General features: G+C 36.7%; 3 protein-coding genes across 4 annotated transcripts; 1 reads left to right on the top strand and 2 right to left on the bottom strand.

Moving 5' to 3' along the window:
* Positions 1 to 5,537: 5,537 nt before the first annotated feature.
* Positions 5,538 to 10,231, bottom strand: LOC105475520 (G protein subunit gamma 11). The gene is made up of 2 exons (XM_011730848.3): positions 9,828 to 10,231; positions 5,538 to 5,961 (listed from the first exon to the last, which is right to left on the bottom strand). The coding sequence occupies exons 1-2, from the start codon at positions 9,921 to 9,923 to the stop codon at positions 5,836 to 5,838; spliced, it is 222 nt and encodes a 73-aa protein (XP_011729150.1). The 5' UTR covers positions 9,924 to 10,231; the 3' UTR covers positions 5,538 to 5,835.
* A 10,323-nt stretch (positions 10,232 to 20,554) lies between these two features.
* LOC105475518 (G protein subunit gamma transducin 1) lies at positions 20,555 to 25,415 on the bottom strand. 2 transcript variants are annotated; one of them, XM_011730847.3, is made up of 3 exons: positions 25,340 to 25,415; positions 25,142 to 25,248; positions 20,555 to 21,124 (listed from the first exon to the last, which is right to left on the bottom strand). In XM_011730847.3, the coding sequence occupies exons 2-3, from the start codon at positions 25,235 to 25,237 to the stop codon at positions 20,996 to 20,998; spliced, it is 225 nt and encodes a 74-aa protein (XP_011729149.1). In that variant the 5' UTR covers positions 25,238 to 25,248; positions 25,340 to 25,415; the 3' UTR covers positions 20,555 to 20,995. The 2 variants fall into 2 exon arrangements, with proteins under 2 accessions (XP_011729149.1, XP_024646705.1); XM_024790937.2 differs by having other exon boundaries at positions 25,142 to 25,245.
* Positions 25,416 to 42,359: 16,944 nt separating this feature from the next.
* Positions 42,360 to 54,323, top strand: LOC105475516 (tissue factor pathway inhibitor 2). Its single transcript, XM_011730846.2, has 5 exons — positions 42,360 to 42,533; positions 42,805 to 42,987; positions 43,916 to 44,104; positions 45,605 to 45,775; positions 46,140 to 54,323. Exons 1-5 carry the CDS (start codon positions 42,446 to 42,448, stop codon positions 46,214 to 46,216), a joined length of 708 nt encoding a protein of 235 aa, XP_011729148.2. The 5' UTR covers positions 42,360 to 42,445; the 3' UTR covers positions 46,217 to 54,323.
* The last annotated feature ends 17,766 nt before the right edge of the window (positions 54,324 to 72,089 follow it).

Below are 72,089 nucleotides of genomic sequence, written 5' to 3'. Positions count from 1 at the left end.
ATATTGAACACTGTATCAGATGGTATTATATCTTTTGTTTCAGCAATGAAGTATGATTAACGAAACTGACAAGTTCAAGTAAAGTCTATAATGTCTGCTTCAATGTTTTATCCTTTATCTTTTATTCTTCTTTTTTTCCTGAGAATATATGCATTTTTGTTGTTGGCATTTTATTTTTGTTTTGAAAGTTTCCTTTAGCCATTCTTCAAGAGAAGTTCTGCTAGCAACAAATTCTGTTAATTTTCCTTTATTTAAGAATGTCTATTTCTTCCTAATTCCTGAAGAATCCTTTCACTGATAAAGGATTTAATGTTTACAGCTCTTCTCTTTCGGCATTTAAAAATGTCATGCCTCTTCCTCTGGCCTCTAGAGTTTCTGATGAGGAATCCACTTAATTCAAATTCATCTTCCTTTATGCATAATGAATCATTTATCCCTGGCCTTTTATAAGTTTCTCCTTGGTCATTAGTTTTAAAATGTTTAATTATGATGTGTCTAAGTGTGAATTATTTCAGGTTTATTATGTTTATGGTTTGCTAAGCTTCTTGAATTTGTAGATTTACATCTTTTACAAAATTCTGTACATTTTTATCCATTACTTTTCTTTTACTACTTTTTCAGTCTCACACTCTTCTCCTTTTCTTCCTGGACTCTGATTATGCCAGTGCTACATGTCTTGTTACTACTCTATGTATTACTGTGGATCGTTCATTTTTAAAACCCTATCTTCTCTCTGCTGTTCAGATTGAGTAAGTCCTATACATTTGTGTTCAGGCCTACTGATTATGTTATCTGTCATCTCCACTCTACTGCTGAGACCATGTATTTACTTGGTAGACATAAACATTGTAAAATTCTACATGAAAAGAGAAAGCCCATATAATATTCGAAACAGTTTTGAAAAAGATGAATAAAGTATAAATAATCTCTCTTCCTGGTGTTACTGACTACTATATGGTGGTAGAAATCAAGGTGGTGTGGAGCTGGCAAAGGAATAAATACATAAATGAATAAAAAGAAAAGGACACCTAGAAATAGAATCACACAAATATGTCCAGTTAATTTCTGGCAAAGTAGCAAAAGGAATTAAATGGAGAAGGAATAACTTTTTCAATAAATGATCCTAGAGCAATTAGACCACTGTCAAAGGAAGGAAGGAAGGAAGGAAGGAAGGAAGGAAGGAAGGAAGGAAGGAAGGAAGGAAGGAAGGAAGAAAAGGAATAAAGGAAGGAAGGAGAAAAGGAAGAGAGAGAGCAGGCCTGTATCTAAACTTCACACCTCATATAAAAATTAATTAAAATGGATTACAGACTTAAATAGAAAACATAAAACTATAAAATTTTTAGAAGAAACACAAGTGAAAGTCTTTGGGATAAGGAATAGGTAAATATTGTTTAGACTTGACACCCAAATCTTGATCTACAAGACAAAAAAAATGATAAACTGGACCTCATCAAATTGAAAACATCTACTCTGTAAGATTAAAAAAAGCATTAAAAAGTTTAAAAAACAAATTACAGAATAGAAGACAATATTTACAAATCACATATCTAATAAGGTCTTGTATCCCAAATATATAAAGAACTCTCAAAACTCAACATTAAATAAACAATCAAGTTAGAAATAAGCAAAATACATGAATAGACATTTCATCAAAGAGGATATACACATAGCAAATATATGAAAAATGTTCAAAATCTTTAGCCATCAGAGAGGTAAAATTAAAACCATAATGAGATATTACTATCCAGAATAGCTAAAATGGAAAATAGTGATAACACCAAATACTGATGAAGATGTAGAGAAACTGAATTGCTCATACATTGCTGATGGAAATGTAAAATGGTACGGTCACTGTGGAAAACAGTTTGGTAGTTTTTTTTAAAAGTAACTATAAATTTACTATAGAACCTAGCAAATGTATTCCTAAAAATTTATTCCACATGAGAAAAGACTTATCTTCATACAAAAATCTATACATGAATGTTCGTAGCACCTGTACTTGCATTAGCAGAGAACTGAAAACAACCCAGACATTCTTTGATGGATAAATTGTTAAACTGTGGCACCTCTGTAGCATAAAATACTACCCAGCAATAAAAAGAAATAAACTATTTATACATACAACCAACTTGGATAAACCTTGAAGAAATTATACTGAATGATAATAGCCAACCTCAAAAGGATAGCTACTGTATGATTTAGTTTATGTAGCAGTCTTAATCTAATTATAGAGATGATAAAATTGCATAGAGCTACACACAGACATGAGTATATGTATAACTATTGAAAACTGAACTAGCAGTATGAGTGTACAATGTTAATTTATTAGTTTTGATATTGTAATACAGTTGTATAAAATGTTAACTTTGGAGAAGGCTAGGGGAAGAGTGCAATAGATTTCCCTGTACCTCCTTCACAACTGCCTGTGAATTTATAATTATTTCAAAATAGAAAGTTCAGCAAAATTAAAAATCTTTTGTTTATCAGGAGCTAAGACAAAGTGAAAAGTTAAGTCATGGAATGGGAGAAGGTATTTAATATATTCAACAAATAATGAATGACCAAAATGTATAAAGAATTCCTACAACTCAATAATAAAAAGGCACACTCTTTTTTTTGTTTTTTGTTTTTTTGTTTTTTTTTGGTGAGACGGAGTCTCGCTCTGTCGCCCAGGCTGGAGTGCAGTGGCCAGATCTCAGCTCACTGCAAGCTCCGCCTCCCGGGTTCACGCCATTCTCCTGCCTCAGCCTCCGGAGTAGCTGGGACTACAGGTGCCCGCCACCACGCCTAGCTAATTTTTTGTATTTTTAGTAGAGATGGGGTTTCACCGTGTTAGCCAGGATGGTCTCGATCTCTTGATCTCATGATCCGCCTGCCTCGTCCTCCCAAAGTTGCAGCACACTAATTTTTTAAGTGAGCAAAGGATGAGAACAGACAACTTCAAAAGAGAAAATTGACACACGTGAAAACTGACTAAAAATCACTGGAATCAAAGAAATGCAACTTTAGACAATAGTGAGATATTAACTTGCATCTAGCATACAGAAAACTTGGTCTTTCAATACCAAGTGTGGGTGAGCTTGTAAGGTAGCTTCTAGAAATAGAAAAGTCCGATTTTTCTTTTTCTTTTCTTTTGAGAGGGAGTCTTGCTCTGTCGCCCAGGCTGGAGTTCAGTGGCGCGATTTCGGCTCACTGCAAGCTCGCCTCCAGGGTTCAAGTGATTCTCCCACTTCAGCCTCCTGAGTAGCTGGGATTACCTGTGCACGCCACCACACCCGGCTAATTTTTTGTGTAGTTTTAGTAGAGATGGGGTTACATCATGTTGGTCAGGGTGGTCTTGAATTCCTGACCTCGTGATCCGCCTGCCTCAGCCTCCCAAAGTGCTGGGATTACAGGTGTGAGCCACCCCGCCCGGCCTGATTTTCCTAATTCTATCTGAGTTTATAGAACCTAAGTCTCGCTACACAATGCATGATAACTATTTTTAATCAAATAGTAAATAATTACGCAACTATACACTTGGAATGAATTGGATACATAATTTAAATTCTGCTTAACAAATTCTCAGTCACCAAAGGTTACATTTACAATATATCCAAATATATAGTGGATGCATTTTTTCTTTTTCTAATACAAGCTAATAAGTTTTAGCAGTTGAACAGTAGAAAATTAAAATATTTTCATTGCAGTCCTACGTGTTGGCTGAGTTATAATGATAAACAGTAAGAAAAAGAAACAATTAGATTTAATAGAAGCACCTACAAGATTAGATATTTATTTAGGAAAAACCAGAGGTCGTCTTGACTGATTGATCATATGGTTGAAAGAGACATGAAGAGCCAAAGCTAGGACTTGGGAGTGTACATGAAAGGATAGCTGAATCTGCTAATAGACATCAGGATATAGATTTGTAATCAAAACTCCCAACAAGTTAGGGAATAAATGTGTCTTGGCCCTTCATAAAAGAAGCAGGTGATTTAATCTGCCTTGCCAGTAACCGGAATAAATGTTTGCTTTCATAAGCAACAAAAGAAAACTTTATGAGTGCAAAGAAATGAAACAGCTAATAAAAGTAAAACTTTACAGGCACCAAAGCTCTATTTCCATACCATGTTAAATGTTAAATGACTAATAGTACTAATTGTTCTATGCTGTTTGGAAGAGATATACCTTTACTATTCCTAAATCCTTCCTAGGAGTAGTAATTTTGGGCTAAAATTATCCCTTGGCTCTCAGTAATCCCAATTGACATCATCACTTGGAAAGTGTCAGGAAACTGAAGGAAATAGTTCCTGCTCTTGGTTTGTGTGACCTGTTTTTCAAAAGCCTAGGGAATACTGTTCTTTCCCAGAGAGGGAAAGGAAAGGAATTTCAGAGTGAGGATGCTGATATACTTTAGGAAGTGCTACAGGTTACAGGCACCTCTCTGGCTTGATAGTAAGGTATACCTACATGTCTAAGTGGGAGAAAAGATCCAGTCGAGGAGAAATATTGGCTTCTGGTGCCACATTGAAAATTGCAGGTCAAGTTAATAACTAAGTCCATTTGAGCTAGAGCTAACCAGCAAGGGTTTTTCCATGTTTTTCTTTTGGCTCAAACTTGGAGCAATTTTGACCCAAAGATGGAGGAGAAAGCGGGAGAATGCTCAAGGAGAGAAAGAAAGGTCCCTTTTTTTGAGGTTTGGGCTTCAGGTACCCTTGTTATGAACTTCAGCAGGAGTTATACTCTGGCATGTTGCCCCTGCACGATGAAACCACTGAAGGAAAGGTCACTGTGAAAACGTAAGCCACAGACTGGGAAAAGGTATTTGCAACACATATCACCAACCATGAATAAAGGCCAGAATATATGAAGAATTCCTACACATCAGTAAGAAAAAGACCAACTAATCTTTAAAGTGGGCAAAGATTCACTGGTGCCTTTGGAGGAGAAGAAAAAGAGCCATGTTTGACCCAGGCCTGCTGGAAAATGCTGGTAAGCATGAGTGCAGAGATCCAAGTGTCTGCACCAATGCCACAGAACTGGAGTAGTGCCGTGCCCAAGACCTGGAGAGCACATGGGAGATGTAGCTCTGTGCAGGTTAAGTACTGGTCCTCAAAGTCAGGGCTGGCCTGGCCACTATGCTGCGGAGAGGCCGGGCACCCTTCCTGATCCCCAACTCAGTCTTTTCTTCAAGGCTACTCCTACAGGAACACTATTAAGAAGATCTAAATGATGATAAACTAGGATATTACTAACATAGATGTGGCTTGGCCTTGTTCCTGACTCAGATATTGTGACTTCTGTCAATGTTATAGGAATTCTACCTGCTCAGTTTCTAAATAGTTAAGGTTAGATCAAACACATTCCTGAGGTCAGAACTCAGCACTCTAAACCGTTGATGCAGAGAGCTGGATTGGAGGTGTGATCTGTCGAACCACCTAATCTTCTCAATCATATTCCAAGCCCAATCATATTCCACACCCAAAAGATTTTGGGGAGAAATATAAAAGTTAATGGATGAAAAGTGCCTTCTTAAATCACCAACACTCATCTTCCCAAGATAAAACTTTATTTGAAGCATCAAGCAATATACTGAAAGAAGTGTCATGCTCAAGTAATGCTCATATTTCCATAATTGCACCTTTGATACTCTCTGCCCTCTTAAAAAAGACTGCATAGTGAGCAAAGATGAGTAGCACATATGCTTTTCTACATAACCCTATCTATATGGTGCTTAAGAAAGTCTCCTTTTAATTTCATTCTTCCTTCCTTAAAAAGCATGTTGGTTTTTTCTGGGAAAACTAAAACAAACTAGTTCTTCCACTTAGGATGCAGTTTCTCCCAAGTTATTTATGAAACAACGCAGCTGCCTTTTTCTTTAAAGGGATTCTTGTCTTCTGGAATTCCCTTTACTAGAGGATCCTCTCCAGAACGTTCTTCAATATAGTTCTTTATTTCTTCAGAACATTTAGACACCTTAAGTACAGAAAAAAAAAAGAATATATTAGGTTATGGTTGTTTAAACTTTGTCCCTACTCCTAAATGAAATTAGTATAACTGAATACAAGCAGTTTTTAAACATTTTTTTACATATATGTATATTTGTGTGTATATATATTATATATGATACATATATAAAATCTGGGTTCTGCACTCTAATATTTTTATTCTATTACTATATCTATGATACAATCTATGTAAAACATATTTCTTACTGTTGGTCGTTGGTCAAATTCAAAAATGTTTGAAAGTCACTGCATTAAATAAATCATCTCCAGCAATTTTTTCCCATTGTGTCTCATATGATTTCCTTCCTCTGCTAAAATACAATTATGACACATCTACAATATTTTAGGAACTGAAATATAATCTTATTTTAATTTTTCATGCTAATGAGCAGGTGCAGTAGTAGATAATCCCCAAATGTTTTGGGGTGTATAATGCCACGATTCTCACTTATGGGTGTGTGTCATGTTCTGAAATTTCACAAAATGATAGAAGCTTTGGAAAAAGCCTGACTCTGGAAAGATTGGAGTTGTCCAAATATTGCACTCTGTGTTGCTCCTCAGAATTTCTTCCTGCTGCATGAGGGCAATGATCATAATAAAAGACTTAGATTCTGAGACTTATTAGGCTTATCTGAGAATAAATTTTTTCTGCGATGGAGAAAAAATTGAATAACGTCTTCAAAAAGTCTATTCTTACAAGAATCGTTTCTTCAAAAAGTCTATCTATCCTTAAAAGACAGGTTGCAAGAATGAGTTAAAAAAAAAAAGAATAAAAGCAAAATAAAAGAAATTAGGGTCTTAATGAAGCCCTGTGTTGCTAGTAAGAAATTTACAGTAAAAATTACAGAAGTACCAGCAAATTTAATTTAATTAAATTAATTAATTTATTTGTTTTTGAGACGGAGTCTCACTCTGTCACCCAGGCTGGAGTGCAGTGACATGATCACGGCTCACTGCAAAGCTCCAGCTGCCGGGTTCACGCCACTGTCTTGCCTCAGCCTCCCGAGTAGCTGGGACTACAGGCGCCCACGACCACACCCTGCTAATTTTCTTTCACCGTGTTAGCCAGTATGGTCTCGATCTCCTGACCTCGTGATCCAGCCGCCTCGGCATCCCAAAGTGCTGGGATTACAGAAGTGAGCCACTGCGCTGGGCCACACCAGCAAATTTAAATGGAGACCTAGGAAAACTGGGCAAATGTTCCCACTGAATTAGTAATCTAAATTAGTAACCTCAAACTGTTTTAATGGTTACTACTAAAACATGTTTGCATATGTATCCCAAAATGAATATAACTTTTAACTACAAATAACTACAGATACTGTTTTGTTAATACATCATGCAAAATTATAAAACATAAACTGGAAATTATTAATGGGTGAGGTTTAAAACTAAACAAAAATAGAAATGCTAATATTTTACTTCCACATCCCAAATGATTATCCTTTGCAAAAAAGTGTGGAAGCCTCTGACCTCAAATTGAAAAGTAGGTGATGTAGTTCTGTGACTTAAAATCTGGCAAAACAAAATCTTTCAGGTACAATTCTTTCAGGTAACATTTGCTCTCAAGTGTTGCTGACATTCAGAGTGCATACATTTTAAGTGAATTTTCAGAGTTGATAATGCACGTGTCCATAACCTAGGGTCTGTGGTCCCAAGTTAATTTATGGACAAGATTCATGCTCCCTACATTGAATCTTTTCTTACAAGGTTTTTTCATTAGGTTTCAGAAGAGGTCTGCAACCTCCAAATGTGAGTAATTACTCCTTTGATACATTTCCTTCTGTAATCAAGAGGATATGTTTGATAAACATTTAACTACAGCCAGAATGGAACTTGCAAGTTTTGTCGGGGCCTGAGTTAAGGACTGAACACGTAGCCTAGATGTTAACTATTTATTGACTGAATAATGGACTGGGCATGAGAAGAAGAATGTTTTAGTACCTGCCCTATCACTGTCTATCTCTGTGGTCTTAAATGAGGAGCTTGTTAGCCTTTGTGGGACTCAAGTTTTTTTTTAATCCTTAAAGTGAGGGAGATGAATGATCTCTAAGCATTCCAATGCTTGTCTAGCAGTAACCATGTATAATTCCAAGTGTATAATCAAATGTCTTAATATTATTTTTGAGATTTAGATGCCTCTTTCTGTATTTCCTAAGGATACACATGTACCCAAAGTTTTTTCTCCCTCTGGCATACACTTGAGGTTTCTGGAGGTGGGAAGTTGATGCCACAGGCCGTGTCCTAAAGGGTCAGGCTGGCTAGCAGGGAGAAATTGCTAATGAATGATACAGTCAATTTTTACATAGTCAGTTGCATCCACATCCCTGTTCAATAGTTAACTTAAAACTCTGGATAAGTAGAAGACACTTGTCTATTTTCCTAAGTTCTGCACAGTGATACCAAATATTAAGATATTAGAACCTTGCATAGGCAATGCTGTACTTCAGTATATGAAACTCTGTTTAATATGTAACTCCTAAGGTTTATTGTATGAACATATCTAAGTGGCCAACACTTGCTGTACCGGGAACTTTGCCATCCATAAAATGGGTCCCTTAAGGTGTCAAGAAGCATGCTTATTGAGTGGGTAGTGTAACTTCCTTCTTTTCCCCTTTAAACACATTGGTATTTTTAAAGCTACAAACCGTTAACATGATAGAGGGGACATCTCATTATAAAAGCTAGGAAGAGCAGGGATTTGGATGTGAAAGGTTAAATTTGAGAAAAGAAATATGTAAAAAGTAAAACACAAAAATGCCTGCATCTTCTAATCATCACTCAAGAGTAAAGACTCTTGCCCTTACCAGATTCATTACAACTAGAACAGGAAGGCAAGTGAGCATATTATAATGCTTCATTTCCATTGTTTTTCTTAATTTTTTTCTAGTGCTAAACCATAATAAATAAGATAAGTTCAAAATTTTCTTGCTGAAAAGGAAAGGTTAATTATCTTTAAACAATATCTATTCAAAGACTTTTCCTAGTCTACAGGATGCCTGACTGAGTTAAAACAGGAAGAGAGATTAGTGTCTAAAGGAAGGTCCTGATGACCAGTAAGAAATTGAAGTAAAACTTATAAAACTTATAAAACCAAGACGTTTCAGTGGAGAATATTGAATACTGGGTCTTATGTTCTCATTGAAATGGCAATCTCTATCAATAGTCTCTAAAACTTTTAAATTGTGATCACTAAAAAATTTTTCATATACACCTCAGTATATGTACAATTCTGTATAAATAAGTACAGATACTACTGTATTAATCGCATACTTATAAAACATAAAGTGAAAATTATAAAGGGATGAGATTTACAAATAAATAAAGATAGAAATTCTAATATTTTGCTCCCAAGTTTCGGTGGACTGTTCTTTGCATATCACTGAAGGCCACTGGTGAAATTCAAAATTAAATAATGTACTTGTAAGACTTTACAATATGGTTTTAGAAAATTTCTTTCAAATATCATCCTTTCTAGTAGTGTAAAAGATGAAAGAACCAAGTAGCTATCCACTTTTTTCCTACAAGTGAGTTTCGAAAAACAGCTGTCTAATGGAAAGCAAGATTTCTTGTCTATTTTCCCCTTCCTAGGCATCTTAAAAAGTTAGGACATTTGGCCTTAAATTCCTTATCGGATCCTAGACCTCTCCTCTACCTCCTACGATTTCCCCACATCAGCTGGCAGTCCCCAGGCACTGTCAAAGGGGTGGTGAGAAGAGAAGCTACAAAGGGGAGGAAAAATAAGCTAAACTATTTGTTTTACTGTTACTAAGCAGGACAAACCGAACCCTGCTTCATTTCAGAGAAGGAAATATTCCGGAACAGCCAACTTACTTGTTGTCTCTGCAACTTCACTTCTTTGCGAAGCTGCTCAACTTCCATTTTCAGTTTTTCCTTCTCTGGCAAATCTTCGATGTGAAGGGCTGGCATTTTCGCCCCAGAACTGGGCCCGGGCTAGCTCGGGCAGCGGAGCCCCTGGAAGAGCTGCGAAGCTCGGCGCGTGTCAAAACAACTGCCGGGCCTGGCCCGCCGCTCACCCGCACAGGATGTGACTGCAGCCCCGCTGCGGTCCCCAGCTCCCCGAGGGCTCCGCTTCCTCCGGGACCCCGTCACGCCAGCGCGCCCCAGCGTCCTAGGACATGAGAACTCTGCCTTTTCTCAAGTCCCCACAACCTAGGAGGGCTGCTTGGGTGCTAGGTTAGGGTTAACTTTGAGACTGGTTCAAAAGCAGCTTCCCGCCGCTCAATCGCCCAGCAGGGATGCTGGCCCCGGACAGGCCCTGACTCAGGACTGCCACGCCCGCGGGGGGCGGCTGGGCTAGGGCTGCCTTACTGGGGACAGCAGAAATTTTACTTTTTTTACTTCTCGCCCCACCCCCCGCATTCCCCCCCCTTTTTTTTTTCCGTTTCCAAGTCACATCCGGGTTTTGTTTGTGAAGCAAGGAAAAGGAGTACACTACCCAGCAGGAAATAACTACCCTTCGCCTCTCAAAGAGTTTTAAAAATATGCCAGATATAGTTTTTCCCTAATTACATACATAGGTTGGTGCAAAAGTAATTACTTTTCCCTAATTACATATGTAGGTTGGTGCAATTAGTTTTGCATCAACCTAATAAATGCATAGTGGGGAATGTGGACGCTTAAGAAAAGGCTCAAAAGAAAATGAAGCTCAATCTTAATCCCAGAAATGCCCACCAGTGCTCTGCTGATTTGTGTAGATCAAGGCCTAATATGGGTTTACACATTTTGGGAGAGGAGGGGGCAACAGGGTGTGAATATCGTTTACAAGTTGCACAGACATTTTTTGTCATTAAATAATCATCTGCATCATCAGCAGCAGAGTTTTTACTTTTTTACTTTTTTCGGGGGAATGTTTTGTAGAGTGGCGCATCAGAGGATGATATAATAGAAGACAGAAGCAGGAATCTTAAAGTTCTTACCAGAAAGCTTTTCTCCACTCCCCAGCCCCAAGGTTTGGGTGACGACACCAAGGATTTTGAATTCCTGACTCCTGAACCTTCCTGGATGTAGGCAGTGGATTCATTTAGTATTAGTTTCTTAACTTTCTGGAAAGCAATATTTTTCGCGCTGTTGCTCTGGGAAGCTAGGAAAAGTATCCGATGTGAAAAATGTTTACATTCAATAAAACTTTCCCTTTAACTATAACTAAAGTCTTGTTAATAGTGCTCAAAAGAATAGAAGAAAAATCAAACATGAATGTTAGAAACCTTCCCTAGCAGTTGGGTATTTCTCTTTCTTTCCAGAGATAACCTTCTGTCTCACAGAGTCAAATGCAAGTGAAGAGTGGAGGCATTAACTGAGTATTTCGGAGTAGCTGACCCTAGGCACCCATGACCATTCTCTGTTTAGGAAGCAGGAGTTTTTGTTCGTTCCTAGTTTCTTACCATTCTCTGCTCATCCTCAATGAATAAATTAGAATGAAAAGAACAATGAACCACTTAATGAATACTCCTGACTTGTAGTCCCAGCTCTGCCACAGGCCATCACTGAAAAAGTCACTTAATTTTTCTGAGTTTTGGTTGTCTAATTTGCAAAATGTATAGTAAGGCAGGGAAGGTGGTGAATCAGCTGTGTTGTGTGTTTAATTGTATTTGTATGTCTATATATGATAAATCATTTTCACAAAGAAGATGTTTAAGAGCTTCACTTTCAATATTTGAAATACCAGCGTTTCCCAGGCTCAAAGTAGTTAGATCATCAGCTGAAATTTACGTGTGAATAAACAGGGAGACGAGACAAATATCCATATCTGTCTTCTGCACTAATTCATTTTTAAAATTTTCTATTACTTAAATTTAAAAAGTTGGTTTAAAATATCTTAAATAAATTAGTGAAAGTAATCAATGTGAATGTGACCAAAATTAAATAGGTTCAGCACCTAAGTTAAATAAATTGGTTAAATAAATTAATGTGTGTTTGTTCTAAGTCATAAATATAGAATTATTTTGGCTTAGAAATTTCTTTTCCATCAAATCATCTAGTTGCATAGAGGGATAAATATTTATAAGCCCACATTGGTTCTTTGACTTTTCCCACCGTATTATGAGACATATTAGAAACAAAATACTTATTAGTCTTCTTTTTTATTATTATTCAATAGTTCTTATTCTAATATCTTAAGTAAATTGCTTAAACTGAAGTGAATTGCAAAATGTTGCAATTGCATGATCACACAGCATTCTGAAAAAGCTTTTTTTTAAATTGAATTTTTATTTTTTGAGACAGTTGCTCTGTCGCTCAGGCTGGAGTGCAGTGGCAGGATCTGGGCTCTCTGCAAGCTCTGCCTCCTGGGCTCATGCCATTCTCCTGCCTCAGTCTCCCGAGTAGCTGGGACTACAGGCGCCCACCACCACGCCCAGCTAATATTTGCATATTTTTAGTAGAGACGGGGTTTCACCGTGCTAGCCAGGATGGTCTTGATCTCTTGACCCCTTGATCCGCCCACCTCGGCCTCCCAAAGTGCTGGGATTACAGGCTTGAGTCACCGCGCCTGGCTCTGTTTGGTTTTAAATAGTAAAACGATGATAACAGTTTTTTTTTTTTTTTAAACAAAAGGACGTGTAGTCTTCTATGCCTAGACACTGAATTTACTTCCCAGAGAAGAACCATGTTAAGCAATTTCTCATGTATACTTGCAGAAATAGTTTATCAGCAACATTCAAAAATTTTGAATAAATACATTTTAAAATTTGTTTAGTTATGTTCGAATATTTCCTTAAATTTTTACTTATATTTTACATATTACCCCAGTAAAAGTTATTTTACAAGTAGTATGAGTAGAAACCACTCTTTAGTAAAAATGACAGGTGCAACCAGCAAAGAACTTTGATTAGTTAGCCCACTGTCTTTTCACAAATGTTTTATAGAAATTAGTTAATAAAAATGAAAGTAACCATTTTCACTTTTAAATTACAAAAGAGTAACAACCATGAAATTTTTACTTTGGTATGCAAAAATAGGAAAAACAAGGTTTTGACAATTTTTCTGATTTATTATGTTGTTAAAAATCTGTATAAAGAAAAATAAAACATTGAAGGCAGTTAAACTGGAATTGAGCTAATACTAACTTGAACTCAAAACAGATCAGGATTCTGGTCTTATTTTATCTTTGTGATTTTTGCAAGAAACACATTATTTCAGCTTTTTTATTTGGTATGTGAACTAGGTTACCTTTCAAATTCTGCTCTTCTAAAATTTATGGAGTGACTTTGAGAAACTGCGGCAGGAGGATCACATGAGACCAAAGGTTCAGCAGTTTGAGACCAGCCTAGGCAACATACCGAGACCTCCGTCTCTAAAAATAAATAAATAAATAAATAAAATTAAACAGTGCATGGTAACTGTTTAGCTCACTGAAATGATGGTTTCTTTAAAGAAAGTATATTTTACATGCTCTTGGTTCATTTCATATTTGTTTTCGTCTGTTAAAACAATCATGAAGCAGTTTTTAGGAGCTCATTTGTTTCCTGTAACTACTTACCTAAGATTCCTTTTATTTTTTCTTTTTCTTTTTTTTGGGGGGGAGAGGCGGGGAGACGGAGTTTCGCTCTTGTTGCCCAGGCTGGAGTGCAATGGCATGATCTCCACTAACTGCAACCGTCACCTCCCAGGTTCAGTGATTCTGCTGTCAGCCTCCCGAATAGCTGGGATTACAGGCACGTGCCACCACGCCCAGCTAATTTTGTGTGTGTGTGTGTGTGTGTGTATATATATATATATATATATATATATATATATATATATATTTATTTATTTTTATTTTTTTTTTCAGTAGAGACGGGGTTTCACCATGTTGGCCAGGCTGGTCTCGCTCCTGACCTCAGGTGATCCTCCCACCTAGGCTTCCCAAAGTGCTGGGATTACGGGTGTGAGCCACTGCATCTGGCCCTAAGATTCCTTTTCTAGGTGAAGAGAATGCCAAGTCAAAGGATGATCTGTGTCTGATGCTCTGAATATCTTAGCAACTACTTATAATTCATGATATCAAAATGATTTCTCTGGCTGGGAGTGGTGGCTCTCACCTGTAATCCCGGCACTTTGTGAGGCTGAAGCAGGAGGATCACTTGAGGTCAAGAGTTTGAGACCAGCCTGGCCAAAATGGTGAAATCCCTTCTCTACTAAAAAGACAGAAAAAAAAACCCAAAAAAACCAGGCATCATGGCATAAAATTGCTTCAACCCGGGAGGCAGAGTTTGCAGTGTGCCAATATCGTGCCACTACACTCCAGCCTGGGCGAGACAGTGACACTCCATCTCAAAAAAAAAATAAAGTAAAATAAAATAAAAATTTAAAAAATGATTTCTCTTACCAATTTTCTTCTATATTACTTTAACTCCAATCACACATAACTGATCATTCTCATTACTTAGTTTACTATTTTCCTCATGTAAACACATTATTTAGACATTTAGGAAGTTTGATCCAATATAAACATTTTATAAGCACCAATCCTGCCTGCTTTTTAAGTCAATTACATTATCCAGACAATTTGTTAGTTGATATGACAGTTTCAAAGATGAATAGTGCTTCTGACTTGGGAAATTTCCAATACAGCACTGAAATTAAGACAACTGTAGAAATTGTAATGAGAAAAAGTAAAGTAATGCTAAATGACTTAAGAGACACACAAAATACTCCTGAGGTAGAATGGGAGAGAGAGTCTCATAAGAAGAGTAGGATTTTGAAATGCCGAAACGGGGTGGAGTGGAGGGAGATTTCAGGTGGAGAGATCAGTATGATCAAATTCCAGATGGTGGGAAAATGTTCATAGGCAGTATAATAATAGAGGACATTTATTAGGCTTCTTTCTATATACCCATTTCTGATCTAAGGGATTATAAGTATTCAGATAATCTAGCCTAATCACTAATTTTATATATGGAAAAAAAACAAAAACAAAAACATGTTCAAATAGTTGAAGTCATTTTTCTGAAGTTCTCAACTACAAGGTGGAAGAGTCGGGGTTTTAATTTTGAATTGTTGGGCTTCAAAATTTGTCTCCAATGGTAAACTGAAAGCTAGAGATGTTGGTTAGGACCATCTTCTATGTGTTACTGAATGCCATAGCATGTACTTACTTTGTATTTATTTCAATCAGAGAAAAGGGGATACACTGAAACTTCACTAAATAAATACTAACTTGCAGATGGAAAACTTCTAGAGACAAACCACAATTCAATAAACAAATAAATTGTAGTATGCCAGACAGTGACGGTGCTATGGAGGAAAATAGAGTGGGAGAGAGAGACAGGAAGCGCTTGGTGGAGGTTGGGAGGGCTGTATGGAGAGGGTTTTGTAAACTTAAATAAGAGGATAAAAAGCTTTTCTTGAGGACAAATAGATAAGAGATTCAGTAACTAATCCTGAAATCCCTTAATATTCAAAGCATATTTGATGAAGACACATGGTGGGGTATGATGCTGACCGTTCAGCCAGAAGCCCAGAGTCTTGACTGAAGAAATTTGTCAGGTGACTTCTCTGAAACTTTATTTTCTCCATTTCACAATGAAGGGGTTAGACAAGAGTCAATAGATACTTGTTGAGCATTTATAATGGTCAGAGTGGGAGGGCATGGTGCTAGGAACCAAACTTTGGTACAACTTTCAGACTCCCTTCCAGACCAAACAATAGATAATTTTAATGTTTTTTTGTTTTAATGGATGACAGTCAATTAGTATTTCTGAGTATTCTGTTCACTGAAGTATACAAAATAGCACTGTAAATGTGAGACAGCAACAAGAAAAACACTGACAACAAAAGTGATTTCTGATTTGGGTAATTACAACTTGTCATTTTGTTACAGAAGCAGAGGCAAGTTATCTCTTAGTCATTAGCACAATGGTAATGAAATGTGACTCATGCACACTCAGTAGGATGCCAGAAGGACCTGATATAGGTGATGGAGATTTCTCCCTCATGTGTGCTCACCTTATTAAAGACTGTGTTGTTGAGAGTCTTCATGAGGATAGGGTAAAATAGCATATATCTTAAAGGATTGTGGAAATTTTGTCTAGATCCTTTCTAAGTAAGTAATAGTACTAGTTAACCCTTATTGTATCTTACCATGGGTCAGGTAATAGGCTGAGTGTTATAGTTGGATTGGTGTATTACTTAACCCCTATACAAAACAGAAGAGAGAACCATTATTATCTTCATCCTATGCTAGAAGAAACAAATTTAGAAAGAATTAAGTAGCTTATCCAAAGTGAGGTAGGCAGTACAGTGGCAAAGCCAGAACTGTCTGGCTCCTAAGTGTATGCTTATAACCATGAATCTGGTGCTGGTTAAATTCACTGTGCTCCGTGACCACAGACTGAACCCTCAACTCAGTTGGCATTCTGGGGAAAAGTCACAAGATAGGTGAAGTGCATATCAGAAAAATAAGCTTCCTAATTCCATAAGCAAGAGAAAGTTTGGGAAAGAAAATAGAAACTTAACCATAAAATTTCTGGGTAGAAAACTGTACGTGTTGAAAGGGAAGTGAAAAGACATAAAACAGTAAATATATGCTGACAACTCAGAATAATATAGAATCATTTAAAAAAACACAGTTATTTTTAAATAACTTTAAACAATATTTATTGGCAATTATTGTTAAACAGTGTGCCAGATATGTTAAGAAAAACATAGAATGATGGGTTACTACATCCCAATTTGTATTAAAAGTTTACATCTATAATTTTAAAAATTCATGTACATGCTTAGTAGTACTATTATGTGTGAGAAAAATCCATATTGTTATTAACATTTGAGATATTTCCAACAATTTAATATTTTTTTTCTGTATTTTGAAATCACACAGCCTCCTTTGAGCTCCTTGAAGGGATTTTTGTCCTCTGGGATGCCCTTTACCAGTGGATCCTCGCCAGATTATCCTTCTACGTAATCTCTTCTTCACAACATTTGGATACCTTAAGGGGAAGGAAAAGGGATGACTCATTTGGTTTAAAACTGAATACTCCAGGTGCCAATAATTTATTTATTGCACTAAATTTTCAGGTTGTATATTTTCAGTTTAATTCTCTCTGCTTTCCACCAATGCATGTGTACTTTGTAGGAAAGCAGAAAGTTGCACCATCCCACTCCTTCTACATATATCTCCAGACAAAGGAAAAACAGCTGGTCATGCTCCAACTAAAAATTCCCAGCAGACACTGCCTCCAGCATTGAAGGAGACAAGACCCAGGAATCAGAACACAGCTGGCAACAGAAGTCAAAGGTGTCATCAGATTTCATATTGATTAAATCTTTTTCCTCATTCCAAAAATGTGACTCGTAAAGGTGGAAGAGAATGAATAATTATTAAATTCCAGGCTTAGCACCATCCCTGAATTCTCAGAAGTATAGACATGGCGTGATCTCTGCTCACTACAACCTCCGCCTTCTGGGTTCAAGTGATTCTTCTGCCTCGGTCTCCCGAGTAGCTGGAATTATAGACATGTGCCACCATGCCCAGCTAATTTTGTATATTTAATTTATTTCTTTGTTTTCGCAGTGACAGGGTTCACCATGTTGGCCAGGCTGGTCTCGAACTCCTAACCTCAGGTGATCCTCCCATCTAGGCCTCCCAAGGTGCTGGGATTACAGGCATGAGCCACTGCACCCGGCCCTAAGATTCCTTTTCTAGATGAAGAGAATGTTAAGTCAAAAGATGATCTGTATCTGATGCTCTGAGTGTCTTAGCAACTACTTATAATTCATGATATGAAAATGATTTCTCTGGTCAGGATGGTGACTCAGGCCTGCAATACCAGTACTTTGAGAAGCCAAGGCGGGAGGATCATTTGAGATTAGGAGTTTGAGACCAGCCTGGCCAACATGGCAAAACCCTTCTCTACTAAAAATACAAAAAAATTAGCTGGGCGTGATGGGACGGAATTACTTGAACCATGGAGGCAGAGGTTGCAGTGAGTCGAGATCACGCCACTGCACTCCAGCCTGAGCAAGAGAGTGAGACTCTGTCTCAAAAAAATAAAATAAAATAAAATAAAAAATAAAGATTTCCCTTACCATTTTTTTTTCTATAAGACTTTAACTCCCATCATACAAAATTGATCATTCTCATTCTCAGTTTACTATTTTCCTCATGTTTACTCACATTTTAGGAATTTAGGAAGATTGATATTAGCTTGGTTTTAAAATTTGGCTAAAAAAAACCCAGTACAAATTAAAATAACAGTGAGGTGTTTTCCTTTTTTTTTTTTTTTCCTTACTAAAGCTTACACTCACCTATGTGCACAAAATACCTTTAAAGTCCAGGTAGCTCATATGATATATTGTAGTATCTATAATAACTCATTCTCATTAATGACATCAGAAAATTTTGTTAAAAAGTCACATGTTAAGTTTGTGTTGGGAGTGGTTTTTGTTGCCTTGTAGTCTTACTTCATTCTCTTTAACCTGGTTATCCCAGTCCTGAAATAAAAAAATTCTGAACAAACCAAAGTCACTGACAGTTACAGCTCTGTAGCCTGTGGGACAGTCATGATTTCATTTCCTTCTTCCTGGACATTCTTTCTCTATACTTCCTTCCTGTGATTTCTCTCCTACTCAAACCTGCTGACAATCTGTGTTTTAAGCAACAGGAATTGTCCCCTACTGGTGATTTAATCATTAATTAAGTCAATAAGAATTCTGAATTATCCAATATAAACATTTTTTAAGCACCACTCTTGCCTGCTTTTAAAGTCAATTACATTGTCCAGACAATTTGTTAGTTGATATGACAGTTTCAAAGATGAACAGTGCTTCTGGTTTGGGAAATTTCCAATACAGCACTGAAATTAAGACTACCATAGACATTATAATAAGAGAAAGGAGAGTAATGTGAAATGACTTAGGATATACACAATATACTCTTGAGGTAGAAGAGGAGAGATAGTCTCATAAGAAGAGTAGGATTTCAAAGGGCTGAAATGGGATGGATTGGAGGGAGATTTCAGGTGGCGGGATGAGTATGACTAAATTCCAGATGGTGGGAAAATGTTGTCCACAGGAAGTATAATAATAGAGGACATTTATTAGCTTCTTCTTGTATACCCATTTGTGATCTAAGGGATTACGAGTATTCAGATCATCTATCCTAATCACTAGCTTTATACAAAAAAAAAAAAAAAAAAAGTGTTCAAAGAGTTGAAATCATTTGGTCATTTGTCCAAAGTTCTCAATGACAAGGAGGAAGAGTCGGGATTTTACCTTCAAATTGTTGGGCTTCAAAATCTGTCTCCAATGGTAAACTGAATGCCATAGCAAATACATACTTGGTATTTATTTTAATCAGAGAAAAGGGGATATACTGAACACTTCACTAAATAAATACTAACTTGCAGATGGAAAACTTCTAGAGACAAACCACAATTCAATAAACAAATAAATTGTAGTATGCCAGACAGTGACGGTGCTATGGAGGAAAATAGAGTGGGAGAGAGAGACAGGAAGCGCTTGGTGGAGGTTGGGAGGGCTGTATGGAGAGGGTTTTGTAAACTTAAATAAGAGGATAAAAAGCTTTTCTTGAGGACAAATAGATAAGAGATTCAGTAACTAATCCTGAAATCCCTTAATATTCAAAGCATATTTGATGAAGACACATGGTGGGGTATGATGCTGACCGTTCAGCCAGAAGCCCAGAGTCTTGACTGAAGAAATTTGTCAGGTGACTTCTCTGAAACTTTATTTTCTCCATTTCACAATGAAGGGGTTAGACAAGAGTCAATAGATACTTGTTGAGCATTTATAATGGTCAGAGTGGGAGGGCATGGTGCTAGGAACCAAACTTTGGTACAACTTTCAGACTCCCTTCCAGACCAAACAATAGATAATTTTAATGTTTTTTTTTTTTGTTTTAATGGATGACAGTCAATTAGTATTTCTGAGTATTCTGTTCACTGAAGTATACAAAATAGCACTGTAAATGTGAGACAGCAACAAGAAAAACACTGACAACAAAAGTGATTTCTGATTTGGGTAATTACAACTTGTCATTTTGTTACAGAAGCAGAGGCAAGTTATCTCTTAGTCATTAACACAATGGTAATGAAATGTGACTCATGCACACTCAGTAGGGTGCCAGAAGGACCTGATGTAGGTGATGGAGATTTCTCCCTCTTGTGTGCTCACCTTATTAAAGAAAAGACTGTGCTGTTGAGAGTCTTCATGAGGATAGGGTAAAATAGCATATATCTTAAAGGATTGTGGAAATTTTGTCTAGATCCTTTCTAAGTAAGTAATAGTACTAGTTAACCCTTATTGTATCTTACCATGGGTCAGGTAATAGGCTGAGTGTTATAGTTGGATTGATGTATTACTTAACCCCTATACAAAACAGAAGAGAGAACCATTATTATCTTCATCCTATGCTAGAAGAAACAAATTTAGAAAGAATTAAGTAGCTTATCCAAAGTGAGGTAGGCAGTACAGTGGCAAAGCCAGAACTGTCTGGCTCCTAAGTGTATGCTTATAACCATGAATCTGGTGCTGGTTAAATTCACTGTGCTCCGTGACCACAGACTGAACCCTCAACCCAGTTGGCATTCTGGGGAAAAGTCACAAGATTGGTTGATGTGTATATCAGAAAAATAAGCTTCCTAATTCCATAAGCAAGAGAAAGTTTGGGAAAGAAAATAGAAATTTATCCATAAAATTTCTGGGTGGAAAACTATAAGTGTTGAAAGGGAAGTGAAAAAAGCATAAAACATTTAGTATATGCTGATGACTCAGAAAGCTATAGAATCATTTAAAAAACATAGTTCTTTTTAAAGAACTTCAAGCAACATTTATTGGCAATTATGTGTTAAACTGTGTGCCAGATATGTTAAGAAAAAACATAGAATGAAGGGTTACAACACTCAATTTTTATTAAAAGTTTACATTTATAAATTTAAAAATTCACATACACGCTTAGTAGTACTATTATGTATGAGAAAAATCCATATTGTTATTAACATTTGAGATATCCTCAATGGCTTTTTTTTTTTTTTTTTGTATTATGAAATCACACAGCCTCCTTTGAGCTCCTTGAAGGGATTTTTGTCCTCTGGGATGCCCTTTACCAGTGGATCCTCGCCAGATCGTTCTTCGACGTAATCTCTTACTTCTTCACAACATTTGGAAACCTTAAGGGGAAGGAAAAAGGGATGACTCATTTTGTTTAAAACTGAATACTCCAAATGCCAAGAATTATTTATTACAATAAATTTTCAGGTTGTATATTTTCAGTATGATTCTCTCTGCTTTCTGCCAATGCATATGTACTTTGTAGGAAAGAAGAAAGTTGCAGCCTTCCCAATCCTTCTGGATATATCTCCAGACAAAGGAAAAACAGCTGGTCATGCTCCAGCTAAAGATTCCCAGCAGACACTGCCTCCAGCATTGAAGGAGACAAGACCCAGGAATCAGAACACAGCTGGCAACAGAAGTCAAGGGTGTCATCAGATTTCATATTGATTAAACCTTTTTCCTCATTCCAAAACTGTGACTCGTAAAGGTGGAAGAGAACGAATAATTATTAAATTCCAGGCTTATCACCATCCCTGAATTCTCAGAAGTATACACATGTAATTTTCCTTTACACTCATCTACAGTGATTGAGCATGGTGGTGCACTAGGTGAGCTCCAAGGGGTTAGGGACCTCTGGCTGATTTGTCCAATGTATCCCAGCCATCTAGAATAGCGGCTGGGTTCTTTAGTGGTCAGTGAATAATTTGCTGGACTGAATTATTCATGTTGTTTTTGATTTTGCTTTTCAATTATCTGCAACATTATAGTAATGATTTAGTAAAAAATCAGGCCTTTCAGCTACAGTCTGTTAGGTACCACTTAACGTGCCTTGTAGAGAGAGGTGATGTTCTATACATATGTAAATATACATATATATATGCACACACATGAAATCTAATTATTTAAACTCTTTTACCTTCAACTTGTTTGTTTTCAATTAGTGTATCTTTCATGATAGTAACACCATGCTACTTTATTTTTGTCAGTCTAATAAGTGGCCATACCATAAGTTATTTAACCAATTTACTGTTTTTTTTTTTTTTAAATGAAATCTTTGGGCCACTTTTATGTAAATTCCAAGGAACATTTGATATAAGACTTAAGATTAGTTTACAACTATGCAGACTTATTAATTACATATTAGAACAAATTATTTTCCACTGGGGCCAGGAAGCATTTGTCAGGTTAGGTTCTTCCTTCAAAGGATGATACTTGCAGATTTATACAACTTTTGAAATATGCATTAATTTAGATTCATTTTTTCCCCTCTTGCTCAGTGGTCCCACACTCTCCCCCTAAAAGTCACTATTTTTGCCTTCACCAGATGACAGGAACAGAGGTGTAAATTGTTCTCCTTAATTCAGTAGTCCATAAGGGGTTGGTTTTGAAGGTGCCTGGCTGGGATCTGCATATGTGAGAATGAAAGGAACAATAAATTACCTAAAATTATATATGTGTATAGGTTTAAAAATTATTTCAGTGAGGCTTAATATAAATATATGTAGTTTACATAGGATTGCAAGGCTCTTCTCATTTACTAGCTATTTAGTCTTAGTTAAGGTAATTCATCTAAGGTTCATTTACTACATAAAACACTATAAAATTACTACATAAATTACTTTTGCTACATAAATTTACTACATAAATTACTGTAAAATAGGAATAGCTACATTGGTTGCCTTAAATGCCTAACAGGTGCCTGGCACAAGAAGATGCACAATCAAATGATAACTATTTTTAGCTATTACTACAATGATTGTCTTTAGTCATTGCCTATTACATTGACTTATAGTCATTGCAAATCTGTCAGCTTTAGAAACTGGATGCAAAGACTTGTATTACTAAAAAAAAAATCAGTATAATATGAATCAGTCTGGTTCATAGAATCAATAATAATTTTAAGGTAATAATAACATAATGACATAAAGCACTTGCTATTACCAGGCATTGTTCTCAGAGCTTTGCGTATATTACCTTGTTTATTCCTCCCAATTATCCTCTGAATTAGATGCTATTACTATCGCTGTTTTGAAGAAACAGAGGCACAGGTAAGTTAGTTAACATAGATGAGGATTACACAGGCAGAAAGTTGTTGTGGAGAAAGAATCTGAGCTGGGAATATGGTTTCAGAGTATATCCACTTAACCACACTGTACTGATTACACGTCAGAGCTGGGGGCTCAGGACCTGGAAGTTCCATTTTATGTATAATATATGTATTATTATCTATTATATAGAGAAATAATATTTCTAGATATTACATATATATTTCTATATATTATATATATAATGTGTGTGTGTGTGTGTATATATCATATATATGTATCAGGCTGAACAATTGTGTCCCCTAAAAACTCATTTGTTGAACTCCTAACCCCCAAGGTGGGGTTTTTGGTAGGTGATTAGGTCATGATGACAGAACTCTCATAAATAGGATTACTGTCCTTATAAAAGAGACCCGAGAGAGCTTCCTCACTCCTATCACCAGGTAAGGACAAAATGAAAAGACAGGCATTCATGAAGGAGGGAGCAGGCCCTCACCAGACACTGAATCTGCTGGTTCCTTAATCTTGGATGCCCCAGCTTCCAGAACTGTGAGAAATACATTTCTATTGGTTGTAACTCACCAGTCTATGGTATTCTGGTACATCACCCTGAGGAGACTAAGAGAGTACATGTATATGTATGTGTATCTATATGCATGTGTGTTTGTGTGTGTATGTATATGGAGTTTTTACAGTCTGATATTAAATTGGTTTGACTTCCAAGAGCAGAGAGACATTGAATAATGGGGAAAAGGAACCCCAAAGCCTTATTAATGATGATGTAAGTGATGTTTACCCAAAATAAAAAGTCCAAGGTGAACTTACCACAAGTGAATAATAAACATGAAGACAACCACCTTGCCTACAAAACAATAATCCTGAGTACATAAATAATAAAACAGTTTTTGGATACTTCAACTTAAGAAGATAAAACTTTCCTTTATCCCAAAAGTTCATTTTATTTACCCTGAATTGTAAAAATAAGGACTTTAACTTGTTTGGTGTACGTTCTAAGCCTTAGTACTGATTTAATTTTATCTTTACAGGAAAACGTTTTGCCTATATGGAAAGGGCAACAGGGGAGTTTGAGATTATTATAAACATAGAAGAAGCCAAAAATCCCAGTTTTGACTGGGAGTAGGCATTTTGAACCAAGTATGAAGATAACACAAACTCCTTTTTTACTTTGTCCTGATAAAATGAGATGTTTTGAAAATATAAGGTTATTGTTACCACTTGTGGAGGTTTTGTTCTACTATTAATAATTTTCCTAAAATGAAGGGACCTAAAATACATATCTACATCCTCCAAGCTTTCATCACTGTTTGTTTGGTGGTTTAGTCCTTTGCCATTTCTTCTCCTTCTAATGGCAGTGAACTGTTGGTAACCCTTTCTAAGATTTGTCAGATGTTTTTAGGAGGAACCAGTGAGTTCTTATGTTTGAACTCATCTTTATTTGCCAAAGAAGAGTAGAATGTACTCATTTATTACTGACCATGACAGTGCAAAAGGGGATGACATCACAGCTTAAAGTATTGCAGCAATATCAAAATATTGTATCAAAATATCAATATCAAAATATTGCATTATAAAGAGAAGTTTAGAAAAGTAAAAGCAAAATGTCTATATTATTGTATGCACATATTTACTTTATTGTTTATCTAAAATATGGTTTTTGTCTCATATTCTCCTACTTTCTTTTTCTCTCTTTCTTTCTCTCTCTCTCTCTTTCTTTCTTTCTTTCTTTCTTTCTTTCTTTCTTTCTTTCTTTCTTTCTTTCTTTCTTTCTTTCTTTCTTTCTTTCTTTTTCTCTTTAAAAATGTAAAAGCATTCTTATCTTAGTGGTCATACAAAAAGAGACTAAGGATTGGGCTTGGCCAAAGGAAAATGGTTTGCCAACCTCTTTGATTTAGAATCTAAATCAAGAGATAGTTGTGATTGATTATCAATTTTCTTAATCTTTGATACATTTTTAGATGAACAATTTATTTGTAACTACATTTAGCCTTACCAGCCAATGTTTTCTAACCTGGTACCACCACAGTATCTCTAGCTTAAAATAAAATTCTAAAGAAAGCAGCAACTTACTAGCATTCTTTCCAGTGTCACTTCTTTCTTGAGCTGGTCAACTTCCATCTTCAATTTGTCCTTTTCTGTCAGGTCCTCAATATTGATTACTGGCATCTTTTTGCCTGCTGAAGGTGTAGAAGGTTAGCACCTACACATGAATTGCTGCAGTTATTTCAAATCAGTCTTAGCCAACAATTCCCTCAGCTCTTAACTTACAAAGTAAACTCTTCTTTGTTTTATTTTAAATATCCCACGACAACCAATTTCACATGAGCTCTCTCTCTTAACAATTGTAGCAATGCACACTAGTCTTGGGATTTTAAAGCTTCTTCCTAATCTTCACTAATATGATTAAGTCAAGCATTTGACCCTAAACACCTGTCAACAGGTTTGTTGGGAGGGGTGAGTTTAGTCAGTATATAATCTAAAATACTTAAAGCTGCTTCTTGCCCCTGGTCTTTCGTACAGTATAAAATTTGGGGTTTCCAATCCTTACTGTCAATTCCAAAACCCTCCACCACATGTTTTATGTCATTTAACTTAGTTTGAGGTCATTTGGAGGACGGGCCATTAATTCCCTAAATCTCTAGAGTATTTAACCTGGTATTAAAAGGGAACCATATAAAAAGTATCACTATAAGTTCATTATAAATAATGGATTGTTTAAATGTGTACCTAGTAAACAATGTTTGTTTTTGTTTGTTTGTTTTGTTTTGTTTTGTTTGAGATGGAGTCTCACTCTGTCACCCAGGCTGGAGTGCAGCGGCCTGATCTCAGCTCACTGCAAGCTCCGCCTCCCGGGTTTATGTCATTCTCCTGCCTCAGCCTCCCAAGTAGCTGGGACTACAGGAAACCGCCACCTCGCCCGGCTAGTTTTTTGTATTTTTTAGTAGAGACGGGGTTTCACCGTGTTAGCCAGTATGGTCTCAATCTCCTGACCTCAAGAGCCGCCAGTCTCAGCCTCTCAAAGTGCTGGGATTACAGGCTTGAGCCACCGTGCCCCTCCGTAAACAGTCTTCTTAATCAAAAATAAACTAGTGTATTACTTATAAGTGTTTTTCCAACAACACCTGGAATTTGCCTGTAACTGTCACAATGAATCTGGTAACAATGATGACCAAATTTAGCAGGTTAAGGGGACATGGCAGGTCTGATCTACCAATAAACATCCTACTAGAACAGACTTTTTCTTCCGCCCTCTTCGCAATTCCTCTTCTCCCCAGTTAGACCAGTGAGTAATGGGGAAGAAGGCTCAACAGCTGGTGATAATGCTATGAAATTGAATAATGGGGAAAAGGAACCCCAAAGCCTTATTAATGATGATATAAGTGATGTTTACCCAAAATAAAAAGTCCAAGGTGAACTTACCACAAGTGAAAAATAAACATGAAGACGACCACCTTGCCTACAAGACAATAATCCTGAGTACATAAATAATAAAACAGCTTTTAGATACTTCAACTTAAGAAGATAAAACTTTCCTTTATCCCAAGTGGCCAAGTGGCATTGTGCCTATAGTGTCTCCTCCTTCTCCCTAGTCCAATTTTTGTAATGAAGTATCATTGTAAAAGTAAGTGTATTCATATTTCAGAGAACAACATAACATTGTACATCTACATGAAAATACTCTGCTAATAATATATCAGCAATTAACCTATTTCCTTGTATTTAAATGATGTTTTCATTTCCAAAACCTTTGAAGAAAGATTGTTTCCCTTCCCAGTCTTAAAATATCCCGTTCTTCTCTGGATAAGTAGTAGTTTAAGATTTTTTTTTTTTTTTTTTTTAGATGGAGTTTCACTGTGTCACCAGGCTGGAGTGAAGTGGCCCAATCTCGGCTCACTGCAACCTCTGCCTCCTGGGTTCTAGTGATTCTTCTGCCTCAGCCTACCGAGTAGCTGGGACTACAGTTACATGCCGCCACGCTCAGCTAACTTGTATTTTTAGTAGAGACGGAGTTTCACCATGTTGGCCAGGATGGTCTCGAGTTTAAGATAATTTTAAGGGAAAAATGTCTACCTAGACCAACATAGAGGTAGAAAATAACACACTATGGGTACCTGAGCCCAGTGATTCCTATGTTTTTATTTTTGCTATTCCGTTCTTTAAGAAACAATATGACTATACAAAGGTTATTTCTTCCTGTATAATCCTGTTTTGTATTTGAGAGCCCAAATGTTATTCTCATCTTCCTTCCCACTCTTTTAGACTAAATATAAAACTTCATTAAGTATTTTTGATGATCATTTTTACATTTTGACAATGTTCTTTGCACAACTTTTCTTCATTTTGGAAAACTTTTAATTCCTCTAGGCAATGGCTCTTCACACTTCAGTGTGTGCAGGAATCACTTTAGGAAACTTGTTACAGTTATGAGTCCAACCTTAGAGATTCTAATTTAGTAGATCTTGGGTTGGGTTTAGAATTTCATTTTCTCTGTTCCAGGAAGCCCTCTCACATACTTATCAACAAAATAATCATTTACTGGTACTTGCTAGCTGTGTGACCCTGACCAAATTACTTGACCTGCCTGTGCCTTAGTTTACAGGGAAATAGGGGCAATAATATTACCTACCTTGTAGATTTGTTGAGAGGATTAAATGTGGATAACGTAGGTAAGGACTTTGTAACAGCGTGTAGAACAGAGCAAGCACTTGCACGTGTTAGCTGGTGTTATTAACTCTGTTGTACTTCCAGAATTTCAAACTGTACTTTCTTATATGGCCCTTGCCATATAATATAGGGGAACTTATAGGTACGCTAAAGGACATAGGTGATATTACCGATACACTTATAGCAGATCATGTGTACATCATTTGGCTCCTTTAATATCATGCATTCCAGATGCTCTGCCCAGCTCTCTTTTTTTTCCAGGGTAAGGTACCGAGTCCGCAGCAGCTGCAGGTGTTGACTGTCAAGGGCAAACCTCTTGCACAGGTTGGCCCTTATCTGATGGGCAATGCTTCCTGATGATGCCTGGGAGATTATGTTCCCATCTGACCCCTGAGGTTGACTTGGAGCAAAAGGCTGGCTAATGTGGGGTCCTATCAGCCTAGTCCCCTTGCCTCTGGGCTGAAAAACTTTGTTGTAACTGAGAAACTTTCAGAGATTTCCATGGGTTTAGAATGATGCCAGACTTCCGAAACCACTTTTTACTAACTTCTCCTCTTGCCCCAGCCTTACTCCTTTAGCAGTTTCTCCTGAGAGCTTGCCCTGGAAAAATGTCTTACACAAGAATTCCTGTCTTAGGCTTTGCTTCTAGCAAACTCAACCGAAGACACAGTGGAGTTTTAGAGGCTTTACAAGACAGGTCATACGTTGCATAACTTTTATGTCCTCATTACTTTCTATTGTTCTGTATAGTGTTTGGTATATAGAAGAGATCAGGAAGTATTGACAAAGTCACCTAACCTATGTCATATGCATTTACCTAAACATAGAAAAACATCCAATTTTTCTAACTTCATTTATCAATAAATGATTTCTTAACTCTAAAATGCTGTGATACATCATGCTCAATAATATTAAACATTTAAAACACTTTATTTAGAGCAAATATATTATTGGCAGATTCTAGAATTCTTACCAAATTTGATGTCACAGGTCTTATATATATATATATATAAAAAAAAAAGGACGAAAATTTTCACTTATTTCAAGGACACAAAGAAGAACAGTGAATATTGTCTGCATGGAGATTCCAAATGTTTAGTGTCATATTGAAGTCAATGGTTCAAATTCAAATTTAATATCATCTACTTTACTCCCTATTCCATTTTGCAGATGAGGCAAAAGCATTCCAGGGAGTTTGAATGCCCTAAATTAAACAGTGAGAGGCAGTGGAGCTGAGGTTACAACATAGGTGTTTTTCATTCCAGCACGTCTGAACTGACGTATTTTTCATTGCAGCACGTATCTCTCAAACTAGTGTAAAGGAGTGCATTTGTTTCTTCATACCCCAGAATTACATAGAAAGTCCAGAGTTGATGACAAATAGCACTAAAGCTGCCACTCATATTCTAAGCTTTCAGGTTGGTCCACCTCTCCACAAAAAAAGTCCTAAGAGACTAGATCAGATTATTGAACCTATTGCCAACCATCCCCACCCCACCTTTAGTCAAAATTTAAGGGGAAGACTGAAGACCTATAGACAAATAAGCTAAGATTGCTGTTACAGCCAGCCTGGGGGAAAGCATACCCTAGATAAGGAGATGTTTGCCCTTTCACTTCTTCCTCCGTCCTGCCCTACCATCAGAATATCTAAGGTCCAATAAAAGGCAAGAGGAGGGCAGTAGGGGGGAAGTATTTCTGAGTTGTATCCCATCCATAGATCCCTGGTTCTCAATGGGGGCAATACTGCCCCCTAGGGGCCCTTATGAAAATACATCAGCTTGTTTGTAACAGTATTCCGTAATTTTTGTGGGTATGGATAAGGAATATCAGGTATCTTGCATTTTCTGGGATCTTGCAGCATGAGATGAAATGTGACACATTCAGCATGACTGTCAGATATGCCAGACTTCCACATGGACAAAAGCCATATTTATGGTTATTTGAACCTTGAAACTCACTTCATTTTACATAGAAACAAAATATTTTTTCCTGGCTATTACGTACACTTTTTACAATAACGCATATAAATAAAAGGAAGACCATGCACCAATAATTTTTTGTTTCTCTTTCAGAACATCATATCACTCTGTGTAGCCATGGGCTTGATATATGTGTCAGTCTCTATTCTCAGTTGCTATGTCTATGGTGATTCTATACATTAAAAAATTCTAGTTCATTATGTATAGTCATGGTGAATATTTTCATATTGTACTTAGTCTACACAATTTGCTGCTTTTTTGTATTTTATACATATAATTTAGGTACTGTGATGGCTAATACTTAGTGTCAACTTGATTGGATTGAAGGATGCAAAGTATTGCTCCTGAGTGTATCTGTGAGGGTGTTGGCAAAGGAGATTAACATTTGAGTCAGTGGGCTGGGAGAGGCAGACACACCCTTAATCTGAGCAGCACAATCAAATCAGCTGCCAGTGCAGGCAGATTAAAAGGCAGGCAGAAGAAGGTGAAAAGCCTAGACTGGCTTAGCTTCCCAGCCTACATCTTTCTCCTGTGCTGGATGCTTCCTGACCTTGAACATCTGACTTCAAGTTCTTTAGTTTTGGGATTCAGACTGGCTTCTTGCTCCTCAGCTTGCAGAGAGCCTATTGTGGGACTTTGTAATTGTGCCAGTTAATATTCCTTAATAAACTCCCATTTACATATATATATATTTATGATATATATCTCCTATTAGTTCTGTCCCTCTAGAGAACCCTAATACAGGCACCATACTGATGGGCTTGGTGAGTTTCTTTTGAGACAGGGTCTCACTCTGTCACCCAGACTGGAGTGCAGTGGTGCAATTTCTGCTCACTGCAGTCTTGACCTCCCAGGCCCTAGTGATCCTCCCACCTCACTTCCTGAGTAGCTGGGACTACAGGTGCCACCATGTCCAGATAACTTATTATTATTTTTTTAATAGAGATGGGATCTTGCCATGTTGCCCAGGCTGATCTCAAACTCCTGAGATGAAGTGATCCTCCTGCCTCCCTAGATTGGTGGTTTTAAACAGGCCATTATGAAATATTTCTTGTACAAATGAATCTCTGGATTAGATGAAATTCATGGTTATACAGCCCCAGAAGTGGTAGAGGAAATGTACATTGCCTTGACTTTTCTTGAACTTAAATACTAGAACGAGTTTTTATTAGCCAAGTATGGCCCACAATGATATCAGTTTAAATGATTGTTAAAGAGTGACTGCTCATTAGGAAATGTCAGTTCAACATAGCATAGTTGCTGAAGCAATTTCTGTAAAAACAAATCATTTTTAATGCTTGCATCTCAATACATTGAACATTCTCAGGAAACATTGTTACATTGACAAAGTGTGAAAAAGAAAGGTAGATATGCTTGGCAATGCAAGCAGACCGTGGAGGTCATAAGTAGAGGGGTAGGAAGCTTCCTTACATGCACCACATTTTAGTGTTTGTTAAACACCTTGGGAAGATAGAACTCTATAGAGTAGGTTAAGTGTCTCATGATGTCTTTCAGAGCTTCTATTACCTTTCTTGCTAATTTATTTTAGAATTAAAATGAGCTGAGGTAAAGTTAAAAGGCCACCTGTTTTTTGTTTGTTTTTACACATTATCCATAAGTGTATTTTGAAGTACAAATACCTGACAAATAAAATGTTTAATTTACAAAGGGCTAGATTAGGAAGAAATTATTTGAATTATTTTTAAAACTTATTTGTTTTATAGAGGATTAATTACAGATTATTTGAAATAGCAATGTTACCAGCACACTTTATTTGATTTATAAACATGCAGTTTGACATGAAACTATATTTATAAACATGTAATTCTGACAATTTTTCAGAAGCAAATCCACTGTATTATGCACAATAAGCTTATAATCATATGGATGTAAACTTACTTATTCTATGCTATTCTTTTTGATCCTGACATTGTACTTGATATTATAAAAATATAACAGCTAAGAATTTTTATTGAATGCCTACTGTGTGCCAGATATGATTCTAAGTGCTTGAGGTAGAGCAGAGGGAAAAAAAAACAGATAAAAACCTTTCCCCTCAACTTACATTCTAGTAAAGGAGACAGACACTCACAAAGTTACAAAAGTAAAATATACCAAATTTTGATTAAGTGCTAAGGAGAAAAATAAAGCAGGAAAGAATAAGAACAGTGTTAGCCATGTTTCAATTACAGAGAGGATGGCCAAAGGAGCCCTTCCTGTTGACAATGCTACTTGAGTGAAGATCTGAGGGCTATGAGAGTTGGCTTTGTAGGTATCAAAGAGAAAATCGTTCCAGGGAACAGCAAGTATAAGGCAACAGTAGACAACCTTGAATATAAGGAGCCCTGTGAATTCAAGGGAGAAGTAGTATATAAAACCAGTGACCGTATAGGTCTTACAGGCCACTGTGAAGACTCTTGCTTTACTCTGAGTGACTTAGGGAAGATTGGAGGATTCTGAGTAAAAGAGTGACATTATCTATCATATACTTTAGCAGGGTCAATCTGGCAGCTGTTTGGAGGCTAACTCATAGTGGGCAACGGTGCAAGCAGAGAAGGGGCAATTGCAGTCAAGGTGAAATATGAAAGTGGCTCAAACCAGTGTGGTGCGAGTGGAGGTGGGGACAAGTGCTGAGATGCTAAATACATTTTAAAAGCAGAGACATCAGGGTGTGCTGATGGATCAGATGTAGAATGGAAAAAACACACACACACACACACACAAAAAAAAAACAAAGAGAAAAGAAAAAAATCAAGATGATGTTATTATTTTATTTTTTTTTTTTTGGCCTGAGCAACCAAAAGAAGGGATTTGCTATTTCCTGAGATCAGAGAATATAAAAAGGGAATACTAAGTCTCAGATACTTGCTAGCCATTCATTGAATAGGTGAGTTTAGGGAAGAGGCCAGAGTTGGGGGAGAACAGAGGAGAATACCAAAGTAAACAGGAAAGAGAAGAGAACAAAGGACTAAACTTTGCAACACTTGAAAGTGAGGGAGATGAGGTGAAATTTACAAAGGACAGTGAGTTTGCTGTCCTGAGGACTAAATGAGATGATATTAGCTATTTTGGAACATTTATCATGTAATAGACACTCTGATAAATACTCAACATGCAAATGCCTTTATCTCTATGTATCTACTCTTTTTTCCTTCTGTCTTTCTGCCAAGGCCAATAATGTGATAGCAGCTCACATAGTATTCATTTATTCATCAAATATTTGTTCTGTAATTCACATGGGCTAGGCACTCATTTGATTGCTTGAGGTTAAAACAGCAAATTCAGCTTTCTTTTTTTTTTTTTTTTTTTTTTTTTGAGACGGAGTCTTGCTGTGTCGCCCAGGCTGGAGTGCAGTGGCGCGATCTCGGCTCACTGCAAGCTCCGCCTCCCGGGTTCCCGCCATTCTCCTGCCTCAGCCTCCCGAGTAGCTGGGACTACAGGCGCCCACAACCGCGCCCGGCTAATTTTTTGTATTTTTAGTAGAGACGGGGTTTCACTGTGGTCTCGATCTCCTGACCTTGTGATCCGCCCGCCTCGGCCTCCCAAAGTGCTGGGATTACAGGCGTGAGCCACCGCGCCCGGCCCAGCTTTCTTATCTCTTGCTTTGTTTATAACTCCTCAGTATATATCACATTCCCAGCTGAATTTTTATGGTCAAATAAAAGGTAGTTTTTGTTTTTGTTTTTGTTTTTTTTTCCAACTGGTCAGGTTGATCATAAATTTTATCATAGTTGATTTTTTGAAAACCAGTTGCTTTTGTATCTGTTGCTATTTTATTACATGGATACCATTCTCTCTCAACATGTTAGCTTATTTTCAAGGTGCATGCGACTTATAGACAACCAAATATATTCTATGACAACTCACTTTCTTTCCCAGAACAACTCTATTTCTCTGTTTCCACTGTGCCATTTGAGTTTTCAAGACATTTGTAAAGAAGAAGGTTAGTGGTAATAGAAAGTCATTTGTTTATTTCACAGATGTTCATGAGAGCCTACTTTCCAGGTCTCATTCTTGGCTCTGTGATATGGTGGTAAATAAGACAGATAAGCTTTATGCTCTCACAGAGCTTATGTAACAGTAAGAGGATCAGACAAGTAAAACATGTATTTTTTTTACTTGCTTGACATACTAAAAGTACTCCAAGTTCTGTGTGGGGTTAAATGGGAAACAAAGGTAAAAACAAGGAGTTTAGGTAAAAATTTAATGTAATGGTTCCTTAGAAATTGCAGACTTGAACTACATTGGCTGTTGTGGCTATAAAGAGATATGAGTAGATTAAAAATGTGATTTGGTTGTAATTCCAGCACTTTTGGAGGCTGAGGTGGGTAGATCACCTGAGGTCAGGAGTTTGAGACCAGCCTGGCTAACATGGTGAAACCCCATCTCTACTAAAAATACAAAACTTAGCTGGGCGTGGTGGTGGGCTCCTGTAATCCCCGCTGCTTGGGAGGCTGAGGCAGGAGAATCGCTTGAACCAAGAAGGCAGAGGTTGCAGTGAGCTGAGATTACGCCATTGCACTCCAGCCTGGAAAACAAGAGCGAAATTCTGTATTAAAAAAAAAAAAAAATGATTTGGAGGTAGAATTGAAAGGACTGCCGATGAATTGCGTTGTTAAGCAGTGGTAGCTCTCAAGAATGACTCCAGAGATTTTGCCTTGAGAATCTAAGTAGAAGGGTCATTTACAGAAAGGAGGAAGACTGGGGATACATAATAAAGACTTCAGTTTAGGACATAAAATGTTCGAGTTTCTGTTACACATTCAAGTGGAGATACTAAATAGATATAAATGTTTGAAATTTTGAGGAAAGATCAAGACTACACACAAATACATGTATATGTATATGCATGTGTAAATGTATGTGCAAGGTTTATATGTATATTGATTTGAAATGACATAAGAAAATAATATAGTTAGAAACGAATTATCAGGGTTGAGTCTTGAGTCACCTAGCCTTTAATGGTTAGCCACAAAAGGACAGATTGATTGAGAAGGAGAGGTCAACAAAGTAGGAAACAAACAAAAGAATGTGGTATCATGAAGACTGAGAGAAAACATTTAAAGAATGAGGGAGTATTATGGGTGGATCACGAGGTCAGGAGATCGAGACCATCCTGGCTAATGCGGTGAAACCCCGTCTCTACTAAAAAATACAAAAAACTAGCCGGGCAAGGTGGTGGGTGCCTGTAGTCTCAGCTACTTGGGAGGCTGAGGCAGCAGAATGGCGTAAACCCAGGAGGCGGAGCTTGCAGTGAGCTGAGATTCGGCCACTGCACCGCAGCCTGGGCGACAGAGCGAGACTCCGTCTCAAAAAAAAAAAAAAAAAAAAAAAAAAAAGAATGAGGGAGTATTTGTAATTGTCAAATAATAAAAAGAATTTAGATAAGATGTTGATGGAAAATGTGATGTTGCGTGATTTTAAGGACAGTTGCTTTGGGTGCCATATATTGAGAGGTCTAGTAGCATGTGTCAAGTTTGCTCTTGACAATAGCACTTCCTGTTCTTCCTCTTCCTAAAAGGAAGTTTAATTGGAGTGATCTGGGAAAAACAGAAGATGAGGAAGTGGAGAGAGATAGTAGAGGTAAAATTTTGGATAAATTTGCCTAGAAAATGGAGCAGTGAAGTGGGAACACTGATAGGAGAAGGATATAGAGTCAAATATAAATTTTAACTTTTGGTTGAAAAGTCAGAGATAAAGCATTCCAGATGGAAATTATTAAAATCTGGGTGTCTTTCCCAAAGAGTAAAAGGGGACAGAGCTGATGCTGTTGAAAACAGGAAGGAGTAAAGTCATTGAGAAAACAGGAGAAAAAAGGATGAAGAGCAGTAGACAAGGGGTTGGTCTCTGATAGGTCTTGAACATTACTTCCCTTGTAAGAGAAAGGAAGACCAAAGACACCTGAGATTCAGTTGACCAACAGAAACAACTCACCCTTCCCTGGCTGGTTCAGAATATGTAGTCGAGGTTAACATATTTTACTCTCTTCTAACGTAAACTTTTCAGCTCCACTCAGTTTTTCCTCGGTTAATAATCAATAAGAGAAAAAACATAGTGAGAGTCCTAGGAGATGTGTGTTTCTTTCAAATTTCAGCTATTGCCTCTTCCTGCCCCAAGTAGCAGATTGTCCCTCATGTGTGATTTAAGATACAAAAGCTTTTCAACATAAGCCAGAAAAAAATGAGCATTTGGAGGGCATATGGCACTGCAGTAATTAATGTATAACTAACATGGGATTTTGGCCACGTTATAAAGAGACAATATATTTGAAAGAAAAGATGTCTTTACATTTGAAAGGTCAAGGTCCATTACTTTCTGCTAAATATAACCGTGAAAATGAGGACTTTAGTGATTAAATTTCTCAATCCTCTAATCTGATTATCAATTTTGGCAGATGTTCTTCTTAGAGCATTATGGCAATATATTTAAATTGTAGCTATCATTTGCCCTATGAATGAATTATGAACTTTATGTTTTCATAGAAAAGAAAACTGATATAGCGCTGTCCAGGTACTGAACCAGGGTTATGAAAATATATATAACAAGCTTGATTTTGGCCTCTGTTAATGTGGAAAAAAAGAATGTATATACAGTCAATGAGACCAGGGGATCAGGATTTAGACTGCCTGTGCTAACTGAATAGCTTTGAGAAAGTCACATATCTATCAAAATGTTCAGCTTTCTCATTGCAGAGTAGGGAGAGTATCGTATCTCCCTCAAGTGGTTATTTTGTGGGATTTAATGAGCTAATAAATTCAAGGCACAATGCAAAGTTTCACTGTTGTGTCCACTAGTATAGTGATTGCCAAGGAGATTTCCACATGATTTCCTTCCACAGGGAGAATTCCACAGGGATTAGGGGAACATTTCTCTTCCTTTCTCCATTCTTGATGTGCCAGGAGCTTAGTAACCCAGGCTAGAATTTTGGCTAGGTGGTGAGACTGCACTGAGTTGAGAAGTCTTGGATAAAAATCATCTAAAATTTGCCATAATCTTCTGGATGCCATACACTGTTAAGGATGTAGCAATCTGAGTGAGATTAAAGATGGTCTTCGTTGTGAGTAGACATAATGACACTTGAGGGAATATACATCCAGGAAGCAGAGAAAAGCGGTTTCTGCGAGTCTGCTCCTCTGGAAGAAGGCAATACTTTGTTAGAACCACAGCACCTAAAACAGCCAACCAAAACAAATAGATTAAGGAACGAGTCTCTGTATTGCATAGGCCTAGAAGATATAGTGTCAAGCATGTTTGCATATTGTAGATTTTATTTGGAATTGAGCTTTGCTTACATTTTATTTACTTCCTCCTCTATAATCCTATACAATCTAGTACATATTTTTGATGTTATACTAAGAACATTGTAATGTAACTGGGTTATATAGTGTTCATTCATCTACCCTATTATGCTCTGAGGTCCCTCATATTTGTATCCCAAATGTCTAGCATAAAGTTTGTCATACTTCAAACATTTAATCAGCTCCCTTTAAGGTAGATTAATGAAGGAATGAACACAGTAAGAGACACATTATAAACCCTCATTATCTCTTTCTAGGGAGAAGTGGATTCATAAAATTAGGCACAGAGTATACCCCATCCTTTCATGTGGCTTCATCTTATTATAGAACACTGTCAAATGCACTCTGTGCCTGACAGAGGGTGCATTAGAGTAAATATTTCTTACATGGGCCAGCTAGTTAGAAAAATACCTAGTTGGTGAAGGAGTTGCTTAAACTTTAGCAAAACCCTCATGACCATTTATTGCTCAGAAGAGATTAACTGCTTTTCTTAGCATATGTGTAAACTCCCTTTAGTGCCAGCTGGACTCATTTCAAGTTTTATTTTGGCAGGGCTTAAACTAACAGGCAGCAAAAACTGCATTTGTTTATTAAGGAGTTAACAGCGTAACTCCTTAAATAACTATGTTACATAATATGTATCTCCAAATCACTGGGCTCAATTAATTCTCATTATTCACTCATAAGCCAGACACGCTACCTCTCTCTAAGGTATCTGAAAGAGAGGAAGACCATCTGCCAGAATCCCTTTCTTAAATTCTTGATTCACCTACCGAGACTGCAGGGCTCTCAGAGGATATAGCATCATACTCAAGGCATGGGAGGGGCTAAACAGTTCAAAATCAACTTCATTTGTTGTGGGGTCCAGGGGTGTGGTGGTGAGAAAGATCAGAGGCAGCAATCTGACACATGCAGAGGCGCTCCTGGACTCACTGTAGCTTTTGCATTTTTAAATTCTGGTATTTCGTGTTCTACTTTAAGGTCTTGGTATGGTAGAAAGAACTTAGGCCTAGGTGCAACAGAAAGAATATAGGACTAAGAATCCAAAACTGTGGATTCTAGTCTCAGGTCTGCCAACAACCGTGCCAGGTAAACCCGACCAGATACTTAACCTTTCCAGGTCTCAGTTCACACTTCTGTAAAGTGAACACACTTATAGTTCCATTCAGCATTCAGAGTATAACAACTCCATGCCTTATTGTTACAGAACTCCAGACTCTTTTGAGCCTTTGTCTTTAGCCACAGACAATTTAATTATCAATTGGTATAGCAATGATAAATCAATCTGGATGACTGTTTTTCCCAATTATCTCTAGCCTTGCACTTCCTGTTGACTTTGGACAAAGGAATTACCTTCCTCAGCCTTGTGGCAGCATTTTGGCCTAGACACTGGGTTAAGGAGATTCAAGTGCTATGACATCCCTTTGGAGGCTGATTGTGGTGGTCATGTTGCTCCTTCCAAAATATTCTAAGTGTAAATTCGGTAACGTCAAAGTAGTCTCCAGGAAATTTAGATTACCCTTATATTGGAAGACGTCTTTTTCATGGATATAAAAACACTCAATTATTCTGCAATTAAAAGAAATACTTTTTTTTTTGTAATAACCTGGCTTAGTAATCTCAAACTTCTGCCAATTCCACTTGTTTAATACTCCTCCATCTGTGGTCATAGAGGTTTTAAGGATGCACCCTGTTTGGCATAGTAAAGGAGACGGAAACCAGCATTTCTAGAGCATTTCCTGGGACTGATTCCAACCTGCATCTACAGACCACACCACAGAAGGGTGAGAGGCCCATTTTTGCCCCTCTCCCATTTCCACTACATGCCTTTTACAGCAGCCCTGAGTGGGCTGAGGATTCTGCTCTGAGAACGCCTTGAAGCTCATTTCCCTAGAAAAGACTACCAGGAAGTCTGACAACTTTGCGAACAGAGAGGTGACCTGTGAGCTTAGTTAAGAGAAGAGGTGACAGGAGCAAGGTCATGGGCTTTAATTCTATAAGGCCAGTTCAAGTTGCTCTGTTTCCTGATGGGAGTTTGATGCTCCATCTCATAATTGTGTGCCAAGGCTCTCAATGGGAAGTAGGATATAGGATGATCTGCATGAAATTTGTGCCACTGTGTGAGGGGCTAAAACAGTATCTTTGAATGCATAGGCATTTTCCATTTAATCTGCATAACACATCTGTGAGGTACAGTTATTATGTCTATTAGAAAAGGAAACTGAGGCTCAGATAGTTTTAAATGACTTGTCCAATGTAGCAAGGAATGAAATCCAGGTATCCTCTGAATTCCAACTCTATTTTTCCATGGCACCATGCAATTTCCCAAAATGTCTGTCTTGATTCAAAAGGGCTAATGTTATTATTGTTTTTTTAGGTCAGATTCAGAGTTTCACTCTGTCATCCAGGCTGGAGTGCCATGGCACGACCACAGCTCACTGCGAATTCAAACTCCTGGGCTTAACCAATCCTTCCATCTCAGCCTCCCATATAGCTGGGACTACAGGTATACACAACCACACCCAGCTAAGTTAAAAAAAATTTTTTTTGTAGAGATGGAATCATGCTGTGTTGCCCAGGTTTGTCTCTGACTCCTGGCCTCAAGCGATCCTCCTGTCTCAGCCTCCCAAAGTGTTGGGATTACTAGCAGGAGCCATTGTGTCCAGTGGTTCATTTATTTTTGTATGAGCAAAAGATGATCAAAAAGTGTCCAGCAGTTGAGAACAAAGAGAAATGACAGAAGAGAGTGCTGCATGAAAACTGAGTATCAGCCCTTAAATTTTATTTTAGTCTGGTTTAAAAATATATTTAATTTTATTCAGAAGATAGAAATAGGCAAGTTTGAAGTTGAGTTAACTTTTCTCCTGAATATGATTCTCAGCAAATGAGTGGTAAATTCCCTCTCCTAATAATACTTTGAAAGAACTGGGAGGGTCTAATCTGACTACTCTGAATGTGTCATTCTGAAACTGGCTGTCTGTCTCAGTGGTTGGTGCATTAGAGCCAGCTCACACAGATTTTGGCTATGGGGAGCTCTGGCTCTTGGAGATCTTTTCCCATCTCAGCATTCAGTGATTCTGCAGTGGCAGCTTGAAACTGACCTTAGTGAGAGCATTTACCCCCAGAAATCAGTGAACTATACAAACCATCTCCCTCCCATTTTATTTTTTCCCTACTGGAGAGGTGACAATTAAACATTTACCCTTATAGTTTCAACTATCATTCTTAATCATAGATATCTGCTAATCAAAGCTGACAGCATTTCCAGATCAGGCTGGTTTTCCTAGGACTGTGACCTTGTAACATGACATCAGAATGACTGAAAACTGGCACAAGGATATAATGTGCAAAATATCTCAGAGTATTAACCCACTTTGAGCAAGTGTATCCTATACTTTTCAGGGCTTCCTGGAAACTTGAAAGAGAACTTCTATAAACTACTCCCAGTATCCTCAGAAGTCAAGAATAATTATTTACTTGAGAATGTTGAATAGAACAAGAGAAAAGGGGAAGGGAAGACACGTATATTAAAATGTCTTCAAAAATATCTTTAATATTTTATGTAAAATTTCACTGTAGGTAATTGTTTGTATTAAAAAAAAAAGTAGGTCACAAGCTAATATGTCAAAGGAACAGGGAACTTTAATAGATGTACTAACATTAGGAAACGTGTGGCAAGACACTGATCTGGCCAAATCTTCAGAACTCCCCAAGGCTATCTCTCTGGACTACTATGTTTCATCTCGAAAAACATAGCTACATACAAAAACGTAGCTCCATACATGCTTGGTTGGGGTGTAAAATGGTACAATCATTCTGAAAAAATTGTTCGGCAGTGTCTAATATTTCTAAGTATTTTATCCAAGAGTAATAAAAATTGCAGGTCCACACAAAGCAGCTTTATTCATAAGAGCCCCCAAACAAACTAGAAACAACACAAATTCCAGTAATAAGACATTTGTGATATATTAGAATATTACTCAATGATTTAAAGGAACAGACTATTGATACACACAGCAACATATTTATACATTGTGGGATAGTCATACGTTTTGTAAATTCATACCTCGGACTACGAAGGAATTAAAAGAAACAGATTATTGATGCAATGACCTGGGTGTAGCTCAAAAACAGGAGGTGTGAGAAAGAAATACTACACAGTGAATGCTTTATAATTCCATTTATATGAAATTTCAGAACAGGCAAAACTAATGTATGGTAATAGAAATGAGAAGAGTGGTTGTCCCTGGCCTGAGGAGGGAAGGATTGATTTGGGAAAAAGTCTGCAGGAGCTTTTTGGGGTGATGGAAATGTTCTAATTTACTCTTCTTCTTCTTCCTCTTCCTCTTCCTCCTTCATCTCCTCCTCCTCTTCTTCCTCCTCCTACTCCTTTCTCCTTCTTTCTTCCCCTTCCCCCTTCCCCAGTCCCCTTCTCCCCTCCCCTCCCCCTCCCCTCCCCGTCCCCTCCCCCTCCCCCTCCCCTCCCCCTCCCCCTCCCCCTTCTCTTCCTGAGACAGAATTCCACTCTGCCGCCCAGACTAGAGTGGAGTGGCGCCATCTGGGCTCACTGCAGCCTCCACCTCCCGGGTTCAAGCCATTCTCCCACCTCAGCCTCCCGAGGAGATGGGACTACGGGCGCCCGCCACCACGCCCGGCTAACTTTTTGTGTTTTTAATAGAGACGGGGTTTCATCATATTGGCCAGGCTGGCCTCAAACTCCTGATTTCAGGTGATCCACCCGCCTTGGCCTCACAAAGTGCTGGGAATACAGGCGCGAACCACCGCACACCGCCGAAATGTTCTAATTCTTTATTGGTGGTTATACAGTTGTCAAAATTTACCAAACTGTCCACCTACGATATATTACAAGCCTGTATTAAATGTAAATTCGAACTCGGTTGAAATCTGTGTGTATAAATATAAATATACACTTATTTACATTTCTAATCTAATCTGAAGGTCTATTGCAACGAATCCCGCTCCGCTCTGACCCAAGAATTCCGCACTTTCTCTCCACCAGTCCTTCAAATACCTGGACTTCATGCCTTCAAGAAGTGGATTCAGGCTTCTTTACAGCACAGTCACCAGCAGGTCATTCCCGTCTAGCTTGCCGATTTCCCACCACTGACACAAACCCTCCCTCAGGGCGTCCCCCTCTGGACTACAGGAGAAAGTTTGGGAGGCAGGTTCAACTTTTCAACTTGGCGGGGAATTCCTCTCCCTCTTACACAGTTTGTAGTGCGGGGGCGGCGGGGTGACAGCCCCAGTGCATGAATCAGCCACCCTTCAGGCTCCGCCCTGGGGGGGTCGGCCGGACGCTCGCCCCGCATAAAGCGGGCACCCGGGCTGCCTCGAGCAGAACGCTGCGCACCTCCTCCCGCCAGGCGCTTTCTCGGACGCCTTTCCCGGCGGGCCGCTCGACCCCCTGCACCATGGACCCCACTCGCCCCCTGGAGCTGTCGATTCTGCTGCTGCTCCTGACGGAGGCTGCACTGGGCGATGCTGCTCAGGAGCCAGCAGGTATCTGGCTACTCCGGGAGCCTCTCTCCCCAACCAGCGGAGAGGGCGCAGCGGGTCATGGGGCCCCGTGCACCCGCCCTCCAAGCCTCGCTTTCTTCAGGTCCCTGCCGCGCGCTCCGCGGGCAGGGGGGACTCGCTCCCAAGTTTGCACTTTCTCTGCAGAGGCCCCTCCGCTCGGAAGGGGACAGAACTCCTCGGGATTCTCCTTCCTCCTAGGAGCTACGCCTGACCACTTTCCCTGTCTTTTGCTCTCCTTTTGCCCCTTCTTCAGGAAATAACGCGGAGATCTGCCTCCTGCCCCTAGACTACGGACCCTGCCGGGCCCTACTTCCCCGTTACTACTACGACAGGTACACGCAGAGATGCCGCCAGTTCTTGTACGGGGGCTGCGAGGGCAACGCCAACAATTTCTACACCTGGGAGGCCTGCGACGAGGCTTGCTGGCGGATAGAAAGTAAGTGCCCCGGCCGCACCCAGGACTCCCGCGCTCCTTGCGCCGGCGGCTGGTAGCAACTTCGCCAGTTTCCCACGTCTCAGTTTCTGCTGGAAGTTGTAGTCTGGGTTTTCTCAAGTGTTAAGCAAACCTCATGGTTTTCAGTTTCTCAAAAATAATCACAAATTTACAACCACTAATACATTTTCTGTCTCCCAGTTGACATTGATCATAATTCAGTGCCTATGCGGACTCAGGGAAAGATTCGTTCCTTCACCATAGGGTATAATAAATGCAAGAGAATAACGTGTTTAGGTGCAACGTAAGTGCTTCTCTGTGTTTTTCTTTAGTTACAAACCTATGATTTTTATCTCTCCTACAGTACATCATTTCCTCCTGTCGATTGTCCATCAATCTGAAATACTTTTAGTGGATTTTATTATTAAAGTGTGACTTAGCTCATTATATAACTCTACTTTTGTCCCGATACCCAAACATGTGTTGGATTAGTTGCGGGATATGGTGGAGATTCATAATAATGTTATATTTTACTTTATTTTTAATTTTTAGATTATATCTGTTAAGGCCTGTAAGAGAACATGGGGCTTTGCGATTCAAGGAACTGAGCCAGGGGAAAAATGCATATTCATTTGAATAAGCTTTGATTAACTGCATATGTACAATCAGAGAACACCCAGAGAAAACAAAGTGTCTTTCTACGGAACATGAAAGATACCTCACAGCTGAGTCAGCTCTGAATACACTCTTTTAGAAAAAAGAAAGAAAAAAGTAAATATCTGGATTCATAGGAGTATTCTGGGGATTTACTATTCCAACACTAATACGACTTCTCTCCCCCCATAAAATGTTGCTGAATATACAGTGAAGTTTTGAAAGTAATAAGAAGGCTACTTTGACTAACATTGTTTTATTACTCTCCTTTTCCTAGAAGTTCCCAAAGTTTGCCGGCTGCAAGTGAGCGTGGACGACCAGTGTGAGGGGTCCACAGAAAAGTATTTCTTTAATCTAAGTTCCATGACATGTGAAAAATTCTCATCTGGTGGGTGTCACCGGAACTGGATTGAGAACAGGTTTCCAGATGAAATTACTTGTATGGCCTTCTGTGCACCAAAGAAAAGTAAATACGATTTTTATGGTACTTCTATTTCACTTTTTTAAAAAGACATTTGGGTGGAAAAAACTCAATTTGATGCGAAATTAACATGGTGTGCATTCTCATGATTTCACATTACTTGACAAGTTAATGACTTGTCAAACTCTTAGGACTGGAAAGTGACAAAGCCATGATTCAAATTTTTGCTTTCTGCTTCTTCTGATTTGTTGTTGTTGTTGTTTTGTTGTTGTTTTTGAGACGGAGTCTCGCTCTTTCGCCCAGGCTGGAGTGCAGTGGCACAATCTCGACTCTCTGCGACCTCTGCCTCCCGGGTTCAAGCGATTCTCCTGCCTCAGCCTCCTGAGTAGCTGGAACTACAGGTGCCCGCCACCATGCCTAGCTGATTTTTTTTTCTTTCTTTATTCTTCTTCTTTTTTTTTTTTTTTTTTTTTGTATTTTTAGTAGATAGGGGGTGTCACCGTGTTAGCCAGGATGGTCTCGATCTCTTGACCTTGTGATCTGTCCGCCTCGGCCTCCCAAAGTGCTGGGATTACAGGTGTGAGCCACCACGCGCGGCCCTGAATTGTTTCTTTAGAACTATTTCTCATCTACTCAATTTACATATAAAAGATTAAAGTATTCATTAATGAATGTTATGACCTCAGATTTGTACAGAATCAGTTATACATGTGAGATAGTGGAATATATACAGAATTAAGATGGTGAAACTTGAAAATTTATTTATAAAGTTTTCGGTTAGATTTCTGTATTCTTTAGTAATTGCAAATTGCAGCACAAACATCTCTACACTTTCCTGTCCTATCCGTTTGTTACCTCTCCCACCACTACACCTGAATCATTGAAATGATGGTCTCTTGAGTAGTAGTTAATATTTGCAGAGGGAGACAATACAGATATTTCCCCTAGACACAGAGATTTTTGAAAAGTTCAACAAACAAGGAAAACTTGCTTTGGCAGAGAATTTGATGAAGCTTTATGGCTATACTGTGTTGAATATGCAAACTCTTGAGTTAATGTGGTGATGGTTGCTGTGGATGTTCTCTTGTTTGTATAGATATAAATGTTTTGCTCCAGTGGTTACCTGGAAATTAGTATGCATATATTCTTGATTAATAATGGAATGAGAGCTGCTAAAAACATTAAAGCAAAACTACCAACACGACAAAATGTACCAAATCATGCCACATATTGTCCTTGAAACTTACCCCAGTTTTACCTAACCATATCTGGTATTTGGGTTTAACTTCTTTTTACATTTAAAGGATACAAAGATGTAGCTTCAGAAGAAATTCTATCCAGTTTACAAAAATTTAGAATTACCAAAATATAGCATGTAAGCTTACCTGAAATTTGAAGCACATCTTTTTAAATGTTTAGTATGATATTTTGGATTCAGACTGAGGCTTCTATGGGATGAGATTTTCTTCAGTTACTTCAGTAATCACCATACTTTAAAAATTCTGGTATTATCACATTTCTAATTTTCTTCTCTTTTTTATAAAGGTCCATCATTTTGCTACAGTCCAAAAGATGAGGGACTGTGCTCTGCCAACGTGACTCGCTATTATTTTAATCCAAGATACAAAACCTGTGATGCTTTCACCTATACTGGCTGTGGAGGGAATGACAATAACTTTGTTAGCAGGGAGGATTGCAGACGTGCCTGTGCAAAAGGTAGTGAATGTTTTCTTATTCTGCCTTTAGATAAACTTTATAAATAACTTATCAGCAAAATTGTATTTTTATTTATCCATTTTACTAACAGCAATTTGCCATTTCTAGACTACTTCTACATAAGTATCTCCACAGTGTTAATCAGTTTTGTCAAAATGCTTTTACTGGCTAGCTGCAGTAGACAGTAGCCATGTTTTCATATCTTAAAGGTAAAATATTATTAACTGAGCGTATAATGAGTTTTGACTTCACAGTCCTTAAAAACAAGATGAAGTGAGCTCAATAACCGTGTCAGAAATAGTGATTTATAGTGAGCCTACAGACTGGAGATGTATGATTTTCACTGTTGTTTTATTGATTGTAGCTTTGAAAAGGAAAAAGAAGATACCAAAGTTTCGCTTTGCCAGTAGAATCCGGAAAATTCGGAAGAAGCAATTTTAAACATTCTTAATATGTCATCTTGTGAATGCTTATTTGCCTTTATGGTTATATGTGAAGAATAATATGACAGCATGAGGAAACAAATCATTAGTGATTTATTCACCAGTTTTTATTGATACAAGTCACTTTTTAAAAAATTTGTATGTTTTTTATACACAGCTAGCTGCTATTCAAATGTGAGTCTACCATTTTTAATTTATGGTTCAACTGTTTGTGTGACTGAATTCTTGCAATGCATAAGATATAAAAGCAAATATGACTCACTCATTTCTTGGGATTGTATTCCTGATTTCAGAAGAGGATAATAACTGAAACAACGTAAGACAACATAATCATGTGTTTTTTAAGATATTTGAGAATATAAAGGACTAGCAAATAAAACTCATTTTGCTTTAAAAGTTGGATTATATTTTAGGCCCAAGAAGATGAAGTCGCAGATTTACCAACACTTTAAAAATATTACTCCCATTTTATTGTGTTAGATTGCAGTACAGTGAGTGAATAAGGGGATTTATTTAAAAGATCATAACTTTCTTGACTGATTTAAAAAGCTGATCAATTTATTAAAGCCAGAAATGTTGTCCTCTGGGAAAACAATTTCTATCTATTTATCTACCAATCCCCACTCACATGTATATGTTTGTGTTTACATATAGATAGATGGAAGGATTTTCCTGGTGTTACATTATTTCCTAAGACAGAGTGGGTTGGAGACCACTAAAGTTATAAAAACCAAGGAAAGTAAAGTTTTTCAAATGTTTGTACTGTTTAAGGTGTTTATTTATATAAACCATGCATAAATTTAATAATTTAAATTTAACCAGTAAATTATCATTGATTAAATATGGTCATTCCAATGAAACAGCTTTTTTCTTTCTCTGTAATAAAATAATTTTTCAAAATTCTTACATTTTCATGGCAAGATTAACGTATTTAAAAGTATGCCTCTTATTTGGCAGAATTACAAATGCATTTACCTTTTGCCTGAACAATCTTTCATTTAAAAATTTATCCCAGTTATTTTGACAAATAGGTATATGCCTGAGAACTCTGAATGATGCTGAAAAATAGAAGCAAACCAGGTACTCATCAATTGGGGACTGGTTGAAGATTTTATGGATGAGGAGTTAGCAAAATATCTATATATGTGTATCTTTGGACTCCAAGGATACATAAGAAATACAGGGCCTAGAACAGTGTGAATAAACATATATACAAACATCACAGAAGATACCAAAGATATTAAAAATGTTTACCTGTAGAGGGATGGAGGGAACAGAGGGGTGGACAGTTGTGGAGATAATATTTATGTAAATATACCTGTTATATAGTTTTGATCTTGGACCATGTATTTGACATAATTCATAATCAAAATTAAATAAAAAAGAAAAAGCATTTCCTTAAACATTCAAACCCAACTGAATACCAAATAGTGGCATAACTACACAAAGGATGTATACTTATTTTCAATGACTTCAAAAATTAATATGAGAATGTCATTTGGGAAATATAAAGGTCAAAAAATTCTGAAGATATCTCAAAATGCATTTTAAAATTTATTATTACTTTTTATTTGAATAGTTTTGGAGTTACAAGTGGTTTTTTCTTACATGGATGAATTATATTGCTGTGAATTCTGAGATTTTAGTGCACTCTGAAGATGCATTTAGTAGTCTCATTGTTATTAGTAATACTGGTGTTATTTTGAACCTATTGTATCTAGAATACTATGCTGTAAGAAAACAAGTAATTACATTTCTTTAGAAGTCAGGATTTTCAGCGTTAAGAGAAAATGAGATACAACTATACAACGAAAGAAATTAAGTAAAAATCTTTGACTTAAATTCGAGTTAGAAATACTCATATAAATTAATAACTGATTTTCTCTATCAAAAAATCTGTATTTCCCACTTTTCCATTGAAAAGTCCTTGAAGTAGTGACAACTCAGTAGCAGTAGTTACAATTACCATCCAGACTGTGGTCTCTCCATACTATTACCCACTAAAAAGAACCAGTGCTCTTAGGAGAAGAGCTGAATCCAGGTCTGGGGCAGGAAATATGTAAGATAAGCTTGGGCCATCTTACGGCAGTAATCAAGGAAGCTATCAAAGACTAATGAATCATGTCACAAAAACAGAAGAGTAATATTAAGGAGCTCCCACTAGCCTACAATGAGACAATATGACCATCAAAACAAATAATGACCACAATGTATATAAATACATAGAAATCTGAATTTATGATTATACACACACACTCACCTCCTTCATACCTTTTGGAGGTTTCTAGGGCATTATCTCATTAATTTAAAAACTGATGAATTAACAGAAAGAATAAAGCATTTATCCTTTTTTTTTTGTTTGTTTATTTTTAAAGACTGTACCACAGGGAAAATAGTATATGGATGTCATTGATATAATTCCACCTAATATATGCATTAAAATGTTAGAAAATACCCCTAACAAAAGTATGAATATAGGTAACCATCATCATTGGGTGCTGAAACCATTGTATGAAAGGGGACAGTCTCATGGGAAATCAGGCTAATGTCTCTGAACTCACAGATCATTCTGACATCCATAATAGTTTAGTCATAGACATTATTTGCTTCCTGATATGATACAATAATAAGTGGACCCTCCCCATCAAGTATTCTTGGAGAAATAAAATACAGTCAACCCAAAGATAGTCAAACCTCTAGATCTCACTATCATATTGCCAGATTGTAGGGAAATACTGGGGATATAGGAACAAATTATAAGAAACCAAGGAAAGTAAATCCTTAATGTTGGATACTCTACAGGACAAATACCCTGGTTTCTCCATACAAGTCAATAAATTTTTTTTTTGAAAAAACAGCAGAGCAGAGGCAGTGCTTTAAGAAAAAAGATAATAGATAACCATGACAAAAAGCAGTATGCCATTAAAAGTTTGGTTAAGGCCTGAATTTATGACTGTTTTTGGTGGGAATACTTAGAGGAGAAGGATCTCGTGTGTGTTATGGGGATGCAGAGTGAGTGAGTCAGAGCCTTTGAGGATTCTGGGGGCTCCTAGAAACCCCAAAAGGAAGCTGGATTTGGTATTTGCTCCCTTTATCTCCCATGTAGCCAAAGCCCTTAAGGGATCATGGATCCAACTCAGCCTACATTTACATCTCTTTGATCAGCATGGATAGGAAGTAGATATTTTGGATGAAATTATTCTAATTTGCCCTATTACCTCTGCAGTGTTAGTTTAATTAAGAAATATATAAAGTGGTCACAGGACATTCGGCAGTCAAAGGGAAATTCCTTCTTGCCACAATCATTGTGAAGGCAAGTCGTAGCTGTGGTTTCACAGATAGCCTAATTAAAAAGGAATGTCTCATTCTGTGACACAAAAAGTCAAAATAGGAATGGGATGGCTTTTAATAAGACAGTATTTTTAAAATTACCCTGGACTACCACTGATGTGTCCCCTCTGCACACACATTGTCACAATATTTAACCATAGAAACTGCAATGGAGGCCTCCAAATTGCCTGGATCATAGCACCCTCAAGTGTGCATGCTGTCTCCCGCAAAAGTCCTGTTAGGCTTTTAGCCAACAATCTTATCCAGTCAGAGAATATCCTGTGGAGTGTCTGTCCATACATTGTAATAATGTCTGTAGACATTTTAGCTCTGGTGCATCCAGAGATAAATCTCTAGGGTGTCCCCAAGGATCTGACCTAAAATAATCAGCGTAAGAAGGATGTCTCTTCATCCTTCATCAGCCTTCTTATGACCTGATGGACTTATTGTAGTGGCAGGAACTTATCTTTACAAGCTTCAGGTTTCCAGTAAAATTAGGTCCTGTGACAAAAATAAGGAAAAGTAGAAAAGTACAGAGTTGTAGATTTAAAATATCCTTTGTCCCTATATATTGTTATAAACTTAGATATGGAAGCAGGCAAACATGGGTATCAGAATCATCCAAAATTATTTCTTCTCCCTTCATCCACGTAATCAATTGTTCACCAATTATACCTAAGTAAGCCTTTCCTAATCCTTTCTTATGCCGGAAAAATTAAAACACTCTGGAGTTTTTCTTCCAATCTATGTCTGCCTCACCAGTCATCTACACTGATGCCAGGGTAATCCTGGAAAGAAAAAAATATGATCAGGTTATTCCTTTGCTTAAAACTCTTCAGTGGTTTCCTCTGGAATCTTCACATACTGTCCAAGCTCCTTGTGTGTCATTTAAGAATTCTTAGGCATGTACCATAACATTCTTTTCCAGATTCATCTCTCATTATCTGTAACCTATAATACAGTTGCACTAAATTATCTGAAGTTTCCAAAGCATGTCATACTGCTTTACTTTTCTGCAATGTGGTTCTGAAATTTTGTGCGTGAGAACCATCTTTAGAGCCAGGTACACAGCAGGCTTTTATGCCCTGTGCCCAGGGGTTTTTACTTAGTGGGTTTGAGCTGGCGCTCAAAGATGCACATTTTAAACAACAACTCCAGACGATTAGGATGTACACTTTACTTTGGACTTTAAGGAACACTTTTTTTAAGCTTTACCATAAGTTTCTTTCTTTGAAAAAAATATCATTCCCTCCTTGCAACTATTTAGCAAGTTGAATCTTCTCCTTGTTGATGAAGTATTCTTTGCCCAACCTGAAGCAGGTTTAATCATTTATCCTACGGGCTTGCCTAAACCTAGAGCAACTTCCTAGTTGTACTACTGCAGTATTTAATTATTTTCCTTGAAGTTTTATTCTTAGGATATCTAAGTCTTTCATGTAAAATTAATGTTATTTTATATTTCAAAATATATTATTAAACTAATTGTATACTGTATAGAAAATTAAATACATAAGGATAAAAATAAAAGCAATGCAGAATTTTACTACCAAGTGATGAATAACTCCATTTCTGTTCTCTTAAGGTGGAAATAACTTAGTAAAGACATATACACATTTTAATGTCCTTAGTTTACACTGAGAAAGTGTATTACAAATTATATCAATCTATCCCCAAATAAAAATGTATGAAAAAGGCCAATACATTAGGTATAAACAGAAAAACATTAATAAATCACTTTTCACTTTAATTAAATGGTATTTTAGTTTATCTTTGTTTTATTTGGTATTTCCAAGATTATTATAAAGGTTGAACTTTTTTAGTTGTGTAAATTTAGGTTGTACAAAATTGTATATTGATATACATATTTGTAGTGAAATGACTACTACAGGTAAGCAACTTTAACATGTCCATCACGTTCTGTAGTTGCTAGTTGCTTTTTTCTATCTTTACTTTTTGATAAGAGCACCTAAAATCTACTCTTGAGCAAATTCTCAACATGAAGTATTAATAACTGTGGTCCTCCTGCTGATATTAGATCTCTAGACTTGTTTATCTTAACATAACTACAAGTTGGTACCCTTTAATCAACATTCTCTCATTTTTCTCCCCTTCCCTGTCCCTGGTAACCACTACTCTACTGTTTCTATATATTCAACTTTTTTTCTTTTTCATTCCACACATAAGTGAGATTGTGCAGTATTTTTCTTTCTGTATCTGGCTTATTTCACTTAGTATAGTATCCTCTAGATTCATACTTGTTGTTGCAAATAGCAGTATCTCCTTTTGTAAGACTGAATAATATTTTACTGTAATATATGCATGTGTATGTGTATATGTATAAGTGTATGCCTGTGTGTATACGTATCTCACAACTTCTTTATCCACTTACTCATGGATGGGCACTTAGATTGTTTTTCTATCTTGGCTATTGTGAATAATGCAGTGAACATGGTAGTGCAGATATGTTTTTGAAGTACTGACTTCAATTCTTTTGTGTATATACCCAGAAGAGATATTTCTCAGTCATATGATGGTTGTATTTTCATTTTTTTGAGGAACATCCATATTATTTTCTACTATGTCTGTAACAGTTTAAATTCCCAACAGTATACAAGGATTCCCATTTCTTCACACCCTTCCAAACACCTCTTGACTTTTTCATAATAGGCATCATAACAAGCATAAAGTGATATCTTTATTTTTTGTTATTTTTTAATTACAAAATTTTTTTAAAGTCCAGGGGTACAAGTGTGGGTTTGTTACATGGGTAAGCTTGTGTCATGGGGGTTTGTTGTACAGATTATTTCATCACCCAGGTATTAAACCTAGTACCCATTAGTTATTTTTCCTGATCCTCCCTTTCCTCCCACCCTACACCCTCCAAAAGGTCCCAGTATGTGTTGTTCCCTCTATGTGTCTATGCATTCTCATCATTTATCTCCCACTTGTAAGTGAGAACATGCGGTGTTTGAGTTTCTGTTTCTGTATTAGTTTGCTAAGCATAAAGGCCTCCGGCTTCATCCACATTCCTGGAAAGGACATGATCTCATCATTTTTTATGGCTGCATGGTATTCCATGGTATGTATGTACCACATTTTTTTAATCCAGTCTGTCACTGATGGGCATTTAGGTTGATTCCATGTCTTTGCTGTTATGAATAGTGCTAAAGAGCTTCTGCACAGCAGAATTGATATCTTATAGTGGTTTTGAGTTGCATTTCCCTCAGTAGTTAATGATGTTAAGCACATTTTAATATACTTGTTGGCTATTTTTATGTCTTCTTTGGAAAAATGTCTGTTTAGCTCTTTTGCTTATTTTTTACTAGGTTGTTTGGTTTTCGTTTTTACTCTAGATTTGAATTGTTACATATTTTGAATATTAACCCCATGAGGTGTATGTTTCACAAATATTTTCTTCCCATCTGTAGGCTTACTTTTCATTTTGTTGATTGCTTCCTTTGCTGTGCAAAAACCTTTTAGTTTGATGTAGCACCACATATTTATTTTTGCTTTTGTTGTTTAATCTTTTGGGTTGATATCCAGGAAATTATTGCCAAGTTCAATATCAACAAGATTTTCCCCTATGTTTTCTTCTAGGAGTTTTTTGTTTGTTTGTTTCTGGCCTTATGTTTAGGTATTTAATCCATTTTGAGTTGATTCTGGTGTATGGATATCCGGTTTTCTCAACTCCATTTATTGGAAAAAACTAATCTTTCCTCATCATTTCTTCTTGGTGGCCTTGTTGGAAATTAATTGACCACATGTGCTTAGGTTTATTTCTGGGCTGTCTATTCTGTTCCATTGGTCTATGTGTGTATTTCATGCCAATACCATACTGTTTTGATTACTATTGCTTTGTAGTATAATTTGAAATAAGAACGTGTGATGCCTCCAACTTTGTTGTTCTTGCCTTCATTAATAGATTTACTAACTGTACTTATAGTAATAAAAATCCTTTATTGTGTTTATATGCACCTGTGCCAACATACACAAATTAATGTAATACACTATATTCAGGGAATGAAAGATAAAAATTACATGATTATCTCAATAGATGCAGAAAAATACTTAACAAAGTTCAACATATTTTCATGATACAAACTCTCAACAAAATACATATAGAAGAAAATTTCCTCAACATAACTAAGGCCGTTTATAAAAAGCTAACTGCCAACATAATTTTATTTGAAGTTTTAATGACCATGGATCGATTTTTTTCTTTTTGTAGCCTAATCTGATTTTTATATTCATATCTCTTAAGGCATACACAATAGAAATTATATGTTGACACTACCTTTAAAGCCCAGACTCCTTAACCTATACATGCATTTGTAACTGTATCTGACTTGTTATTTAATGCTAAAAGATAGAAAGGTTTTCCTCTAAGATACGGTACAAGGCAAGGTAAAAAGATGCCTACCCTTTGCACTTCTATTTGACAGTTCTATTAAAATTGCTGGAAATACTAGCAAAGACAATCAGATAAGAAAAATAAATAGAAGCCATCCAAATGGGAAAGAAAGTAAAATTATCTTTGTTTGCAGATGATATGATCCTCTGTGTAGAAAATCCTTAAAATGCCACAAAAATTGTTAGAACTAATGATTGAATTAGTAAAGTGGCAGGACACAAAATCAACATCAAAAATCAGTTGCATTTATTTACATCAATAATGATCTATCTGTAAAAGAAATCAAGATGATCAGACAGTTTTTATAAGATAATCTATGGAAAAATATGTAAAAGTTCTTCTGATATTATACCATTCTTGAATTTGAAAGATACAACCTATTTGTATATTATTTTTTAAATGCATTGCTAGATTTTGTTGGTTATATTTTAAGTATATTGAATCTATACTCATACATAACATTGTTAGATGTATTTGCAGTGAACTGCAACTTTTACCATTATTTTTTAGTATTTGCTGTATTTTTCTTTTTATTGAACTATCAAAGAAGTTTTCTAATTATTTTCATTTATGTATAAAATCATTTATATATAACATACATAAAATCATCTTATATAAAAATTATACATAATTTATGAATAAATGATCTTACATTATTTCTACATTAGGGTTGTTATTGAGATTTTCTTTGTGACTTAATGTAAGATCAATTTACCTGTGCTATTGAGAAGAAAAGATATTGATTTCACTGGAATATATATTTGTTATTACTATATATGCATAATTTTATACTTATTTAATATATATATACACACACACATATCCAAATATGTATATATCTGCCAGTGCTTGTTAACGATTACAGACTTTATGTTCGAATGTTACATCAACATTTTTCTCTGTTGCATATTTTAGGACTATTTTCATGAAATTAAACAACTGAGTTTCACTTTCTTTTTCCTACACAATTGTACGTAAATGTTGCCTGACTTTCTGTTCATTCTAAAGTGTCTTGGATTTTCCAGGATCAGCAACAACAAGCATTCCTATGATACATTATGAGGGGTTTCGGCAGCTTGCTAGGTTGCTTAGTTCAAGAGCACTCTCTTCTGAGGGTGCATGGAAGTACAATGCCTTTAATAAATGATGACTTTTTTACAAGTTGATATGTCTTCCACTTGTTATTTTCTTTTTTAACTTTCTATGAGATCCTTACTTTTCACCACTTTATTTTTTCTTTGCATTCACTATCAAGTCTCTTTCCAAGGGATATCTACTTTTTTTAGGTTGCGTCACACTCCACCCTAAGCAATGCCTTCTCACAAGGTTGCCACCTCTCTGGTCCTGCAACTTTCATGCCTCTCCTACTTCCTGCAGTTCCTCAATAGCCATTGCTTTGGTCCACCAGGCCACACATCTTAGTTGGGGTAAGGTTTTGTCTTATCCCAAAGAAGACACCAAAGAAAAAGAGTGTTTTCCTTGGGGTAACATTATCTGTATTTTACCAAGTCCAGGACCCTACTGTACTCTCTTCTTTTTCACATAATGTTCATATTATTTCCTCACTTATGTGTAAATAGAAGTCTATATTTTCTCTTTTTCTTAGTTTTGCTCTCTAAGTAACTTATGAGTGGTTTTATTAAGGTCTCCTGATGCATCTGTATGGTTTGGAAAATTACATGAAAAGATTATTATTTCTGTACATATCCATTATTTTCTTAAGGGAATTGGAAGTCTCAAACAATGTGTTAAAATTTTCTTTGAAGTTTTAAAGACCATGGATCGATTTTTCTCTCTTTGTAGCCTAATCTGATTTTTATATTCATATCTCTTAAGGCATACACAATAGAAATTATATTTTGACACTACCTTTAGAGCCCAGGCTCCTTAACCTATAAATGCATTTGTAACTGTATCTTAGCTGTTATTTGATGCTAAGACACAAACTGATGTGGTTCTAGACTAGAGTTTTGCAGTAGAGGCCAGCTGCTTCCCTCTAAGTCTAAAATGGAGGTTAATCTCATATTAATCTTGCATCGTTTGCTTAGCCAGCTCTTTAGCTATTTGATAATAAAGAGGTCTCCCCTCTGTTCTTAGCCATCCTCTCCTGGGATTTTTTTTTATCTGAATCATGGTACTATAATTCTTTTGACAAATTGATATTGTGCAATGTATATTAAAATTAATCTTTTAGGATAACTTTATTTTTACTTGTAAAATACAAATTCTTTTTTTATATAGAGTTCTTAGCTATAGGTTTTCATTTTAAAAATATAGTCTCAGTCCTTTTTTATTTATTGAGTTCATTACAGGTAGATAAATGTTAGTATATCACCAGTTTAATTATTACATAGTAAAAACAAATGTGTTTTGAATACAGTCTACAATTTTCAGTGAGTAAACAAAGCTGTTTACCACTTTTTAACAATATTTCTATCTATAATAAAATGTGGTAAAAAATTTTTTCTGAATCTGACTTTTGTGGGAAAATGTCATTTCTCATAAGTAATAATCATGGTAGTTTAACCTCAAACTTAAGTGTTAAGCTCCGTGGAGGCAATTATGTTTAAAATAAAGATATTTCAAAATTATTAAGTTAATAGTCTTAACAAACATTAAAACAAACATTTAACTGCTAATGACAGGTATTTTCCCTTTTTGAAAAATAAGCAAATAGTTATTTATTGACTTTCTTTTTCTAGGATTTGTACTGATTTTTGCATATTACAGTGTTTTATTTCTTTTTAATAGTAATTTCTTAACTATATGGAAACATTCATTCAGGTTTACTTTATGATCTGTTTTCAAGTTAAAACCAATACCATCCCACTAATTGGATTTGTATAATATCTATGTTTTCCTTCACAAGGTAATCATTATCTCTAATGTAAGAAAGTTATCAATAATACAAAGGATACAGGTAGGGTTATATTTATGTCTTCTTTATTTTATTGCCTTTTAATTTATTATTTATCAAATTACAGACTTTTGTATTCTACCATTCTAAGACCAATGGAAGGTCTAGTACCAATGTAGGATAATGCTTTTGCTTCACTTGGATAGTTTACTTTGAGCTAGGAGACATCTTTGATTACAAATGAAAGCTCTGGACATCCACCTTTAGAGATAAGGAGAACCCTTCTCTCTGTCATTAGTACTGCTATTCTTTCATGAAATAGGATATACTATCAAATAATTACCTTCACCTGTGGGAAGTTTTACTCCTCTGTGCTGTGATAGGGTTGTTTTGTTAAGCCACTTGTCTAAATCAACTGGTCCTTCAGAGGAATGTAGGTCCACCTTGAATCCATATTACTCTGGTATTTTGCTGCCAAGATGTTCCTCATTCAGACACATCTGAGCCTTATCAGCTTACTCACAGCCACCATCTTCTGAGATATGTCTTGGAGGTGCTAAGTCTGAGAGGAATCACGTTTCTATCACAACACCTATAACCCTTGCCCTTTTGCCTGTGTCAGTAATTTCCCAGAATTCCATGCTTTATTTGTTAAGCCTTGTGGAAATAAGAGACTGACAGTCTTTCCCTGCAGTGGGGTTAGGCCCAACATTATAAGGATGATTGCGATAAATCCATGGTTCTCATTCCTTTCCAAGACTGACAACTGGAATACCTACCTGCATTCTTCAAACACAAATTCTCTTTACTACCTTAAAGGTGAAGAAAGGGGTAAAACATAAATGAGCATTTCTCGTAGGACACATTCTCAGATCCACATCTTTCGTGGTGTATTAGTACATGTTCACACTGCTGATAAAGACATACCCAAGACTGGGTAACTTATAAAGAAAAAGAGGTTTAATGGATTCACAGTTCCACATGGCTGGGAAGGCCTTGCAATCATGGTGGAAGGTGAAAGGCGTATCTTACATGGCGGCAGGTAAGAGAGACAATGAGAGTCAAGTGAAAGGGGTTTACCCTTATAAAATCATCAGATCTTATGACACTTATTTGCTGCCATGAGAACAGGATATGGGAAACTGCCTCCCATGATTCAATTATCTCCTACTGAGTCCCTTCCACAACACGTGGCAATTATGGGAGCTAGAATTCAAAATGAGATTTGGGTGGGAACTCAGCCAAACCATATCATTCCACCCCGACCTCTCCCAAATCTCATGTCTTCACATTTCAAAACCAATTATGCCTTCCAAACTTTCCTGCAAATTACTAACTCATTTCAGCATTAGCTCAAAGGTCCACAATCCAAAGTCTCATCTGAGACAAGGCAAGTCCTTTCTGTCTATAAACCTGTAAAATCAAAAGCAAATTAGTTACTTCCTAGACTCAATGAGGGTACAGGCATTGGATAAATATACCTATTCCAAATTGGAGAAGTTAGCCAAATGGAGGGATTACACGCCCCATGCAAGTCCAAAATCCAGTGGGGCAGTCAAATCTCAAAGCTCCAAAAAGATCACCTTTGACTCCATGTCTCACATCCAGGTCACACTGATGCAAGATCGGTGTTCACATGGTCTTGGGCAGCTCCACCCCTGTGGCTTTACATGATACAGCCTCCCTTCTGGCTGCTTTCACAGGCTGGTGTTGAATGTCTGCAGCTTTTCCAGGCACACAGTGCACACTGTTGGTGGATCTACTAGAGGATGGTGGCCCTCTTCTCACAACTCCACTAGGCAGTGCTCCAGTGGGGACTCTGTGTGGGGACTTCAACCCTACATTTCCCTTCTGCACTACCCTAGCAGAGGTTCTCCATGAGGGCCCCACCACTGTAGCAAACTTCTGCCTGGACATTCAGGCATTTGCATACATCTAGATGGAGCTTCCCAAACTTCAATTCTTGACTTCTTTGTACCTGCAGGCTCAACACCACATGGAAGCTGCCAAGTCTTGAGGCTCACACCCGCTGAAGCCATGGCCTGAGCTGTACCTTGCCCCTTTTAGCCATGGCTAGAGCTACTGGGATACAGGGCACCAAGTCCCTAGGCTGCACACAGCAGGAGGGCCCCTGGGCCTAGCCCACAAGACCATTTTTTCCTTCTAGGCCTCTGGGCCTATGATGGGAGCAGTTGCCTTGAAGGTTTCTGACATGTTCTGGAGGCATTTTCCCTCTTGTCTTGGTGATTAGCATTTGGCTTCTCATTTCTTATGCAAACTTCTGCAGCCAGCCTGAATTTCTCCCCAGAAAATGGGTTTTTCTTTTCTACGGCATCATCAGGCTGCAAACTTTCCAAACTTTTATGCTTTGTCACCTCTTGAATGCTTTGCTTCTTAGAAATTTCTTCCATCAGATACCTCAGATCATCTCAAGTTCAAAGTTCCATGGATCTCTAGGGCAGGGACAAAACACCACCAGTCTCTTTGCATAGCAAAGACCTTTACTCTAGTTCCTAACGAGTTCCTCATCTCCATCTGAGACCACCTCAGCTTGGATTTTATTGTCCATATCAGTATCAGCATTTTGGTCAAAGCCAAACACATCTCTAGAAAGTTTCAAACTTTTCCACATGTTCCTGTCTTCTGAGCCCTCCAAGTCTCTAGGAAGTTCCAAACTTTCCACATTTTTCTATCTTCTTCTGAGCCTTCCAAACTGTTCTAACCTCTGCCTGTTACCCAGTTCCAAATTCACTTCCACGTTTTTGGGTATCTTTACAGAGGTTCCCCACTACTGCTACCAATTTACTGTATTAGTCCATTTTCAGGCTGCTGACAAAGACATATCAGAGACTGGATAATTTATAAAGAAAAAGAGGTTTAATGAACTCACCATTCCACATGGCTGGGGAGGCCTCACAATCACGGTGAAAGTGAAAGGCACATCTTACATGGTGGCAGGCAAGAGATAATGAGAGTCAGATGAAAGGGGTTTCCCCTTATAAAATCATCAGATCTCATGAGACTTATTCATTACCATGAGAACAGTATGGGGGAAACTGCCCTCATGATTCAGTTATCTCCTGCTGGATGCCTCCCACAACACATGGTAATTACGGGAGCTAGAATTCAAGAATGGGGACACAGCCAAACCATATCACCTAGGTACGTTACTTTTTATTCAGATATTTAATATTTAAGATATAGCTTTCATTAGTTTAATGTTCTATTGTTTTTGTTAGTAGAACTGTTTTATGAACTATACAATCTAACTGGTGATTGCTATGAAATAAGAAAACTATGTTTTTGCCTAATTATCTTCTGATTAGCCAAATAGTAAACTTTTCTTATAAGTTATATTACTCTTACAGTTTTTTCTTAGTGTTTCCAAAGGCGGAGTCACAAATTTTACAAATAACAATTGTATCTCCTGTTGGCAATATCTTAACTCCTTATTCTTTTTTCTTTGTCTTGTCACATTGGCTGAAATTTCCAGAAATAATGATACATAATAATGGGGAAAGTATTTTTGTTTATACCTGACTTTCAGAAAAATACTTTTTATATCTTATAGTTAACTATGCCATTAGTCACAGGTTTAAAATAAAAATTATTTATCAGATCAATGATGTATAGTAATGTTCCTAATTTACTAGGAGGTTTTTCCTTAAGTCAAGAATAGCTCATGGATTTAGATAGATTTTCAGCATATAAATGTGATTTTTTTTAACCTTTTGATATGACAAATCAGCTAATAGATATCTCAATATGGATTTATCTATAAATTCCTCAGGTAAATTTTATATGGAGGTTAGAACTTTTAATATAGTGCTGAGTTGAATTTGTTAATTTTTAAATAAATATTGCCTAGAATCTCAGTTTTTCTCTTTTTAATGCTCTATCAAATTTTGACTATAGCCCATTGCTAGACAAAAAAAATATATATTATATATATTTTAAATATTCCATCTTTTGCTATGCTCTGGGATTGTATAATACATTAATAATTATTTATTTGATTTTTGGTGGATTTTTATAACTCACATATTAGATTTGCTCAGTGTAGCACTATTTTAGAGAAAGTTTTGTGCTAACTTCTTCCATTTTATTTATGAGTCTTTATATACTTGGTTTTGCTGTATCTTTACAGTTGATTTTGGTAATCAATTTTTTTTTCTGTAAAGTAAATCAGTAGACTTTCAAATTATGTCATATCTTTTAAACAGAATTTTTCATAATTTTATTCTTGATAATAGCTTTGTCTATTTTATCAGACTTTTAAATGAACAAATACTTAAACATAATTCTTCTGTTTTTAACTTTTGTAACAAGTAGATTTTAAAATTTTATCCTTTTTAAATCCACTATCTTGTTTATTTAAGTTCTCTTGGTTTTTTTCTTAGTTGAAGTGGCCTCAAATGAAAGTTTGAAATGTAATAATAAATGAACTAAAAAAGTGAAAATATGTGGTTAAAATCAAATAAACTCATGTAATAAGCAATAATAACAATTTTATGGAGGAAGGTTAAATTATGATAGAACTAAAACTGAAAAATAATGTTTAAGTGGAAAAGAAACTGATTGTCATGAGAGATTCTAGGAGAGCAATTGTATTTATTGATATTTGATTTTGTTAGGTTAAATATAATTATTAAAAGTAAGTAGATATCATGTCATTTCTAAATTATTAAAGATGAAAAATAAAATTAAAATATAATCAATTCAAAAGAGGGCAAGAAAGTAGAAATAAAAGAGTCAATAGATACAAAAGCCAGGACAAATAGAAAGCACAATATTTGCTTATAGAAATAAATTTAAATATAATAGTAACTATATTAAATGCCCGTGGAAGAAATTCTAAATACACATACTATTTTTCTGGAATAAACAATAAACCCCACCTCTCTGTTGTTCAACAGAGATATATGTAAAACAAAAAACAAAAAAAAAATTGACAATAAAAGTAATGAAATACCTACCAGGCAAATACTAAACCAGAAAATTGGCAAATGCCAACCATTAAAAGGCCACTAATATAGATAGAATTCCATTTAATATTCAAATTTGCAAAATACAGTCACCAGGAAAATGTAACTATTCTGAATTTCTGCCCACCTAAGAACAGAATTTTAATTTATCTATGTGTCTGTCTATAACAAAACTAACAGAATTGTAAGGCTAAATTAGCAAATATACCACCATAGCAAAAAATCTTGATACACTTCTCTCAGTAAAATTGATAGATCAAGATAGAAAAAAAATCCTTAAGAGTATGTTGACTATTTAAATAACTAAAAGTTAATAGAAGAAGTTTTATCCAACGGATACATAAAACATTGGCCGGGCGCGGTGGCTCAAGCCTGTAATCCCAGCACTTTGGGAGGCCGAGACGGGCGGATCACGAGGTCAGGAGATCGAGACCATCCTGGTTAACACGGTGAAACCCCGTCTCTACTAAAAAATACAAAAAACTAGCCGGGCGAGGTGGCGGGCGCCTGTAGTCCCAGCTACTCGGGAGGCTGAGGCAGGAGAATGGCGTGAACCCGGGAGGCGGAGCTTGCAGTGAGCTGAGATCCGGCCACTGCACTCCAGCCTGGGTGACAGAGCGAGACTCCGTCTCAAAAAAAAAAAAAAAAAAAAAAAAAATACAAGAAATTAGCCTGGCGTGGTGGCATGTGTCTGTAATGCCGGCTACTCAGGAGCATGAGGCAGGAGAATCGCTTGAACCCTGGAGGCAAAGGTTGCAGTGAGCCAAGATCATGCCACTACACTTCAGCCTGGGTGATAGAGTGAGACTCCATCTCAAAAAGAAAAATAAAATTATCACCTAACCATAAAGCAAGACTGGACCAATTTGAAAATAGTGGTATCATAAAAGTTACATTCTTTGACAGCAATGCAATTAGGTTGATTATCAGCTATAAGAAGGTAACTAGAAAATCATTTTTGTTTGGGAATTTAGAAAAACACACATGGGTCAGAAAGAAATTGTTGGAAATTAGAAAATATTTTGAAATGAATAACAATGAAAATATTACTTATCAAAACTTGTAGAAGGCAGCTAAGAAGGTACTTAGAGAAAAATTATTAGCATTTAATGCATATATTAGAAAATATGAAAGGCTTAACTTTAATAAGTTGAGTATCTAAGAATTGAGATTTTGAAAAAGAATTGGATTGTCAAATAAGATTCGCATGAATAAGAGATAAAGCTTTATTAATCATATCAAGAATACAAATAATCAAAGAATACAGTCAAATCATGGAGAGATCGAGAACACTTAGCTGGACATTCTGAGTCTTTTATTATTTCTTTACTTATTAATATTTACTTATTTATTTATTTATTTTGAGACAGTCTCCCTCTGTCGCCCAGGTTGGAGTGCAGTGGCGTGATCTCAGCTCACTGCAACATCTGTCTCCCGGGTTCAAGTGATGCTCCTCCTCAGCCTCCCTAGTAGCTGGGATTGCAGATGTGAGGCACCATTCATGGTTAATTTTTGTATTTTTAGTAGAGAAGGGGTTTTTGCCAGGTTGGCCAAGCTGGTCTCAAACTCCTGGCCTCAAATGATCTGTGCACCTTGGCCTCCCAAAGTGCTTGGGATTACAGGTGTCAGCCACTGCTACCGGCTTCTTTTTTTTTTTTTTTTTTTTTTTCTGCATCCAAATTTCACTGGCCCAGAATACCCCCACTGAAGGAGTTATTTAAGTCATAAACCATCTCTGCTTTATACTCACATGGTTGTAGCTTATATGATATTCCCCAAGCATTCAAGTACTATAAATCTATGGATTTCAAGTTTCTTTAAGCAATTCTAAACAACCAAGTATACCTTGCTGAGCCTTTTGTAGATGAGGCCTTTCTTTCCATAAAACCATTTAGTTTGGCAAGAAGTCTGTCACTTGTATACAAGTGACAAGTCCGTATACAATATACAAGTCTGTTACTTGTATATTTACAAAGAGAGACAAGACTACCTTCTTTTTTTTCTGGTGGTGTCTCCCCCTCCAGCCAGGAGACTAAATGCATTGCACACCTGACATTTTAATCAATTTTTATACAAAGAAACTAGAGTCAGAACAATGGAATAAAGCTGAAAAAACAATACAAGAATTAATGAAGTAGAAACAAAGATAAAATGAAGAGGAAAACAATGACAAACCAACCAAGTAATCCTGGTTAATTGAAAATATTAGTAAAACAGATAAACTTCTGGCAAGATTAACAACATCAGAATGAAGACAAATACAGTCAATATAAAATGACAAAGGTACAGATGTGAAGAGATTCCAAAGATAATAAAAGTATATTTGCCACAATTCTTATGCCATTAAATCAGAAATCTTCAGTTGAATGGATGCAGTGCTAGAGGAGAATCTGCAGCCAATGAAGTCCTGACTGAGAGACTTGAGAATAAGGATTGTTGAAGCTATGCATGTTACTAACTGTAAAATGGAAAAGTAAGACTCAAAAAAATGAAACTAAAATGTAAAAGTAAGACTAAAAAAAAGGCGAGAATAAGGGAATGGAATGATTTATTATATGTTTAGTTCATATAGAAATGAAAAGGGCCGGGCGAGGTGGCTCAAGCCTGTAATCCTAGCACTTTGGGAGGCCAAGACGGGCTGATCACGAGGTCAGGAGATCGAGACCATCCTGGCTAACACGGTGAAACCCCGTCTCTACTAAAAAAATACAAAAAACTAGCCGGGTGAGGTGGCGGGTGCCTGTAGTCCCAGCTACTCGGGAGGCTGAGGCAGGAGAATGGCGTGAACCTGGGAGGTGGAGCTTGCAGTGAGCTGAGATCCGGCCACTGTACTCCAGCCTGGGCGACAAAGCAAGACTCCATCTCAAAAAAAAAAAAAAAAAAAAAAAAGAAATGAAACGACTAACAAAAATCAGGAGGCAAAGGAAAGAGAAGACAAAGGGCAGAATTTTCTGTGATAGCTGGAAGTCAAAGAATATCACTTAAGTCTGACAAATCAAGTCCTTGGAATTTCAATACATTCACAAATGCAAGTACATGAAAGTATGCAGTAAACTACTAGCAGAGGGTAGAAGATAGGAGTTAATTTTATTGTAGCTCATAGTAGGGAACAGCTACATAGGACCTAAGGAAAGAGAGAACCAAGAGCACAGTAGAAAAAAATACAAAATCTCTGAAATACCAGAGACCTGAAATAAAAAGCAAAGATGATAGAACACAGTGAAATACATATATTTATAAAAAAGAATATACTCCTAGCTTCCAGTCTGACAAAGAACATGAAAGTTATTTCATCTGTCTTCACAATAAGATGTAAAAATAAAAATATAAAAGAACAACCTGAAAATCAACAACTCTTCTTAGAGCAGAGAATTGAGGTAATAGGGGAAATTGCCACCTTGACAACTGAAAAGAAAGGCGGATACACAGAATCAGTTTCCCAGGAGCAAAAGCCAAGGAGTAGAAGTCCACAGCTGAAGCCAGCAGTTAAGTGGTAATTGATTAATTGCTGGAGACTAAGCATGGACTAGGTTGAGAGATTTAAAAAATCCTAGATATCCAGTCATACAAACTTGAATATAGTTTAACTATAATCTAGCATTTATGCGCCTAGGTATTTACCCAATGAGTCAAAAACTATGTCATGGAATAAACACCACACAAATCTTTATAATAGATTTCCTTATATTTGCTAAACATTGGAAGCAATCCAGACGGCCTTTAATAAGTGAATGGGGATGGGCATGGTGGCTCATGCCTGTAATCCTATTACTTTGGGAGGCCAAGGTGGGTAGATTGCCTGAGCCCAGGAGTTCAAGACCAACCTGGTCATAGGCAACATAGCCAGACCCCATCTCTACAAAAATTAAAAAAACAATTAGCGAGGCATGGTGGCTCATGCTTGTAATCCAAGCAATTTGGGAGGCTGAGGTGGGAGGATCCTTTGAGGCCAGGGAGGTCAAGGCTGCAGTGAGCTGTGATCCTGACACTGTACTCCAGCCTGGATGGCAGAGTGAGACCCTGTCTCATAACAAAAACAAAAACTAACAAAAAATAACTGAATGCATAAACAAACTGTGGTACATCCAGAGATTGGAGTATGGCAGAGAACTCAACAATAAAAAGAAAGGAGTTATCATGCCATGAAAAGACATGGAGGAAACTTAAATGCATATTACTAAATGAAAAAGCCAATCTGAAAAGACTATATGCTTTATGATTCTAATGATATGGAACTCTGGAAAAGATAAAACTAAAGAGACAGTAAAAAATATCAGTGGTTACCAGGGGTTTGAGAGGAGAGAGGGAGGGATAAATAGATAAAGCACAATGAAACTTTAGGTTGGTGAAACCATTCTGTATGATATTGTAATGGTGGATACATGACATTATATATTTGCAAAAACCAATTTAACTGTAAAACACAAATAGTGAACCCAAATATAAACTATGGACTTCAGTTAATAATAACGTATTGATACTGGTTAATGAATTGTAACAAATATACCACACCAATGCAAGATGTTAATAATGGGGGAATCTGTATGCAGGGAAAGAAGAAACATAAGGGCGCCCTCTGTACTATGCTGTCTGCTCAATTTTTCTGCAACTCTAGAACTTCTCTAAAACTTACATTTGATTAATTAAAAAACAAAATAAGTAATGTAATAAACTATGAAAGAATTCAAACGTACCTGTCATAGCAATGAAGGTAACTTGATTTAATTCACATGGAAAACAAAAGATCAGATCACAAAGAAAAACCTACCTCTATACCATACACAGGAGACAAATCTAAAGTAATCTGATTTAATGTTAAAAATAAAAAGAGAAGTAAAGGCAGATAAAAAGAAAATAGATTGTGTTCTTAGTGTGAGACATGGTACAGTAAAAGGTAAAAAATAGGTCTAAATGAGGTGAAGAATATAATATAACGTTAAAGGATATGATTCACAATGAAGAAGTAGCAGTTATGAATACCAATGCATCTATAACAGCATCAACTTTCAAAACAGCTGAAATTATAAGAGATGGTGGAGTGGGTAGTAAGTAACCAGTCAATCATGCATGTGAAGTCAGCAGACTGTACAGAACAGCTTTTTACTTTAGTTCCAATTTTCTCCAGGGCTTCCTAAATTATGTTTTTCATATGACATATCTGAAACTTACAGAGTTTTTGAGGACATCTTTAGATAAAGAAGACAACTTAAAAATGCAAAATTCGATATGAAAGTGCATATTTAGAATGAGAAAAGAAATCCCGGTAAAATATTAGAGCCTTGGAGATTCAAATTCCTTTTTCTGAGGTCTCTAGGAAACTCATGAGAAAAACTTATACAGATATTCCTGACTGCATCCTGGCTTCCTTTTTCCCCAAGAACTTTCTGTAACTCCCAACAGTAGCCACTATTCACATGCCCAATGCCCAATGCAAATGAAAAGTCCTGAATCTTAGTCTTCATCAGGATTGCAATAAAGCTGCCACTGTACCATGACGATTCTTTCCAATACCTGCAATTCCACAGGACATGGTGTTTCAGAATCTCTCCCAGCGTTCTTGACTGTTGGAACATCAGTTGTAGCCTCCTCACTGGGGTCACTATGGAAACGTTTTCTTCGTGGAAACTCCTTTTCTCATGGTCGTACTTGCAATAAAACCTTCTTTCCCCACCTCAGAGTCTTGCCTTCTAGCTGTGGCCTTCAGTTCTAGTTCATATCACTGAGTTGCATATGGCTGTGTTCCTGAAGGGATCCCGAGGTGGAGGTGGAAGGTAGCCTTTGGGTTCTATGAGTCTAAGGAGGGCTGGGGTAAGAATAGGTCCTCTGAGTGAAGTAACTTCAAGATATTGGTCTCAGGCTTTTCTGTCTATCAAGTTTGACCTTCCTTTAACATACCTCCTGAATAAAAGTATATTTAACTTCTCTTTCTGTCTCTTTGGAGTTGTAAGAAAACAAAAACAAAACTTTACCTTACCCTCACTTTATTATATGATAGATTCCAGGAAGATGGAAAATAACCAATTCTGACACTATTCTTTATTCATTTATTTTCACATGTTTATTCATCGCATATGTTCAGGAGATAGATTATATCTAGAAAACATTTTTTTTTCAGGAAGGTTATTTCAGTGGTATGTTTTCTGAAAAACTCTGAATGTCTTTGTCTTCATATATGTGGAAGAACATGGCTGTGATATAATTCTCCTCCAAATCATCTGGATGTTATTTGATTGCTTTTGTCATTTAGCATCTCAGAGAAGAAATCTGCATATGTGGATCTCTGTCTGTTAATATTGCAGCAATTTAGGAGCTTTCCCATCCACATACTTCAGAAGGTTTTTTGCCAAATGAGTACCTATAATTCTAAGAAGAAATCTGAATATGCATAATATTTCTCTTCTTGCTTGTCTATTCACCACTCTCTTTTTTTTTCACATTCTAAAAAGCTTACATAGCTTATCCTCCTTTTTATTCATTTTATTTTGTCACTTTCTATCCTTTCATTTTCTTCTCCCAATTTTCCCTGAAATTCTAGTAATTTATTGTTAGTTTTCTTATACTCTTAACTTACCTTCCATCTTACGTCTCTCTGCTAATTGGGTTCTTTGCTCTTCTCATTACAGTCTGTTGTATATATTTGGATTTTTTTGTTGTTTTTCAGAAAGTCTGTATATTCCTATAGCATTCTATTTGCTAAACATTTTTTTTCTGTACTAAATCGTTTTCAGCTGTTTGCTTTTACTTTGAGTAAAAGTTTCTGTAACATGTTTCTGTAACATGAATTTTCTGCCTACTTTCATAGTGTGCATGCTGATTTTACATTTTATGCCTTTTGACATGAAAAGAAATCAAGTCCATCCTTTAAGATAGTGTGTGTAGACTACCCTTAGCGTGATTCACTACCACTCTTTTTAGTGCTCAAATTCCCACCCCAGAACTGCAGCTAGAGATTGATTTATGTACATAGCAATTATCAAAATTTGTCAGAAAATAAACTAGCACAGATTTGCTGCACTGGTATAGGTATTCTTATTTTCCAATTTTAAGATGCTTCCTGACATTCTGACTTGGAATTAAAAACAAACAAAGACCAAAACAAACAAACAAAAAAACAAAAAATAAATCAAACCTTATGCTATGGCTCTTCTCTCGGGTTTGCAGATAGCATTTACTTGAAGAACCATAACTTTCAAGATGCAATGTTCTATGCTTATCCCTCTTCTTCCTTCTCTACTTCCTTCTTCATTGTTTATTGGGAATCACAGGTTCTAACTTGTTGTAGAAAGAGTGTTACTAATAAGGGATTGTAGTATTCTGCCTCCAGGATAGCCCCAATACTCTCTGTTCCTTAGTATTTATCCCATTGTGCAATCCCTTCCTACACTGTACAAGAATTGATTCATATAATAGATAACATATAGCAGAAGAAATGGGATGTAATTTCTGAGATTACTAAAGTTTCCATCTTGAGTATTTTTTCCGTCTCTTCTCTCTCTCTCTCTCCTGGATTCTCATTAGGGTTGAGGCCAATTGTGGCATCTTGAAGACACTCAGGCAGCCTATGGAGAGATGCCTTTGATAAGGAATAGAAGCTTGCCGACAGCCACATGAGTGAGCTTAGGAGTGGATTCACCAGCACCAGTGAAGCTTTGAGATGGCTGATGTCCTGGCTGATACCTTGACTGTAATCTGATATGAGATGCTAAACCACAACCATCCAGGTGAGCCACTCTCAGATTCCTGACACTGAGAAACTGTGTGAGATGAAAAATGATTGTTATTTTAAGATGCTAAATTTTGAGATAATTTGCTATGGGGTAAAATGTAACTAATATAGGAATGAAGAAAAATATTTTTGCTTGTCTCAAAAATGAGAACACACCAAGTAAACAGATATTTGACAAGTTTTGTGGTGGCTGAGCCAAGAGACTTCCCCCAGTTTTTCTAAACAAAGAAACAGAGATTGAGGGAGAAATAAAGTCTCTTTCAGAAAAAAAATAATAAAATAAAAAAGAGAGAGAGAGAGTTTTCTGTCTTCCAGCATGGCTGCACAAGTGGGCAGGGGTTTGTTTTCCAATCTAGCTCCTTTAGTTTTGCAGTTAGTCCAAATTTCTCTCAGATCCTGAAAACAGTTTTTCTAACAATTTCAGTTTTCAGTGTCATTATTTCAGTGTCATTATCTTTCTTTATTTCTAGATACTTTTGTGACATTTGGGAAAATCCATAGCAAGATTTGTTAGTATGACTCAATTTTGATGAAGAATTCCTATAATAAAATAGATTGTATATGATTTAAATTATTTTAACTTCATTGACATTTGTTTTATGGGTCAGGATATGGTATCTTGGTGCACATTCACCAACTATGATTATAAAATTGTCTGTTTCTTTTTTCAGTTCCACCAGTTTTTGCTTCATGTATTTTGAAAGTCTTTTGTTTGGTGTGCACACATTTAGCCTCACTGCAGGTTTCCGGTAGATTGATTCTTTCACCATTATATAATGCCCCTTTTGCTCTCTAGCAATTTTCTTTGCTTCAAATTCTATTTTATTAGACATTAATATAACCATGCCTTCTTTCTTTTCAAAAAAATTTCATGTTCGAATGCTATGTCTTTTCCATCCTCTTACTTTCAACCTACCTGTGTCATTTAATTTGAAGTGAGTTTTCTATCAGTAGTATATAGTAGGGTCACAGTTTTATTTTTTTCACTTTTCCAATATCTGGTCTTTGCTCAGTAGATTTATACTATTTACATTCAAGGTAATTATTCTTATTAAAAGTACTTTTGAGTGTAACTCTTTGTGTAGTTTCCTTAGTGGTTGCTTTGGGTATTACAATATATATATGTGACTTACTATGGTCTACTAGTAGCAACATTTTATCACTTCAATTGAATTGTGAAAAGTTTATTTCTAATTAAGTACCTTTACTTTCCTTACCTCTAAATGTAGAGTTGTTCCTTGGTGTCTGTAGGGGATTTGTTCCAGGACTGCCTGCAGATATAAAAATCCATGGACGCTCAAATCCCTTATGTAAAATGGTTTAGTATTTGCAGATAACCTTTGCACATTCTCCTGTCGACTTTAAATCATCTCCAGATAACTTAATGCATAATACAATGTAAATACTATATGAATATTTGTTATACTGTATTATTTAGTGAATAATGACAAGAAAATAATCTTTATATATTCAGTATAGACAAAACCATCCTTTTTTTCCCCCCAAATATTTTTGCTTCTTGTTTGGTTGAATTCATGGAAAAGGAACCCACGAATATAGAAGACCGACTGTAATTGTTTTGAACATCAGATGGTTTTATAATTTTTGTTTCAATTATCAAATGTGATTTATAAAACTGATGAGGGGGAATGATAGTTTTTTTATGTATACTATTTCTTCTCTTTCTGTGGTTACTTCTTCCTTCCTGACACTTTAGGATTCTTTTTTTAGATGATTTCCTTTATATCTGAAGTAGATGCATTAGCCAGTCTTTAAGGGTAGGTCTGCTAGAAAAAATATTCTAGTTTTTCTTCATCTGAGATGACTTTATTTTTCTTTAATTTATAAAGGATATTTTTTTTGGATATAGAAGTTGCATTTGAAAGTTATTTTCTTTCAGCACCTAAAACACATTGCTAAGAAGTGTGTTTCTTCTTGCTTATTCAGTATAGTTAATTATTTTGTGCAAGAAATAACTTGTTTGGCCTCCTTTATGTGCCATGTTTTCATTCTTACCTAGAGATTAATTATCACTACCTGAACCACAGAGGCTTGTACAGATAGTGCTTGTTGCCTATGAAACTTATGAATCAAATAGTACAAACAATTTTTCTTCCTGAGAGAAGTCAGGAGCAGTCCTGCTTTCTTCTGGCTTCCATGGTTTAAGATAAGAAATCCTTTGTCACACAAATTGATGTGCCATATGGACAATATTTCCTTTTGAGATGTTTTGTCTTTAGTTTTCAGAAGTTTATTGTGGTAGTATGGATTTCTTTGCATTTATCTTGTTTGGGATTCCTTAGCTTCTTGAATCTGTTCATCTGTTCAAGCATGAAGCATCTGTTCAAGCATGAAGCATCTGTTCATGCTTTTACCAAATGTGAGAAGTTTTGAGCCATTGTTTCTTCAAATATTCTTTCAGTCCTGCTGTCTTTCCTTCCTAGATTCCAATGATATGAAATCTATATATTTTGTTATGGACCCACAGGTCTCTGAAGCTCTGTTTATCTTTTTTAGTCTGTTTTCTCTGTGTTTTTCAGATGGGGTGAATTCTATTAACCT

This window comes from Macaca nemestrina, chromosome 4 (genome assembly GCF_043159975.1).
Source record: "Macaca nemestrina isolate mMacNem1 chromosome 4, mMacNem.hap1, whole genome shotgun sequence".
Classification (NCBI taxonomy): domain Eukaryota; kingdom Metazoa; phylum Chordata; class Mammalia; order Primates; family Cercopithecidae; genus Macaca; species Macaca nemestrina.
This window is presented reverse-complemented; position numbering and strand designations above follow the sequence as displayed.

Coding starts and splice junctions, on each gene's coding strand:
- LOC105475516 (XM_011730846.2), top strand. CDS start 42,446: ATGGACCCCACTCGCCCCCTGGAGCTGTCGATTCTGCTGCTGCTCCTG. Junction 42,534..42,804: donor TGCTGCTCAGGAGCCAGCAG/GTATCTGGCTAC, acceptor CCCCTTCTTCAG/GAAATAACGCGGAGATCTGC. Junction 44,105..45,604: donor CTTCTGTGCACCAAAGAAAA/GTAAATACGATT, acceptor TTTTTTATAAAG/GTCCATCATTTTGCTACAGT.
- LOC105475518 (XM_011730847.3), bottom strand. CDS start 25,237: ATGCCAGTAATCAATATTGAGGACCTGACAGAAAAGGACAAATTGAAG. Junction 21,125..25,141: donor TGACACTGGAAAGAATGCTA/GTAAGTTGCTGC, acceptor CTTCCCCTTAAG/GTTTCCAAATGTTGTGAAGA.
- LOC105475520 (XM_011730848.3), bottom strand. CDS start 9,923: ATGCCAGCCCTTCACATCGAAGATTTGCCAGAGAAGGAAAAACTGAAA. Junction 5,962..9,827: donor TGAAGTTGCAGAGACAACAA/GTAAGTTGGCTG, acceptor TCTGTACTTAAG/GTGTCTAAATGTTCTGAAGA.